At 39.7% G+C, this 64762-nt stretch overlaps 1 protein-coding gene across 2 annotated transcripts; it reads left to right on the top strand.

Annotated features, from left to right (window-relative positions):
* Nucleotides 1-4229: 4229 nt before the first annotated feature.
* RHEB (Ras homolog, mTORC1 binding) lies at nucleotides 4230-36179 on the top strand. 2 transcript variants are annotated; one of them, XM_026678940.2, is made up of 8 exons: nucleotides 4230-4834; nucleotides 21081-21152; nucleotides 25389-25456; nucleotides 26790-26872; nucleotides 29877-29933; nucleotides 30052-30099; nucleotides 33301-33382; nucleotides 35711-36179. In XM_026678940.2, the coding sequence occupies exons 1-8, from the start codon at nucleotides 4783-4785 to the stop codon at nucleotides 35801-35803; spliced, it is 555 nt and encodes a 184-aa protein (XP_026534725.1). In that variant the 5' UTR covers nucleotides 4230-4782; the 3' UTR covers nucleotides 35804-36179. The 2 variants fall into 2 exon arrangements, with proteins under 2 accessions (XP_026534725.1, XP_026534723.1); XM_026678938.2 differs by having other exon boundaries at nucleotides 4336-4834; nucleotides 25389-25459.
* Nucleotides 36180-64762: the final 28583 nt, after the last annotated feature.

Here is a 64762-nt window from a genome sequence, read left to right as displayed (position 1 = left end):
TGGCAAGTGCTAAAAATCTAATGTTCTACATTATGCTGCAGTATTTCTCAACCTTGATAATTTTCATATGTGCGGACTTCAGTTCCCAGAGTTCTTCGGGAGGCTGGCAAGGGAATTTTAGTAGTTGTAATCCACATGAAGTCCACCAAGATTGAGAAATTTGTACAATTAAGCAGAAACTAATCCCAGCAACATATTCAAACATGATTGTGTTTTCAGCACATGAATGATTCATTGAATGAAGATTGAAAATATGTTTTTTACCAACAAGAGCCTACATTTTTACTCTCCCTGGCGTGTACACTCAAGATACAATGTACACCCGCGTTCAGGAAGAAAGGTAAAACTGCCATTATCAAAAGAAACATGAGGAAGCAGGGTTGGTTATGAAGGGGTTGCAACTGAATTAAACTTCCTGGTTTGCTAAATCTGTCTGCCAGCTGCGTTCTGGCTATTTTGCATCCCACCTGCTCCAGCTTCAGCTGCTAACTGCACATGTGGGTGTTTTTTTTTTTTATAAATAAAATGATGGAACTGAGCCGAGTATGCAACTTGCTGAGCAGAAAAACCTGATGCGATGGCTGCTGAGGGAAGAAAACCAGCTGCGTCCTACATGCAGACCCCTGCAAGTCTGGATCAAGGGGAATCCCCTCTCCATCCTCAGCATCTTGAGACCTGGAGACCACAATTCCATAATTCTCCACGCTGGGCTGCACGTGGAACCGCCGCTAGATGGCGATAGAGCAGTTTGGAAACCAACCTCTGGCTCTGGCCAAGACAAAAATATGCGCAAACACGTGGAGGAAGAAAATAGAGAAAAGTGGATTACTTGCAGAGACTGGGTATAAAGGAAGAGGCATACGTGTAGCCACATTCTCACTTCTGTTTATTTCCTTTTGTCCAATGTTTCTCAACCTTGACAGCTTGAAGATATATGGGGGAAGATATATGGGCAAACTCCCAGAGTTCCCCAGCAGCAGGCTGGCTGGGGGTTTCTGGGAATCTAAGTCCACATAACATTGCTACAGTTGAGAAACATTGGTCTAAAGGTAGACAAGTATGTTATCCAGCACAGAACATTGCAAATCACATTGATTCAACTGTATCTACAGGAAGATCAAAATCTGCAAGTTGGTGCTGTGTTGAGATACAAGACCTGGCCCTTTTGTACATTGGTCTTGCAAATTTTGATCCTGCTTTTCAGAGCTGATTTGATCTGTTCCTGGAGCTTTGATCTAATTAGCTGGAATTTCTATAGCTCTATAGATCTTGTGAGCATTCTGATTTTGTAGGGGCATGAACCCTTAATTCCATTCCAGGGTCTCATAGGTTATGGTCAAGATGATGGCCACAATGGTGCAATCAAAGCTCTTCCCAATATTTACATGCATTTTAAAAATCTGAATGTGCAGAACTTTGATTGTACTGTTTTGACTGACATCTTGATTTTTTTGACAGTATCTTGTAGGCACTCCTACTGCTTACCCACAATTATTTCTCCACTGCCCTCAAAGACATGCAGAAACCTTTTCATGTGGCTTGCCTCTTTCTGTGTGCATTGATTGGAATATATTCCCAACCTCTGAAATCCCTGTGTCATAACAGGAAGTAGGATCTACTATTAGAGAAAACCCCTAGTTGCTCACAGAAACTTGCAAATGGCCCTTATAATTTTTACCAAAAGAAAGTACCGTTATTATATCCACCTGGCCCACCAGGGACAGGAAGGCAAGGTATGTTACAGGTCCCATCAATTAGGGATGTACCTCTGGTGGGACTGCAAAAAAGGACCACCTCAGTGATGACCCTTTCCCTATGGAAGATCATTCTACCTGAGGAAGTTGGCTCCCACATGTGTGTTTGTTTGCTTATTTATCTTACCACCAGGTAACTGGGCTCTTACACTATTAAAAAGATAAAGCTATACAATTTTACCATACAATTTCATAAAAATATAATACTAAATGTTCCTTTTCCAAAAGGCTCTAAATTGTGTTTGGTCAGTGGTACTAGAGATCATGTATGGAGATGAAGCCAAATAAGTTGATTTAATTGTGTGGCTGCTGCCATGGGTGGGCTGCAATTTTTAACAGGCTTTTTTATATTGTGATTTTTAATGTTGAGAGCTGTTTATGAGTTGCATGGCCATATAAATTTGTTTAATTAATTAGATTAGATATTGTAATATCTTTAGGGTAGATGTAGAAGACGACCAGGCTGTGCCCAAGGGCAGGGTCAAATTTATCATCATTCTGGAGTCTCTGCCCTTGAATGAGACCTAAGTCCAGCCACCCTTGAAGTTTGTTGACTCTTATCTGGCGCCAATTTGCCTTGACTGTACATCAGATTCTTGTGTATAGTTGCATGGAATAAACTCAGAGCTTTTGAACTCTATCCTGGTTTCTAGTTTCTTGCGCCTGACAATAGATCCATGAATGACATTGGTTGGTCTCTGCACTTCTGTACATAGATAACTCATTCTCCATTATTTTGCCCACATAGTTCCAGTCTCTGGACATTTAGCCGCTTTCCAGACAAAAGAATCTGAAGCCTTTAAAAAGAACTGATTCTTAAAAAAAAAAAAACTGAAAAAGCAAGCTGAGAAGTTACAAGCAGTTCAGCCTTTCTTTGCCTCTGTAAAGTCAACAGTAGACTCGCCAATCTCTGCTTTCCCGACATCGTCACTGTAGTACAATCCAAGTGACATTTTGAAGCAGGCTTACTTCACAGGAAACGGAGAACAATTTACAGTGCAGTGATTTTGAACAAATGTTTCTTTCTCCACCCCCACCCCCCTCTTCTGACATTTTGCTCAGAATGCTGTTTGCTTAAAGGCCGGCCAAGAGAGAACGTGTATGTTTTCGATGTGCTGTTAAAAAGGGCACAAAATGCATGACGGGTTTTGTTCAGGGAACTGAACCTCAAGAGCATTTGAGGGCTGTGTCTATAACCTCTTTTCTTTCACGTGGGATTGCGAGCTCTGAAGATGCATTCCCAATTGCAAGCTTCAGTAGAAGCATTCCTACTTTCCGAAAAGAACATCTCTGAGCTGACTTATCAGTAAACGGAGCAGAATTGTTTGGGGAGCACAGTACATGTAAATCCTTAACTTACAACCATTAATTTAGTGACTGTTCAAAGTTACAGTGGCACTGGAAAAAGTGACTTACAACTGGTCTTCACACTAACATCCATTGCAGCATCTCGACATTCACACGATCAAAATTGCCCCAGAGTCACGTTTGGCATTTTTTTGCAACCTTCCCAGTCAGCTTCCAACAAGCAAAGTCAATGGGGGAAACTTTAACCCCAGGATTCAGTTAATGACACCAGTGATACAGAACAACTTGTAAATAAAGTTGTCACATATGGTGAAAGTCATGTTTTAAGAGCATCTTGCTAAGCAATAGAAATTCTGATCCCGATTGTGGTCATAAATAGTCCTTCCATGTAATGGGCTCCCTGTCTTTCAGCTGCCTTTTTCCTATCCAAATCTGCAAACAGAAAGCAATACTATTTTTGCTTCTTCCCTCAAGGAATTTTTTAGAACCAATTACCTGGTCCCTAATTGCATACAACTACCAAAAGTCCTAGATTAGAGAGTATTTTAAGCTTATGCCAACTGGTCAGTTTTAACATCACAGAAGCTTTACTACTGGCTTCATTCTAATAAAATTTCATAAAAAGAAAATCAATTCGCTTTTATTCCGGGGGCAGCATAGTTTTTGGAGTTTGCTTTTCTAAGGAAAAGCACAGCCTTCATCCTGAAAAAGGCAGATTTTTCAAACGGGAACATTTCCACGGTATTTTAAAACTGTTTTTGTAACCTTGGCCATTTTAATGTTTTGTGGACTTCAATTCCCAGAATTCCACAGCCACCTCAGCAACTTTTTAAAATGAGCGAACTACAACCACCCAGAAAGTTTCAGCAAACCTATACCTGGGAAACTCTGGAAATTGAAATTCACACATCTTAAAATTGTCAAGGTGGAGAAATACTAGTTAAAGCTGAATATACGGCGTAACAAAAACCACCACTATTCATAGCTTTGTTTAGGAAACAGGCTCTCAGGCGGCGCCTCCATTTCCCCGCGAATCCCAGCAGCCCCGCCCACCGTTCACATCGTGAACATTTTGACAATGAGTCCTGCATGGAAGCATGCACGAGCGGAATAACAACGCCCTTCTGTCCTCGCGCAACTCCGCCCTCCCGCCTCTTAACCAATCAAAACGCAGCGTCCTTCCTGACCCCCCCTTCTCGCACCTCTGCAGCTAATAGCTGAAGCATAGACGGAAAAAAAAAATCAATAGTGAGGGGTGGAGAGCGTGCACTCCACAAGCGCGAGGAGGAGGAGAAGGAGGCGCCGTCACCCCAGGCGTTGGGCGGAGCAATCTGCCGAGAGCAATGACGCCGCGAAATTTTCAGGGCCAGCGAGCGCCTCCGGTCGGCCAATGGGCGGAGCCGTCGCCCTCTTCTCCCCGCCCCCTTCCGGGGGCGTCCCCACGCTGAGGGGATCCCGGCCAGGCGAACGGGGCGTGGAAGCGCAAGTGCGCGCGCGCGGGGGCGGGGTCGAGGAGGATGGCGGTTGTCGTCACATGAACTAAAAAGCCACCGCCGCCGCTGTCGCGTCCCTCAGACAGTGCTCACGGGAGTCCCGCGCAGGTCATCGCCGCTCGACAAGCATATCCTCAACGCCCGCTCTTCTTCTCTGCCTGATCGGCCGTTGCCACCGCTGCTGCCACCACAGCCCTTGATGCAGTTGGGTGTTCGGCGGGGAAAAGATGCCACCGTCCAAGTCCCGTAAGATCGCCATCCTGGGCTACCGGAGCGTTGGTGAGTCCCGCCCTGAGGTGGCCGGGGTGATCGGCGGGCTCTGTCCTCGCTTCACCCGCCGGCGGAGGGGCAGGGGGCGGGCGAGGCCTTCCCATCCGAGCCCGGCGCTGGCAGGTGCGCGGAGGAGCGCGCCGAGGAACCGGCCGGGCCTCTCCCGCACTGCCGGCCGGTGCGCGTGGCGGATGCCGGGGCTGCCCTGGAGGAGCCGGCGACGAGCCACCCGGCCTCCGCGGCCGGCCGAGCAAGGTTTGCATTTCCCGCCTGGGCAGAGCCAATTCAAAGGGCCTTCCTGGGCGGGAGGCGATCCTGGAGCCAGCAGAGATGCTCGCCCCGCTTTCCCGGAAGGCGCCGCCCGAGGTCTCTCGGTTCCTGGCGCCCCGATCTCGCCTCCTGCGTAGCGGTGGCGTTGGGAGAAAGGGGTCAGGTCGGCGGAGACGCCTCTTCTCGCCCACGGCCCCGGGTGGAGGAAAGGGCTGGTCCGCCCTCCGCGACTTTCGCCGCCTCACGGAACCCAGCTGCCTTTGACAGCCGCCATAAAACTTTCGGCTGACTTGGGTGGGAGTCACTGGCCCTTTCGGTGGGGCTTGTGCAAACGGCGGGGAAAAGGTTAACGCGGGGTTACGCAACCTTTTGTTTTGCTTCCTCAATTTACCACACAGGCTTTTTGTTTTGTTTTGTTTCGTGTTTGTGTGTGTGTGTGTGTGTCGGTGTCAAGGTGGTTTGGGTTTTTGTCCCCCCCTTTTTTTTTCCTTTCGGTAGTAAAAATTAAGGTGATGCTGTGAGTCGGATGAGGATTAAAATACTACCTTGAGTTTCACAGGAAAATAAATGTGACTTTTAGGTTATGATGTTCATTCAGCCAGGCTTATTAGAATTAAGTTCAGCAGGTGTGCTTGGAGTAAAAGTTTTCTTTTGTTTTCGTAGTAATTATAAATGCACGATGTGTTAATAGGGTTGGCCATGCCACAAAAATGAAAGTGATGCTTTAGGAAAGCTATTTCTACTTTTCCAGCACCAATCCCATGAGGAAGACCACTTGTGCATTCTGCTTCCTGGACTAAATGTGGACATTTCTCTCTCCCTCTTTTGTCTTTCCCCTTCATCTTTTTCTTCTCTCTCCCCCCTCTCTTTTCTTTCTCTCTTCCCCTCTTTTCTCTCTCCTCCTTTTCTCTCCCTCTCCCTCTTCTCTTTCCCTCTCCACTCCTCCCTCTTCATCTTCCACTCTTCTCTCTCTCTCCCTCTTCTCTCTCCCCCTCTCCTCTCTCTCCCTACCCCCACTTCTCTCTGTCTCCTGTACCTTCTCCTATCTTTATATCCTTGGAAGCCTTATGGAATGTTCTTGGAAGGGACAAAGAAGTGAAAAGTCAAGATGGAGAGGATGACCACATGTTCTAAAAACCACTCTTTACTGTGCAGGTTGCCTGTGTTTTTATGTGTCTTAGTGACCTTCTCTCTTGTTCCACCACACATATTTCTTAAGTACTCCATTCCCACCATCTTCAATTTCTTTATATGTCACTCCCACAGCTCTCTTCCCTATGAGTGGCAGAATTATGCTATTCTAGATAGTCATCTTTTCTTCATGCTACACATCACCTTCTACCTACTTTTCCTTCTATCCCCATTTCCCTGGCTTACATTTTCTCCCATTCTGTTGCAAATATTTTAGGGGTATTTTGTATACTTGTCCATGATGGTATAAGGACCAAAGTAGGACTAGAAGACCTTTAAGGACCCTTCCAGCTCTGTGATTCTCTTTCTCTCTCCCCCCCACACCAATTTCATTTCCATTGTCACCTGCTTGCTAAGAGTTCTGAAGTTGAATGAGGCTGTATTGTCCCTTGAATTACACAGATAAACAGTGCTGTGAGTAAAGCTGCACAATTGTATACAACTGGAGAGATCAAGAGATATAATTCAAGAAGACTAGGTATTCCCAAATTTGCTTTCAAGAATGCTAATTTTCAGATCAAGAAGTAATGAGGTACATTTTGTATTCCCAATTTTTTGTGATCTTTGTAATTCTCTAGGATTCTCAGTGTTGAAAACTGTGCAGAATGGCCTCCTGCTTAAAATTAGGTTCCCCCTAATTCTGGCCCCATTCTGGAAAAAAAAAGTGAAGACTGAGCTCTTTTGGAGGACATTGGGAGGGGGAGTGTGTGTGTGAGATGTCAAATGGGTGGTTATATGTGTTTTATGTTTTCATTTTTGGGGTTCTTTCTATTATCTTGCTATCATGTTTTATAAATAGCTGAGAGTTGAATTAGATTGCAAAGGCTAAGGAAAATTTTAATCAATTAATAAAACAAACTATTACATGCGGAGGTCCTTGAATTACAGGATTGTTATGGTTTGATGTCTGTGTTTTGACTTTTCTCCAGGAACCTCAAGGCAACATAATTAGTTCTTCACATCACCTTCAACCTCAATGTTATTCCTGCAATAATCTCAAGCAATAGAATTAGGCTGGAAGAGAATCACTAGTATAAATTACCCAATGAATTTCCTTTCTGACTGAACAGGAATTTGAACTTGACCATGCCTCTAATCTTCTACCAGGACTCATCTCTAGTTAATTTTTTTACAATAAATTTTATTGAACAAACATTAAAAACAATTGAACACAATGCGACTTTTTTGGCCATACAAGCTATAGTATAGAGATACACATAACAGTTAATTTCCTTTTTCCCTTACGTTATTAGTATGGTGCTAGTTGCATATTATTTCTGTTTACATTTATCTACATTTATGTACAATTATATACATATTTACAACCATTTTTTATACTCACATATTCGTATCATCTCATATTTGTCCATTATATTCCATTCTCTAGTTAATTTTCTTCACCACCTGATTGAGACTTACTTGGGCGACGCCAGTAAAAGTAATAAAGTAGAAGCAGACCAGTTACTTTGTGTGTTGAAGAAAACTATCTGGATATTTCTAGAAAGTCAGCAGAAAGCAAGCTCAATTTGATAGAAAAGTTACATTTATTCTTCAGTCCATACAATCTCCTAATTGCTACTGATAAACCAAATGTAGAATCAGAAGGAAAATTAAGAACAGTAGACTAGAACAAAGCCCTCTCAGATTATTTGACAATAAAGTGAGATTTGCTGAACATGGAATGTCAATGTTTTTTAACAGCTGAAAGCAGACTGAAGCTTTCTTAGGAATTATGAAACTTTACAATTTGTATTGTTTCTCATTATTTCCACTAACTGGCATAACAAGTAAATATAGATTAACATGTGTTCTATGCATGCATAGTTTCTTCACTGGCTGTTGCATTTAAACATACAGTTGATGGAACATACTGAGTAATACTAATTTTTCTTGCATTGAAGAAATGTGATCACCTGGTTGCTATTGGTGATTTCAAAGCTTTTCCTGGAAATTGCATTTGTGAATGATTTTGAAGGAAGAGTTCCTTCTTGGAATCCTGTGAGTGTGTTGATGATATTCAGGACCAAACTAATGATCAGCTAGAGTGGATTTCAGACACATTCAGATAAATGCGTTAACTTTAAAAAAATATTGGTTAAGGTGCACAGAATATAAGTTATTTTAGGACTGGAAAGCACTGTAGGTTAAAAGACCTACTATTACAGATATTTTGCAGACATAGACTTACAAAACAAAGTGTAAGTGACAATTACATGCCATTTTTTAATGTATTGTATAGCATATTGTTAGAGAGTTACATTTGGCTGTAATATCTTCTGATGCTTATGCCTGATTCAGTATTTGGTTTGCCTACAAGTGACATAACTGGATGTTTCTTGAAATTCTCATAACATAAATCATACAATTTTCCAGATTTACTAAACACTGTAAAATGCCCCTTTATGTAACCTACCTGCTTCCTTCTCCCAAGAGAGAATATTTGTATTCTACCATAGATGATTTCGAGCTAAACTGAATCTACTTGAAAGATGTATTGTCTGCCCCCACCCCCTTTAAGGGCTTTAAAGAACTTTAAACATGGAGTCATTGGCATTCTTTACATATTTGTTCTATTGTAAACAGAGTGATGTTAAAGAACAAGGTGAATCAGAGAATTGATTCAAAGTCCAGCCAGGTACATGAGCTTGGGCCGCAACATCTACAATATGTACTATGGGAGGGTTGCATAATAATGAGTTGTCCGAAATCAAGCGATTTCCATGTAAACTAAAGAGAAAGTATCAAAGGTAAAGTGATTAGCAGTGCCACAGTAAGCTTTCGTGTGTGTTTACTATATAACAGGTAATCCAGTTAGAATAATTTATATTGCATTCCTATAGTGAGCTGAACATTGGCATTAGTAACCTAAACATTTTCAAAGGCATCTTTCTGCCATTTCCCTTCCATTTGTATGAATTTTGTCTTGTAGCATGTATATTTTTGAATAGGAGGTTGGATCCCAAGAATTGAGAGAAGTATGCAAAAATTACCTGTAAAGGTCAAGCTGTATTTTTCTTTATTTGCTGTAAGCAGACAAGTAACTTCAACATATTCATACCCTGCCAAAAAATATAGATTTCCTGTTTGAGGTTGATTCAATTGTTTTATTAATATCTACAAAATAATTATTAAGTCCTACTGTATATAGTTCTCAAACAGTATATATCAGGGGTGTCAAACTCAATTTCATTGAGGACTGCATCAGGGTTGTGTTTGGCCTCGGGGTGGGCGTGGCCTGGGTGGGTGTGGCCAGCTTGACATCAATTGTGTCAGGGGCGCCTGTGGTGGCCCGAGTGCTCTGCCAGTGAAAATGGGCTCCTGAGCCAGCTCCATTTTTGGCTGGGATGGCCTCCTGTAACCCTCTGCCAGTGAAAACGGAACTCAGGAGGGCTGTGTGCGGCCCTCCTGAGCTCCATTTTTGCTGGCAGAGGCATTGCAGGTTGGTCTTTCACTGTTTCCAGGGCGGCCTTGCAGGCCAGATCTAAACACCCTGCAGGCCAGATCAGGACTGTGGGCCCTGAGTTTGACACCCCTGGTATACAAGGCACTTGAGTTATTATAAAAGAGTCATTATTCTAGTCTTACTTTTCTTAGCAAACTCTAATGGGAATGTAGAGAACCAGTAGTTAAGTAGTTTGAGACTCTGTTAAGTGCTTTTTAAATGACCAATCAGCATTTTCCAGCTCAGTCTACCTCAAAAGTTTCTCATGGGGATAAAATGAGGGGAAGTTCTCTATATGTTCTCTTGCAGTTCTACAGGAATGGTCAATAAAATGTAATACAGTACAGCAATAAGAATCAAAAGGATGCAGTCTTAGTGAAACAGATTGCCAATTCCTGTTGTGGTGTGATAATAACTGTCATGGGGAGGAGGGTCACATTTTCAATTGAAAATTATATATAATAAAGATATATCTAAGACCTTCTTTAGGCTTAATTGTTTTCTAGTTCTTTCTCCTCCTTTCCTCTCTTCCCATTTTTGCTCTCCAAGGACACAGAGAGATGTAACCTGAAATGGAAAAAAGAGAATAAAGCTACATGTGAAAGTTGGAGAAAAAAATGTCAACTGGCTTTAAATAAACACCAGAATTTGTGCTATCTATAGTCCTCGACTTATGACCCCAACTGAGTTCAACATTTCTGTTGCTAAGCAAGAGAGTTGTTAAGTGAGTTTTTCCCCATTTTACAACCTTTCTCGCTACAGTTGTTAAGTGAACCACAGTAGTTAATGAATTTGGCTTCCCACTAACTTTACTTGCTGGAAGGTCTCAAAAATTGACTACGTGACCCCGGGATACTGTAACCATAATAAATATAAGTCAGTTGCCAAGCATCCAAATTTTGATCATGTGATGATGGGGATTCTGCAACAATCGTCATAAGTCACTTTTTTCAGTGTCATTGTAACTTCAATGATCACTAAACAAATGGTTGTAAGTTAAGGAATACCTATATTCAGGCATTATGGAGAGAAATTAATCTGGAGATGCAAAATAGTTTTTTCGTATGGGAAATCAACTAGGGAGTGCAAAGTGAGAAAGCTCTAATACTGTAGTGAGAAAATAAAATATCTGATGAGCATTGAGTAGCTCTAAATTTGGAAGGATTTTTTTATTCATTGAAACATTGAAGATCCTCAAATACTAATTCTACATTGGTGTGTAATCAGAAAACGATCCATGGAATACTCTGAATAAAACTTATTCTTAATGATTAAAAATGTAGACAAATACAGTTAAGGATCTGGGTAGGAGAACTGTGTATAAATTTGATGTGTAGAGGGGAATTGAACAGAAATAGATTTGTTCCATAAAAGAATTCATATCAAATCATCTTGGAGTACTCTATGCCAATTCTGACATTAATGTGTTTCATTTTGCTGCTCGTGTTTTAATTATTCTAGTACTGTGGACGATTCATTATTAGATGCATTTTTAGTGGGAAAAATTATGTTACATAGCTATATTTTGCAGAGTTGCCAAATCTTTAATAATAAAAGTGCAATAGTAGTTCGGCATAGCTTAAACATTATGTTGGGTATTTGAAAGGGTTTGCACTGGATTCCCATAGTGCTAGAGCCTAGATCATGCTAGCATGTTGGCTGTTCCTCAATAGTAGCCTAAAATGCCAACTTTAATTAAAAGCTTCATTTTATGCCTGCCTGCCTAGTGGCAAATCTTACTGCAGTGAACTTGTAAGTGGGAGCAGTAAGCACTAGAGGCAGTATTCTTAACTGTAATATTGAGCCAGAGAAAGGGTTGTCTAAGGACACTGTGCTAGAATTAACTCCTGAATTACCTGTATACATTGGCTTAGCTTTGATCTCACTTTCATAAGTATTTGATTACTTAAATAGCACCTTTAATACATTATGTGCCAACATTTAGATGTTTCTACTCTACTTTCTAGTTGTATTTATTTACAGAGTGGCTTCTTTAAGTGGGCTGCATAACTTGTAATTGAACCTTGGATCAGTGTGCTGTGTACATTTCTGATATAAGTAGTTACAAAAGGAAGCTGTTTGATACAATCGAATCAGCATAATTCTAGTATTCTAAAATTCCAACATATATTTGAAAAATATGCACGAGTGCTGTCTTTGAGGATGAATTGCACTCACTTATTTCAAATATTTTTGTAGGAAAAAATAAGAACACTGGTTTGAATTCTCAGGACTGCATGAAATCCTTCAAGCCAAAAGTCTAGCTGCCTTGCCTATTTTAGTTTATATTTTCCATAATACAAATTTGGAAGTCTGTTCTGCATGAGTGACGTTAAATACATTGCACTTTGTTTTAAGTTCCTCTATATTCTGTGTGAAATAGAAAGGTCATACTTTTATGAAAATCAAGTTAGGCATCACTCAGATTATAATTAGAGTGTACAGCAGAATGTGATGAAGTTTAATCTTAGTTTGATTTTGGTCTGACAAGCATATTGAATGGATTATTGAAATATTAAGTTTTGGTTGTGCAGTTTAACATTGTTTTGGAAACTACAGTATCCAAATAACATAAATTGGGATTCTCATTGTGCCTATTTGCTTGCAAAATGCTAGATTTATAGAGAGAGTATTTTTCTATAAAGAAAAGGGACAACATATATTTATTTGAATGTTGAATTTGCCTTTTTCACAGTCCTGATAGAACATGGCAAAATACTTTCAGAAATGGAAAGATTATTCTCCCCAAAAGCAATTTGTAATATGTGGTGCTGATTTGTTATCTATATTAAAATCATTCTTAAAAATGCCTAGAGGCAATGCTCTTTATCCTGGCCTTGGTACATTCAGTAAAAATAAGATTCAACAGTTTAACATGGTATTTCTGTTCATATTTGATTCAGTATTATTTGCAATTTGGTCTATTATGCCTATAATTCTGTTGACAACTTCATAAACATTAGTATTATTATTTGTTTATAGGATTTTATATTTCTTTAATTTTTGTCAGTTTAAAGCTGCATTCATGCCTAATATTCCTGCTTTTTATTTTGCCTGCAACAAGAACAATGTGGGGCTAGGAGGGCAACTGTCCCAAAGTCACTGGGCCAGCTTTTCATGCCTAAAAGAGGATTAGAACTCATGGCCTCTCAGTTTCTAACCCAGGATTTCACCTACTCTATCAATGCTCTTTCCTTGCTTTCATCAACTTTTTCCAGATTTAAAGCTCTCTTACAGGTGTACAGGTGTACTTCAACTTACAACCACAGTTGGGAATGGAATCCTGATTGTTAAGTGAAGCAGTCTTTAAGCAAGCTGCCGACGTCACTGCTTTGCTCAGTGACTGCAATCCCAATACTCCCAGAGCTTGGATCTGTGGGATCTGAACTCCATTTTTTTCATCCTGCCAAAGGAATTCAACTCCCCTCAACAAACAATTCTTTCAACCAGCCCCTTGAGACAAGAGGGAATCCTTTTGGCAGGCAGCAACAGCAGCTTACAACCTTCCCTGCCTGTTTTTCTATTGAACTTTCTGGGGAAACCCGCTGAGAAGATTGCAAATGGCAGTTGCATGATTATGGGTCACTTGGCAACTGGTCATAAGTGTGAATAGGTAGCCATGCTCCATTCAGATCACAATCATGTGACTGCAAGCTGGGAAGGGTAAACTTTTACGATGGCTGACAGTGATTTATGGGCCAAAAAGTTCTCTTTCTGAGGTTGACCATAAGTCGAGGACTACTTATACCAATCATTCTATATATGAACCATTTCATGTACAGAATATCTAATTTAGGATAGTGAGTATAGAAACCAGAATTTGGGTTTTCAAAGTTTTGTTCCATTTATGGAATGATACAGAAAGAGGAAACATATGCATTAATCTTGGCCTACCTAGTGCATTAAATATCTCTAAATTCCTTCTGGATTTTATTTTCAGTTAATACCCAGGATACAAAACATTCCAGACTTCATTTCTGCAAAACTTTGACAAATTCTAAACATTTTGGCAGGACTTCCAGGGTCCAATCTGTAGTGTTTGCAGATAAAGGATTAAATGCAGAGTAAGCTAGTCACACTTAAGTCTCACTGACATCAATGACAATGAAGAGATCTGGAAAAGCCAGTAAAGTCATCAAGGTAAAGAAACATTTTCCAAGAGCGGTTCTAATAAATAATAGGATTGTGCATAATTTGCAAAAAATTTAGGAATGTTTTTTCAGAGGAGGATCATTATGAATTTGCAAACAGGTGCTGCATTCATCTCCCATACATTCCATACCCTGTGAAGCACCTTTTTTGAGTGAAATCCGTAATATCAGTGGTAGTATTCTACTGATTCGGCCCAGTTCAGCCAAACCGGTAGCTCTGAGGATCATCTGTGAGCAAATCAGTTCACTCCGACGATCAGCTGCTGGGCCCTCTCGCCTGCCCCTGCTCTATTCTGACCTTTATTTCCTGGTTTTCAACCTCAGTGCTTTATGCGGCACAGCCGATTGCCAAGCATCAGCTGTTTTACACACAGGGCTTGCAGCAAAAGGCGAGTTGCAAACGCATGCACGCAAAGCACACGCTCACACCAAACCGTAGGAAAAAATTTTTTGAAACCCACCACTGCTTAATATTTTTAGAAATGTTTTAAAATTATAATACTGGAACACTTTTACCTTCTGGGTTTTCTTCCCAACGAGTTTTTGCCTACATGTCAAAGTTGTTGCAGAAAATCTTCCAAAGAATAATGACAGAAATTTTGTGTTGGTAGATTGGGGCAAAAATCATGTATTTGGTGAAAGAATTTGAGTAACTCATGAGTTTCCAGTAAGATTAAAATATTGTATTAGTGATGACAAAATTAGACCAAAGTTGGAAGTACAGGTTGTCCTCTATTTACAACAGTTCATTTAGTGACTATTCAAAGTTACAATGACAGTTTTTCACGCTTACAACCATTCCAGCATCCCCATGGTCACCTGATCAAAATTCAGACACTTGGCAACTGACTCATATTTATGACGGTTGCAGTATCCTTGATCACATGATTCCCTTTTCTGACCTTATTGCAAGCAGAGTCAATTGGAAAGCCAGATTTACTTAACAACCATGTTACTAATTTAACAACTGCACTAATTCATTTAACAACAGCGGCAAGAAAGGTCATAAAATGAGACAAAATAAGTAATGAGAGGTTAAGGAATGTGACTATTTTGACTCTGGTGCCATCTGGATATAGTCTTCAACTCACAGAATTCTCAGCTAGCCATGTGTGTTAAAAGTGGGCTGAGATTCTTTGCAAATTTTAAAACAGTTATTAAGTTATGAATATTCAAGAATTATAGACTGAGCGATTATGTAAAACAATTTGTTTGGATAGTTTAGTGTATAATTTAGGTCCATAAATTTAATAAGTAAATTTAACAGCTTTTTCCAACTGGGTACTTTCAACATTTCATATTCTGTTTATAAATTCTGTAAGTTTTTGTCCTAATGTATTGGGAGGGTATCCAGTTGGGGAATGCTGACATATATGTTATATATGTTATTATTTTGAAACAAAGCAAACATTTCAACTTTAGAAATTTCCCCTATGAATTTTTTTGTAGTGTTGAAAGTGAGAAATATGATCCTGGTGCCAAAATTATTTGTCTTCTCTATTCCATTCTTTGGTGTAAAATAGAAAAAAAGTTTGAGTAATAAGAGAAAAAATAGCCCTCTATGAATAGCTCAAGCAGACAAAAAATGATTGCTGCAACCTACAAAAATATACAAGAATTGCACCATTATGGATTGTTTTAATGCCCTAATAGCATAAGATTTAATGTTAATGCCATTGAATACTATGCACTGTTCTGGATTTATTTATTTAAAATCTCTTACATCCATCCACAGCTGAATTGATAGACTGAAATAATCACTATCACTGGCATGCATATCACCAATAACTTCAGTCACCATGTCCACATACAACTTTATACATTTTATTCCTAACCCTCTCCTCTCCCTGCCCATAAGGTATTACTGACTCCCATTCAGAGTTAAGCATCATATCATATATACTCTCTTGAGTAAGTTTTATGTCCTGAACAATTACAAGTAATCCTGGCTTAACTATGATAATTAGGAGTGGCTACTCAATTCCTAAGTGACGTAGTCATAAAGCATGACATTACATGACCACACCAACTTACAATGGCAATCCCAGTTACTGTTATTAGGGAAGTCCCATGCACTTGTAGCGTCTCATGATTGCATTTTTGCCTGTTATGACCTCTTCCCCCATTGATTTGACTTGGCAGAAGTCAGCAGTGAAAATCACAAATGGTGATTGATTGATTGATTGATTGATTAAAAATTTACACTGCCCACATCACTACCTAATGACTGGCGGTTAATAAGTAAAACCTTTGTGATCACATGACTGGGGGATGCTGCAATGGCCATAACTACATAGATCTGTCATAGGTCCCCCTTGTTCAGCACCATTGTAACTTAGAATAGTCACTAGTCATTCAACATGAAACAATAGAATAACAGTTGGAAAAGACTTTGGAGGTCTTCTAACCCACTCCCTGCTCAGGCAGGAAACTCCATCCCATTTCAGACAAATGGCTGTCTATTCTTAAAAACCTCCAGTGATGAAGCACCCACAACTTTTGAAGACAAGCCATTCCATTGGTTTATTAGTCTCCATCCATTACTTCTTGTCCTGCCTTCAGGGGCTTTGGAGCAGAGGTCAATCACCTCTTCTTAGTGTTGTAGCAGCTCCTCAAATATCAGAAGACTATCATGTCACCCCTTGTCCTTCTTTTCATTAAACTAGACATATCCAATTCCTGCAACCATTCTTAGCCTCCAATCCCCTAATCATTTTTGTTGCTCTCTTTTGCACTCCTTCAGGGTCTCAACATCATTTTTACATCCTAGCGATCAAAACTGGAAGCAGTTTTGGTTGTATAGTATATGGTTATATGTTTAATATAAATAATAATTACAGTAGCAGTACCCATGAAGTTTCATTCTTGGATGACATGAATAACTCAAGAGGTTAAGAGGAAATGTTGAGAATCCCTTCTGATTTAATAGGAAAGGACATAACTATCTAAGCTGCACAAACTAAGAGTTAAACTATGGCTTCAATAGTCTGTCCCTTGCCCACCATTTTTTCAAAATAATATATAAATGAATCATCCCTGATATCCCTAAATGAACATATAATATATTTCTGTCCACCTGCTACAATCCAAAAGGGTTTGCCTTATGAAAAGATTCCCAGCAGTTTTGTGAGCATTGGATTTGGGCTGGATTCCAATATATCTTGAAGACATTCAGTAGATAGGAAAGACTAGAGGGCAAATTATTTACAAGACTTTGAATTAAAGTAATTTCTGAGACTGTTCCAGTTTTCACTCACAGATGGTAGCCTGATATGAAGATAAACTATGCCAATGATTTGGTACAGGCGAACATGTCCAACGTAAAGATCCAGTGTTCTCTCCTCCCACTCAAAATAGAAAGCAGGCAGGCAAAATAGTGCCAGTAATCTTATTTGATTATAACTTTATAAAATTATAATCTAGTGTCTTTCAGTCACATATGAATTGTAACTGAGGGTACAACTTGCATGCCAATATTTTGTGTGCAAGGAACTAGAAGCCTGAATGTCACATAACTGACATCTTCTGGGATGGTATTCTTTTTACATTACTATAATTTGATTTGTTTGGTTTTGAATAATACAACTTATATAATGTCAGGGATTTTAAATTATTGCTTTTTCTCATCCAATTTTTCTAACAGCTGCATTCTTCTACAACTGTGATAGAAACATATTTCAGGCCCTACACCCAGTAGAGTTTTATGCATAAAATGTTGATCCTAACTTTAACGTATGCACTGTTTGGAATCTGTATGTTATAACATATATGTTGCTTCAATGTAAGTCCTAATGCTAATACGAACTTGAATGAAGAAAAATTGATCAATGTGATCAATGATCATGTGAAGGAGACGGAAATAGCACTTGAAAAAAAGAGTTTTATATTTCATCAACCTAAACATTGGTCTAAACCAGTGTTTTTCAAAAATGGCAATATTAAGATTTGTGGACTTCAGCTCTCAAAATTTCCATACTGGCATCCTGCCTGGGAAATTCTGGGAGTTGAAATCTATATATTTTAACATTATCGAGTTTGAATAACACTGGTCTAAAAAAAAAACATTAAACAAGACATAAATTTTTATGCGAAACCATTCTTTGAATGAAGGTACAATATATTTTGTCTCTTTATGCATGTTTTAATGAAACTGATAGGTAGTGCCTACTTCTGTTCAGTCTCCCCTTTTCCTCCTTCCATTCTTTCAGATAAAACAGGAAGTTCCTTTACTAACAAAACAACTCTGTACAAGGTAAGAAAGAAATTAGTCAGTTTTTTTTTTAAGTAAGTGAAATATCTTCGTTGGTTTCTGTGAATTCTTTAAATTAGTACTGAAAATTAAAATTTGAATATTTATCTAAAATGGTATTTTATGTATTCTAGAGTAGGCTTTTATGTATTCTAGAGTAGGCTTTTCAAACAATACTGAGTTGCAATCTTCTAGAATTTGAATGTTCCCAGGCTTATGCTTGTATCTTGCTGTTGGAAAGGAGGGATGATAGTGACGATGGCGATGATGATGATGACAGCTAGCAAGATAACAAGGTTTTAAATGCCAGATTAAAAAGAAACTAAGGAATTCTTAGCGCTAGAAATTCTTCTTGTACCCAGCAAACTTTTAACTCAACTTTCCCTGTTTGGGGGTAATTGAAGAGTTGGTGAAGATTAAAGGCAATGTCCTCTTTGCCTAAACATGAATGGGAAATATTTATATTTCCTAAAGAGATTGAGTAAATTAATCTATACTTTTTGATGGGTTGGGAGGGTTCTCATTTCTACTATACCATCATTACTTATAGTTGACTGTATTTCTGGATATTTACACTACTATTCTAGTTGTTATTATCTTAGTATCCATCATAGCGTGGGTAAAATATATATATACACACGTTTGTGTCTGTGTAATGACTTTGGCCTATTCTTGTGGTGGAAGTACTTTCATATTAGCGCCCATGATAGATGGCTGACCTGATTTTCTTCCCGCTCCCTTTAAATAGCAAAACTTTTGGTGTTTCATTTGTGCTGCTTGAACATGTGTGGTTTGAGGATGGAGATTAGGCCTAACCTTGTAAATTTTGTAAGTTTGCCCCATGCCCAAGGTTGGAAAGGAGAAAATCTCCCAAGAGATTTCTGTTAGAATGTAGTATATTGATGAATTTATTTATGAGGGGCATATTGCCCAAATCTATTTACTATTTTAAAGAATCACAACATTACAAAGATGTTTCTTTCCATATGATTTGTTCAAAGACAAATTTTAAGTCACCCTTGATAAACTGTGCCCTAGCATGTTTTTAAGGTCAACTGTTCTTGTGGATGAAAATGCATACAGTAGATGAACAGACATTGATGAATCAGAAATTGGCTATAACTGGTGCCTCTTGGTTTTAGGTTGTTTTAGGTTGTTTTTAAAAGCATTCTGATTAGCATTCTGCTAATTATGATTTGACAATCAGCTACAGGAAGTTCTCACTTATTGATTGCAGTTGGTAGTGACAATTCCAATGCTAAACAATGCAGTCAGAAGATGAAATATCAGTATACTGATTAACAGCATTAGTTCCGACAGTGGTTATTAACTGGTCGTTAAGTGCATCATCATATGACTACAACTTGCAAATTCCTGCCCTCTTGACTTTGCATGTGGCAAGCCCCAGCTGTTATAAATGGTGGTCATGTGACTGCAACCCTAGTACATGCACATCAGTTGCCAAGTGCCTGAATCACAATCAGGTGTCTGTGAGGACACTGACACAACTTCAAGAACTAGTCATAAATCTTCTTTTTCAATGCTGTTGTTATTTCGAACAGTTGCTGGAAGAGCGGTTGATAAGCAAGGATTACCTGTATTACTATTTTGGTACTTCCAGGTGTGATGTTATCCTACTACCCCAAAATTTGGCTATGATTTTTGAAAATTCTGACATTCTAGTCTCATCACATCTGAATGGTACCAGGCTGGATCTATAGTACATTCAACATCTCTCAGAAAAGTGATTATGGCATAATACTTTAAAAATATCTGTATGCAGAGGAAACATGAGAGATCATGTTAATTTGAAAGTTCAATCTTACTACACCATGGCCATGTAAGCCTCAACTGAAAATACCCAATACATATCATGGTTTAAAAATTATATTGCTTATAGACAAAAATATCAAGCGAAAATTCAGCAGGTATTTCATTAAGCTGGGCATTATAGGCAAAAAGATATAGTTAAATTTTAAAATAGTTTTCCATGTGTCTAAATTAAGGGTGGCATTCTGTTTCATACTGTGTTAACAGTGCTTCTGAATCTTAAAATCTGTTATTAACTTATGTGTCACCCAACAAAAAGTACATTAGTAAAAATATTGTTTTTCAGGGATTCAACTTCAAGAATAGGTTTAATATTTGTACAGTAAGTCTATGAATTAAAACTGTGTCTATTGAACTAATAATCACAGACATAAGTAGAGAATGAAGTTATTGCTAGTTCTTCATCATAAAAAAATTTGATTTCTGGTTGATGATCAAAATAATAATGTTTTAAAATATATGTGTTGTCCACAATCATAAAATCCCAATGCAAATAAGTTAGTTATTATAATTATAGAAATAACTGTGGTGAATTGAAAGCTGTAGCATTTGACATGTCAAGTATTGTGATTTTATTTGGAGTAAGTATTAGGGTAGCTTTCCCTCTACTGTATTTCAGGAATACTTTGTTCCTAGTAATCTGGGTATACTTTGTCTATTAAGAAGGATGTTTATTTATCCAGAAGTACCTTGAGTTCAGTTTATGGCATCTTCAAGCAGGACTGAATGCCAGTCTTCTAAGAAAGCTTAAAAAGTTGCTGTCAGTCAAAGTAGGCAAGGCTTCCCTGTTCTGAGGTTCTTCAGATTATTAGTGGCCATGTTTGCTGGGCATAAAGAGGGAACAACAAGTTGGAGAAGGCTGTTATAGGTAGAACTAGATAAATAGTCTATGGCTTGCTGAGATTCAGAATATCTGAATGGTGGATCATAAAATAACCATTCCTATGTACTTCAGCTAAACAAAATCAAGGCATGGAAAATATTTATGGACTGAAATTCCTATCATTTTTTCAGATCTCGGTCCATTTTTTTCAGGATGCTGAAAAACTATAATCTGTCTGAAAAAAAAATGTTAATGTATTGTGTGCAGCACTTGTAATACTACCTTTGCTTTCTTCATAGGCAAATCATCTTTGACCATTCAATTTGTGGAGGGCCAATTTGTTGATTCCTATGATCCTACCATAGAGAACAGTAAGTAATTCTGAACTCTGCAGAAATCAGAAGAATTGTCAACAATTTTACAGTTTCTGAATCTTGTTTTTTTTTTTAATCTTTTGTCAAAAATATGCATTTAACTTTCCCCTAAACATTTGGCTATTTTAAGATTAAATGTTCAATAAAGACAAAAAATATTCTATGTATATTATATACACATACACTATATTATAGTAATGCTTATATAGCCAACTCTGTGGCATTTAATCATTTTTCTCATTCCTTAAAAATAAAATAAAACAGCTACAAAAAACCCATTGCTGTCATTTGGCTGCAGCAATTTTTCTAGAACAGTCTTCCTACTTTCCAAGCAATGCACCATTTTAATTCATCCTCTGCAGGCAGCTTTCTTAACTAACCTTAGTGGTCTTTTCATTGCAAAAGGCCCTTCCTGGGAGCCACCTCCATATATTCTTACAATTTAATCCATACATAAGATAAAGCCATGCTCAATTAATTATGGAATTCCTAGTATTGTAATATATTTAATATTGTTTTTGATTATTTTTCAGAATATGGTTCAAGTTAAGATTCAGTAGTTTTAACATTGTTTACATTAAATGTTAACCTGTCTTTGCCCAAATTGTACATCAATAATATTCTAGAATTTTATATTATTAAATATATCAGAGAAATCCCTGCAGTTTTGTTTGTGTCCTTCCAAGGTACCTTGTCCACAAATGAAGGCAAATATATGTTGCAAGATCCAATCTGGGTCAGTCACTGGGAGCAAAGGTTTACTCTTCTGAGCTTTGAGCCTCCTGCTGGAGCCCATCTCCAGGGGATTTTTCTGTTAGAGAAGTTCCCTGAAGATGGGTTCCTGCAAGAATCCGAAAGCTCGGAAGAGTAAATCTCCAGTCCCTGTTATTGACCCAGATTGGATCTTGTACTTTGTCTCCCTTTCAAAAAGGGTATCTGAAGATTTTCTTATGAAATGTCAATCAGTTCTAGCCATCTATTCCCACACATCCACAAATGCATCCACACTCATGCTGAGTGTGCCGGAAATTAGGCCCCATAGGCGAATCACAATACGGTTTATTTATTTATTTCTCAGAAAAAAATGTTATTGTACTTAGGAATGTTCAAAGTCACATGCCAAATGAGAAAGGAAGTGTTTAGAAGCAAATGACAACCAAATAATTTATAGTTTAATTCATGTAATAAATTATCTGTGGGGCCTGACTTTTGGTATACCCCCTATAGGCAGGTGCGCACCCAGACACACAAAACCATGCATACATACACCGTATGTGTGTGTACAGTATACACATAGACAATACTATGCCACATGGTTTTAGTTACCATTCCTGAAGGTTATTTAATCTTATTTCAAAAATATAGGTGTGAACACTATTTCTCATATTTAACACTCCATTATAGATGAGAAATGTTCTACAATGTGTTGGTCTGTATTAAATATTAATTGTAATAATTTTAGGAAACTAGGTCAATTTTTGCATTTTTCTGTTTCTTTCCTCCCTTGTGTTTGGATTTGAAACATTTGCAAATATGATTGTTGTCTGTAAATCATAAATATATTTAGAAGTAACAAAGTGAAATCTCAATCCTCCATGAGGACTATAAAATGTCTGAGATTTACAAAGTTCTGCAGTTATCTAGTGCAGCAAATCTAGTTCAACTGTATTCAAAATATATTCATTCATAAACCTTTGAGACTTCATTCTGTATGTATACTGTGAAATACACCAAATTCAATTTGGTAGCTTAAAATTCAATTTTGTAATCATGGCATCCTTCAAACGCTGAAAGATGAATTTGATCTGAAGTCTGTTGCAAAGTACAGTATTGATAAACTATCCTATGGTGTGCTGATCTGTATACTGTATTGTTGCCAGGAAGCTTGTGAAACCTCGGTGGAAAAATTCCCCAGTGCTCCTGTTTTGACTCAAATTCTGAGACCTTGGTGGAAAAATTCCTCAATCTTCCTGTTTTGACTATAAATTTTGAGGCTTTGGAAAAAAATTTTTTTTTCCCAGGGCTTCTGTTTGGATTCAAATTAGCCTTGCAGCTGGACCTTCCCTGCATAAAAGTCCTCAGAACAGTTGCCTTGGTATAGCGGCAGCTAATTCTTCAGCAATGAATGTTTAACAAGGTGTTTTGCATTTACCAACTCTGAAATTTTATCCACCCCACATTACTGCTGATAGAATAGCCACTGTTTATATTTGGAATGATTTGGATGGCATTAGAAAAATAAATAAGATAAATAAATAAATTATACAGATCATTTCAACACATTTTTTTTTATAAAAAAGAATTTGATTTACCGTATTTGCCGGCGTATAAGACGACTTTTTTGCCCTGAAAAAGATGCCTCCAATTGGGGGTCGTCTTATATGCCGGGTCGTCTTATACGCTCGGCAAATAGTAATTGGGAAGCACTGCAGCTGCCCGCGGCTGAGGCACTTTGCGCACCGTGGAAACGAATCCCGTGAAGCCGAAAGAGCAGCCAGCCTTCTCCCAGCTCCCAAGGAAACGAGGCTCGCACCGCCCGAGCTCCGCTGAGGTATCCGGCTGGGGCTGTCAGGAGTTGTTACCGCTGGCGCGGCTCCGCGCGGCTCCAGTCCCGCGTTGCCTCGGGAAGGGAAAGGCAAAAGCCGCGGCTCTTCCTTTTTGCCTTTCCCTTCCCGAGGCAACGCGGGACTGGAGCCGCGCGGAGCCGCGCCAGCGGTAACAACTCCTGACAGCCCCAGCCGGATACCTCAGCGGAGCCCGGGCGGTGCGAGCCTCGTTTCCTTGGGAGCTGGGAGAAGGCTGGCTGCTCCTTTCAGCTTCACGGGATTCGTTTCCACGGTGCACAAAAGTGCCTCAAAAAAAAAAAAGTGCAAAAGTGGAAGGCGTGCGGAAGAGGGGGCGAGTATATAACAAACTATATTTTGAGTGGAAATGTTGGGGGGTCGTCTTATACGCCGGGTCGTCTTATACGCCGGCATATACGGTATGTTAACAAAATGCTGGCTTCATCAAACATTCACTGTCAGTCTTGTATTCAGATAGTGCAAATCTTGACTTCTACCCACTGCAACAATTTCTGTTGCTTTCATGTGCTAAGCACTTTCACAAGATGATGGATATGCTAAGCTGCAGGTACTAAATTGGGGCAGGCAGCCTTAATGACAGCAGATACAGTTGTTCATGAATGGAATTTCAAATCTGGAAACCTGCTGCTACCAAACTTAATTAACTTTAAAGATTCTGATTGGTTAAGGAAATTAAATTCATGTGTAATCAACTACAATCTATTTAAATGCAGATAAGTAAAATTGAAAAGCAAGAGGCATATGAGAAACAAGTATATTAGTTTTAAGATTATTTTAATTTAGCAAATGTTAAAAAAAACATTTAATCAATTAAAATGTAATTACTTGAGTCAGCCCTTTGTTAAATATTGTTTATAATTTCCTAGATGAGAAGAACCATAAAATCCTGAAGTCCAGCCTCTTCTTGCAAGGAGGAGTTACAACTTTTTCCAATGCAGACTGCAATTTCTAAGCATAGTGTATGAGCAAATAGACTGTAAAGAGTAACTTTCTGCCTCTGTGAAAAAGCAAGAGTGTTTTTCATGGAGTCAAGTGCAGCTAAATAACCTTTATTTCATGTTCTTGAATGTACTTTGATATATTCTTGAATATACTTTAGTGGAAATATTGCACAGTGTAGTCCCCTTATATTGTTTTTGTCTCAATTTTCAAACTTTTAACATAGTTTCTAATTTTTGGGAAAATTATATATTATTATTATTATTTTTACAAAAATAATACATTTACTAGAACCAAACTTTTAAAATCCAACTGGGTTTTTGTTTTCTATTTGGCCTGTGCATCTTGGGTTAGTGTCCCCCCCATCTCTCCCCAACCCACCTCACAGGGTTGTTGTGAGGAAAATAGGAAAAGGAAGATATGTTTGGATATGTTTGCTGCTTTGAGTTTCTTATGAAATTAATAAAAGCAGGATATAAATAAAAAAATATTCTAATGGAAAAATTAAATATCTTATTAGCAAATCTGTTTTTCCATTATTATTATTATGTAAATCCATTCAGAGGCATCATAACTGAAGTTTTGGGGGATTGTGTGTGTGTGTGTGTGTGTATAAAATTTCTCATGATACCTAAAATAGTTTTACTAGCATGATTTCAATGAACTGTGCATCTGAAACATTGACATATTCTTATTTTTATTTGTCCAGCATTCACAAAGCTGATTACTGTCAATGGACAAGAATATCATCTTCAAGTGGTTGACACTGCTGGCCAGGTATTAGTTTGGGTTTAGTATCTTCAGATTGTACAGATACTTGTTGATGTCCTTGGAGAACTGAGTTATGGTCAAATAGGTCCCGTCTTTTTAGTGTTACCTTCTTCACACACATTATTGTAATATGAAGACTCCAGTGGTTAGGAGGCTGGAGTAGTACATGCTGGTCCCCCACCTCCCTTCCCAGCTGTCTCTTTCCATCCTTGTCTCTGTCACATTATTCCCTGGTTCTCCCTCTGTTGAGCATGAAGGTCTGAAGATCTGCAGTCCTGGAGAAGCGCAGGCGCCCTCTGCTTTTGTTCAATCAAGCATAGGTACGATGCTTCTTTAGATGTCTCTGCTAAATATGAGTTTGGGAAAGAAGGAGGTGAGTACATTAGGATTCATCTTTATCTCTGCCCTCCCCATTTTAACTTTCCAAGTTCACCAAGAACAAGAGGAAGAGCCACTATCAAGTCAATTCCTGAGGATTTATCCAACCCAGGTCCAGGGGAGAACCATAACCTAAGAAAATGTCTCACACAAGACCATCTGTAATTCTCAGATGGATAAAGGGAGAGGCAAGATTCTGTTGCCACCACCTTATAATATAAGTAGTATTGGCAAAGTTTGTCCCCAATCAAGAAAATGCTATGGTAAATGGCCCTATCTCTGAAAGGTGCTTGGACTGGCTAGGAAGGCAACCAAAATTGCTTTAGGACTTTAAAAATGTCTCATAATAAGCAGCAGGATTAAAATTCAAATCTTTGGAACTTAGACTGTTGTTTGGTCTGGCCTTTTGTAGAATACTATTTATGTCCATTCCGGATTTTGCTATAAACTAAAATCTGAAGGGTTTTTTTAAAACCTTTGTAATGCAGTTGAGCATGTACAAAGTTACTAAAGTAGTTTATCTAATTTTGCATTCTTAACAGCAAAAATATAAAATTGATAAAATGTAAATCTAGTAACGTAACAGTTTATTTTAATAGTCTTCTTGCAACTCAAGTTTAATATAGCAATTTAGAAATGCAAAGTTCAATTTTACCAAATTCCCATTTAGCATTTGTTAACATCATTGGTTATAAACTTGATTATATGGACATGCCATTTTCAGTAATATGCTTCTACGCCTTATATTTTCAACTGAATTTTTGCTGACCCTTGCACAGGCATTGAAATCTTCCAGCTATGCCTGCAATTTCAGGAATATAAGACAGAGCGGTGAAAAGATGTCAGTTTCTATACATTCATTTATGGTGTTCCAATGATGTGATGATTGTGTTTAATCTTAAGCATCAAAGATAAGTATGTGTTGATACAGATTTTTTAATGAAGCTTTATCTTCCAACAGGATGAATATTCCATATTTCCTCAGACCTATTCCATAGACATCAATGGTTACATTCTTGTTTACTCAGTCACTTCAATAAAAAGGTAAATTAAGTTCCTATATACTATACACTATTCAGGGGTCTTCAAACTTGACAGCTTTAAGTCTTGTGGACTTCAACTCCCAGAATTCCTTCTCTAGTCATGTTAGCTCAGGAATTCTGGGAGTTGAAGTCCATCAGTCTTAAACTTGCCAAGTTTGAAGACCCTTGCGCTATGTTGTCTAAATTTGAGCTGTTTTAATCTGAGCTTCAGTCTTTCCACAAAAATGAAAATTTATAGGCTGTGGTTGCTTTTATACACATTGAGGAGTTACAGATACATGAGCAAAATATATACAATAATGGAAGGCTTAAAATCAGAAGAGTTTAATTGTATTTTATGCTTTTCCCTCACACTGCCAGTTTCACCACTGTTCCTCAGCAATGTGAACCTACAAGGAAAAAAATATGTGGTCAGAGCAGTAATTACTATCTAATGTCAAAGCGACCTTTTAATAAAGCTAGGATATAAATTGAGTAAATGCTGTTAGTACAATTACAATCAGTTTTACAGTACATGTTTAAAGTTATGGGCATCTGAGATAGTCTAAATGCTAGTCTAAACACTGGGATTTCTAAACTGCATATGTGTGAGTTCAGAACAGTCTCAAGGTTATCCACTATTTTAGATAACATATTTAAAAATTAAACAATGGAACAAGTAAAAATATCCAATGATTATGCAGGAACTTGAAAAGGAACTTTTTCTGATTTGTTTCTCACACTTTGCCCTAGCAAACAAGGGGTGATAATTTATTCTAGTACAGTCCTGAATTCTCTAGTAAGTTGGCATTTGTTTTTTGTTTTGTCTTCTAAAGGAAAAACCTTGCTGCTTTCTCAAGGCAGCTAAAACTTGAGAAGCTAAATCCCATTACTCTAAATCTTAAAACTTTTTGCCTTCAGTTCGTTCTTGTATATATGGTTATATTGTGATGCTTCCAATCTACAGCTTCCTGATTGTGTGTGTAAAATAAGGCAGGCAAGCAGAGTTAAGACTCAGACAGACCTCCTTATTGGAGTTTGTGGCCCAGGATGTATATTATACAGGGCAACAAAGAACAAGTTTTTAATGGACCAAATAAACTCAGCTTCTGAATTGGTACTGAGGCCAACACTGGAAATTTCCTTTGCTGGAACTCTGCTTCATCTGATGGGGACTCAATTATCGCTTTCTCATATGTGTGTGTTCTTGGCTGCAGGGGATAGAAAATCTTTTAACTTTTGTTTTTTTTTAGTTTCCAAATTAATATGCTGAAAACTTTTGAGAAACTTCTTACATGCAAATGATCCTTTTTTTTATTAAAGCCCTTTCTTTCTGCAGTGGCTTTCAACAGATCTGTTTATGGTTTATTGATTTCAAAGATTAGTTTCATTAGGATGTTTTGCCCCCACAATAATTGATCTTGTGTGAAGCGGCCAAGTATATGTATCCTCTTTCCAACTGACCTTGATAGGGTTAGGGCTCACCACTCTTGCTTTGCAAGCCATTGCCTTCCCAACTCCTTGGATGCCCAGCCTTTCCAGGTGGCACGTTGGCATCCTCTCACAGAAACATAGAAAACTGATGACATAAAAAGATTTAGTGGTTCATCAAGTCTGTCCATTAAGTTGTTTTGTTGTTGTTGTTGTTGTTGTTTTCTTTTTAATTAATTTATTATTTTATTTTAATTTTTTAACATTTTGCATCCAATTAGAAATTCTAAATCTGTTTTTAACAAAAAATGCTGTGATTTTTTTGAAATCTTAGAAATATGTACGCCTAACTTATTAACATTTTTTGAATTAAAATGACTGAAATCTCATGAGGTTATGTGGCAGACCCTGGTTCTTGTAATATTGGATTGCTTCCTTTTATTTCATGGCATCCATAAACATCATATTACTTATCCCCATTTATACAGCACAGGTGGTCCTCAACTTATAACTCCCATCTCTAAGCAATACAGTTGTTAAGTAAGCTGCACCCAATTTTATAACCTTTTTTTGCCACAGTTGTTAAGTGAATCAACATGGTCATTAGGTGAATCATATAGTTGTTAAGTGAAACTGCCTCAACTGATTTGGCTTATCAGAAGCCAGCTGGAAGGTCGCAAATGGGGATCACAAGACCCCAGGATTCTACAATCATCATAAATACTTGCCAGTTCCAAGTGCCTAAATTTTGATCACGTGACAGTGAGGATGCTACAACAGCCGTTAAGTACAATAACTGATCCTAAGACCCCTTTTTAGTACTGTCTTAACTTTGAATGGTTGTTAAATGAATGATCAAAAATATATATACATACATATATACAGTCTTTTGCTTATCCTGAAATATATGTCTTGCACTTTGGTATTATTACCCTTTTCTGCTTTTCCTTTGTTCCCATCTGGGTTTCCTTTCTTGGCATTTTATTTCTTTGTTTTTATGTTTCTTGTATTGTTACTGATTTTTAATTTTATTAATGCTTTTAACAATTTGTAAACCCAGGGTTTCTGGGAATCAGGTAGCGTATATATTTTTAAAATAATAATGTAAACAACCTCCTTATTTTGAATATACAATCATTGTATTTAGTTGTTATGAGATTTTACCATTTAAAAAAAATCAAATTCATATGCAGCCCAATTAACATTTCTTGCCAAGGATAAATTGGGCTAAAGATTAATTGATAATTTCAAAATGCATCTCTATGAGAACGTTATCACGAGCAAGTTTTCACTATGTATGGACTAATTTTTTCCAGGTCTCGTTTGGTACTGGAGTGCCGGGTCACCAAATCTCTTTCTGCTCCAGACAACCCGCTGCCAGAAATGACCCAATCTCCCTGGAAGGTTTCAATTTGCTCTCTGGAAAGACAGAATGTTCCTTTCACAACCATCATTCTTATTTTTCACATTTATTTCTAGGCAAATAGACACTCTTAAGAATCATTTGATCTATTTAAAACTATTTGTAGACTGGGTAGAAATGTTACGAGTGCAACTTTGATTGTCAGATATAATGTCATCCTTTTATTTTGCAGTTTTGAAGTGATTAAAGTTATCCATGGCAAGTTACTGGACATGGTGGGAAAAGTCCAGTAAGTAGCAACATAGTCATTTTCATTCCATGATTCATTTTTAAAAATTTCTTTCTATTGTCTTATTCTATGAATTTGATTCTATTCTGAAATGAGTTGTATGTTTTTTCTTCCACAGGATTCCCATTATGCTGGTTGGGAATAAAAAAGACCTGCATATGGAACGGTACTGAATATTTCCTTTTAAACAGGAAGGTTCTACTGCAATCATGTTAAACTTAAAATGTAGTGCAATATTTAAGGGTCTAAATATTTTCATCTGATTCTTTTTCCTGGCCTTTATTTGCCTATTATTTGCTTGTAAACCCAACTAAGCTTGGATCATTGACCTATTTAGCTGAAGGCAAGTATTGTGGGCCGCCAAGGACATGCTATATTTATCCTACATTTATCACTTTTCCCAGGGTCTTAGGGTTATTCGGGTTCAATCTCACAGACTCTCGATGTAGCTGGTTAGATTAAGACCACATAAGAGGTTCAGGTTCACCCTTTGATTTTCACAGGATATGTAGGCGGTCTAGTGTTACCTAATTCTTGACTTGCTTTCTAGTTCTACAATGAATCCATGTGGCACTCGTGTTTGTGCATGCCCACACACTCTTACTCTCTTTGTAGGGCAAGCAGATGAAAATGTGCACTTGTGAGAATGAATATTTTTCTTACATTAAGGCTGAATCAGGGATAGATCTGAGGCAGTAGTACATTGACAGCTGTATTTGTTAGATCGTTCTGAGGTTTCATTTTCTCTTTGGGCAGTGTTTTATTGCCTTTTGCTCCTCTTTGCATGTTTTATCAAACATGAGATTTTCCCTGGCACATCATTTCATACATTACAATTATTATTGAAAATGTTATTTACATTCCTTGCCTCTTATTTAGGTTATTCTTAGGCACCAGGGTCTTTATTGCTACTGCTACATCTACCAGTACTACTCCATTGAGAATTTTGGCCAGTTTCATGGCTTTTCAAGATGCTTGCAGTAAGACGAATAATACGACATGTAGTTTTCTTCATTGGGCTGATAATGTGTATTGCAGCAATAAAACTGCAGAGGTTTCTCCCTGTCTCAGTTGCTTTCTCTAACCTGACATTATTCCTCAAATGCATTGGGATACCACTCCCATAATTTCTAGCAGTTGACTTGTTGGGTTCTATAAATCATCTAAGAATTCACCATATCTGGAAAAATTGGGCTAGCTGGAAAAGTCGCTTAATATCAGAGATATTTATACTTGCGTGTGTGTGTGTGTGGCTTGGGGCTGGGCTTTTTGAAGGGCTGCCTGTCCTCTGTTGCATCTACCTGGCTTACAGGATAAGAAGGCAAAGCTTGTTATGGATCCCATCAATGACGGGATGTACATATGGCGGGACCATGAAAAAGGCCCTTCTCCGTGTTGGCCCCTTCTCCATGAAACATAATCTCTCCCCCAAATTATGGTTTGCCCTCATCCAGTTGCTTTTCCAGAAGGCCCTAAAAACTTGGTCTTGTCAGTGGTCCTGGGAACCCTGAATGGAGACAGAGCTAATTAAAAAGCTGGTTTCATTGTGTTTTACTGTAGGGGGGTTGTATACATTTTTAATGCATTTTGATTACATGGTGGATTTTTAAAAAATGTTATTTACCCAACATATGTGTGAGTTGGGTAGCTACACAATTGTATTTGACTTAAATCACAACTGAGCTAAAAATTGCCATAGCTAAGACAGATGTTAGCATTGAGACAGATGTTCAATGAGTTTTGCCTCATGTTATGCCCTTTCTTGCCACAGTTGTTAAATGAATCACTTCAATTAAGTTAATAACACAACTGTTAAGTGAATCTGGCATCTGCTATTGATTTTGCTTGTCAGAAGGTCACAAAAGGTGGTTGCATGACCCCTGGGACCTCTGCAACTGTCCTAAATACGACCCAGTTGCCAAATGTCTGAATTTAGATAACATGACCATGGGGATGCTGAAACAGTTGTAGGTATGAAAACTGGTTATTAGTCACTTTATTCGGTGCCATTGGAACTGTCACTTAACAGTCATTAAATGAATGGTTGTAATTCAAAGACTACTTGTATAAATTTATTTAATAAATATTTAATGCATGAGCCAGAACTCCTAATTATGATAACAAATTCTTTTGTTGTTACCTCACATTTTTGAATATTCTTTTAGAAGAAAGATTCCCCAAATAATGACCCCTTCTGAACTAGTCAGTATAGGATTCTGTAAAATGTATGGCATTTCCCTAATGGGCCCAATTGGTTGTTCCAAAAATAACACACAGCAAATTGCTTGTGAAGCTGTTGTAATGTGCAATTGGAGATGGTGCCTAAGTTGTTACTACCAAGCATTTGTGATCATTTGTGAAGGTATAATGTCAGTCTATTACCTGAATATCCCTTTCCTTGCATATATACCATATTTTTCGCACTATAAGACACACACACACACCCCAAAAGTGGGTGGAAGTGTCTGTGCTTCTTACAGAGTGAATATTGCAGTGGGGGTAGGTGGATTGGTGCATTGCTGCTGGGAAACACTGGAGTTTTCGCTGCTGAGCAGCTGGTTGGCGTACAGGCTCCCAGAATACCGCCAATCAGTTGTTGTAGCTAGCGAGGATCACCACTGCAACTTCTGCCTATTGCCACCCATTTGCTGATCATCATCCATCCGTTTGCCGTGGTCCATTCACCGCCAGTGGGTGGTGGCGAATGGGCCATGGCAATTGGCAGTGAGCAGGTGGCGGTGAACGGGTGGCGATAGGCGGCAGTAAGTGATAGGCAGTGATCGGCAGCAAAGTCCCCCGGCAGTGGCAGCAGCTCAGCTCAGTTGAGCGGTGGTGGGCGCAATGGAGCGGAGCCCTGTTGAGCCACATGCTGGGGCTGCGATAATGTGCTGAAACTGACCTTGCTGTTTGCTGCAAGGACGCTAGCCAGATGAATACCGGATGGATGGTGGGAGGCAGAGGCAGATTATTTTTTTCTTGTTTTCCTCCTCTAAAGGTAATGTACATCTTATGGTCCGGAGCATCTTATAGACCGAAAAATACGGTTATATAACAATAAGAGTCCGTCCCTTCCCAACGATATGTGATTTGCATAACCCTGTAATGGAAATGACTGCAGATTGCTTTTTCCATGCAGTGTTGATCCCCATGGTCAAAATTCAGACGCTTGGCAATTGGCTCATATTTATGACGGGTGCAGTGTCTCTAGGTCATGTGATTCCCCTTTGGCGACCTTCTGACTGACAAGGCTAGAAAAATCATACACCAGGATTCTAGAGCCAAACTACCGTTGAACTTCCAAGTTAGCCAATGGCTCTTCTCCCTATTATGAGTCTCTCACAACAAATTGCCTTTTTCTCCACTCCAGGGTGATCAGCTATGAAGAAGGGAAAGCTTTAGCAGAATCATGGAATGCAGCTTTCCTGGAATCTTCTGCTAAGGAAAACCAGGTAACAAAATATATATATATATATTTTTTCAAATCCCATTATTGAAGTTGAGCAAGAGAGAAAGAATAACCTCAAGAGCCTGTAAAAATATTATTATAATTATTAAAACTTTTATGTCACTGAATTCTCAATAACTCTGGATAATAGCAACAGACCAGCTTTCAGCCTCATACAGTTTTGCACAACAATCCAGTCAGTTAGTTTATGGATGCACAGAAGGCAAAACAATTTGTGATTTATTTCATTTTTGAGGGGGTCATTTTGCTTCTATTTTTATTTATTTATTTTAGAAATGAATATATGCCACATGTTTTAAAAAATACTTACATCTATGTCATTAAAAGCTGTTTGTTTATTGCAGCAGCATTCTTATCTGGTCACATAAACTATTATTTGATTGCTTTCATAACCTGATGCTATTCCGCATCAGACATTTCACTGGAACAGATACAGGGAATCAACCATTTTCAAAATTTGTTAATATGTTGTTGGTAAACAAACAATTTGTTTTGTGATTCATGTTAGTCCTTTCTTCAGTGTTGCTTTTGTCTTTACAGTACTTTTAAGAAAGGAAACATTTTTAAACAGGCTTAAACAAAATTTTTGTCCTGGCATTTGGGATTCCTCTTTCCTTTCCTTCAACTCTCTCTTTTTCTTTTTCAATTCATTTCAAAGCTTGCTCTCTTCTTCCATTATTTCTCTAGCTGGAGCTGCTGGTTAATAGAGTATGTATGTGGGAGAGGAATTCTCCAAGTCAGTCTTTGTACAACTTGGTAATGGCCTTCTTTCAAGGGAAAATTCAAGACTGCCATTTATTTGACTCTTTCTGTCACAAATCACTAATATGTTACCCATTTCAGTCAGTGAGGCTATCGTGAAGCTGTTGCAGATATCTGAAACTGAATATAGCCACTTGATTCCAATTGCCTAAAACGTTTTTAAAAAAGGTAAAAGAGGATGTTAGGGTAAGAATCACTATTTTCCATGGCCTATCAGGGCAATTTAAACTAGAGTATGAGATGAAAAGTGATCATGAAGTGGAAGACTAGCTCAAGGGTGCCAAATCTTGGCAATTTTAAGACTTGTAAACTCCAGCTTCCAGAATTCTCCAGCCAGCATAGACCATTTTCAAATACACTGAAAAACATATTACTAGTTTTCCACTCAATCCCATGCAGCCTTAGGTCATGAGATTTGAACCTGGATTAATAATAATTATTAATAATTATATTGAACTCAGCAGCAGTAAAGTTTATGCCCTGGCCCAGTGGGTGAGACCAGCTATTGATAACATACTCAACAAATCACAAACCACTGGTTATCTATTAAGATGAGAATATATTTTCCTTGTTTCTAAACTCCTGATTCAGTAATAGGATTTTTTTCCCATCAAAATAATATTCCTGGAGTATTTTTCCTAAAGAGAAAGTGAATTGCAGATTTGAAATCTGTGTAGAAAAAATGTTGATTAGTTGTCGATATAGTTTAGGATTGTGCTAAAATAATATTCAGGAGAAATAAATTAACTAGCTCCTTTATGGACCATTTATATATAGAGAGAAATACGTTGATATGGTGAATTTGTTCATTTGATTTTAGATTTTAAAATGTCACATGAGACCCTATGTACATCTGGCCATAAACAAAACACAGTTCAATTACTTGTTGTATTACATTTTTAAGATGCCTAAGGGGGCATTTAAATCCATGGAACAAATTAGACAGGAAGCCCAATTCAAAATTACACCTTGTTGACAAATAATTCTTGCAATATAAAGAGGCAGGCTATTGGATTTGCTATTGGGTTAATTCAAAAATGTTGAAAGGTGGTTTCTCACCAAAAAAATTTGCGCTTCACAAATTACTGGTACCAATATTTTCTCCTAGAGCATTTTCTGGGCAACTGTTTCTTCTTCAGTCCCAATCCTTAAATACAATCCTTAATGCATGTTTTAAAAACCGTGGAGGCAAAAATTCTACTGAAAACCAACGGGCACGGTAAGAGGCAGCTTATTTTAATCAGGCTACAGAAGACTAGTACTGTGTAGAAAATGTGTAGTTCCTGGGTTGCTGCTCCTGTGTATTCCTTACTGTAGCTTTCCTCAACTTGGTGATTTCTGGATAGGCTAAGATTACATTTCTCTAAATACGCAACCAGAATCTCCAGGGCCTCTGTGACTTTCAAAGAACAGGTGCAGTACCTAATCCACCCCACTTAGCCACCAGCACTGGCACTGGATATTAATCATTGTTCTAACACAAAAGAAAGAACCCTGTACAATTGTGCATTGGGTTCTTAGAAGATCTCCTTCTGTTTCCTTCTTTCAGACTGCTGTGGACGTTTTCCGGAGGATAATTTTGGAAGCAGAGAAGATAGATGGAGGATCTTCACAAGGGAAATCGTCCTGCTCAATGATGTGATTGCACACTGGAGGCTCTAAAGTGGGGATATGTCTTTTATCTAAAGAAGCAAACTGCCTGTTCCCCTCACAGTGAAACTACGCTTTTTATTCTGTTAACTTGAACTATATACACTCAATTTGAGACTTTTCCCTTCTGATTATGTTAAAGTCTGACTCAGAAAGGCTTCATTTTCATTTTTAAATTTTAAGCAATCATATTTTCAATTTATATATTTCTTAATATTATGACCAAGAATTTATTGGCATTAATTTTTAAATGTAATTGGATTAGAATAATCATCCAGATGAAGCATATTGTTACACTACTAACTAGGCTTAAATATCAGTGTTTCTTTGTGTTCAATGTATACTTGTAAATAAAATACTGCAAATTAGGTGTGCCTCTTATTGAAGTTCTTTCAGGATTGCAGTTCTTTTCACATTGACAATGCTTTGCTTCGGTTTCCCAGGATAATACAATTCAGTGTGACATTTCTGAACTCTGATGGTATATGTCAAAGAGAAAATTCTCAAAGTAACTTAGAATCATAGGTCAGGAAGGGACTTTGGGGATCTTCTAATCCAATTCCCTGTCCAAGGCAGGAGATCTTATTGCATCCGGGACAAATGATTGTCCAATCTTTTCTTGAAGGTATTCCACTGATTAATTTTTCTCTCTGTTGGAATTTTTTCTCTATGTATGTCCCATTGACAAGTTTCTACCCATGACTGCCTCCCTAGACAATAAATCAATCCTCTTCTCAGTGACAACCCCTCAAATGCTGGAAGACAGCTATCACATAACTCTTAATCCTTCTCTTAGATAGAGTAGACACACCTAGCCTTTTCAACAGTTCATCATAACGATTTAGTGTACAGACCCATTATCATCTTGGTTGCTCTTCTCTGCACACTTCCAGTTTCTCAAATACCTTCTTTGTATTGTGGTGATCTGGAAGATTTTGCTGGATTGACTGATTGATATACAGAAACAAAAGCTCCCAGCAAAAGCCTCATCCTAGCCCATGTAGAGAGCTCTTCCCCACAGCTCTCTGGGAGATTAAAAGGGTGGGTTCCCTCAGATCTCAGGTGGTTTCTCAAAGGGTTGTGGTGATCACGAAGAAGGCGCACGTCTGAAATCCCATTAGGTACCCACATTTAAGAGAGAGGACTTAGAGTGTGCCCAGCTTAAAGGCAATAATCAGCCCCTGGAGGAAAACAACTGGGAATCAATGCAGCTGACATAGTGGTGTTATTTGACACTCCAAGCTGCGCATGCTACTGCATTCTGCACCAGTTACAGCTACCTAATTGTCTTCAAGGACAGTCCCACGTAGAAGGCATTGTAACAATCCAAATGGAAGGTGGTTAAGGTATGGGTGAGGATGAGCAAATGCTTTTGGTCCAGGTGTCAATCATTTCAGCTGGCGAGAGCTTTCTTGTGCAGGAGGAGGGATAACACTTCAGAAGGAGAGTGTAATCACACAATTGAAATCCCCGCTACATGCAATCCAGAAAACGGGTCACATCTTCAATTGCAAGATTTCTACTGCCATCTTCACCCACCCACCACCCTGGAGATGTCCCTAATGACTGGTTCTCACTGTATGGCAACACTTTAGTTTATACTACACTACACTATATTTTAATTTGGCATTACTTGTGTATTCTTAACTTTTGGGGAAACATTTTTCCCCCTTTGGGGTTTCATATTCTTGCAAAGATTATTTTCAGTTTGCAGATCCTTTGCTCTGAAATAAGGTCTGATCTGAAAGTGGCATGACAAACTTTCCTGTCAAAACTTATCCTGATTCAGCTGACCTGTATGTGAATGTGAATGCCTCAACTGACCACCATCACTGTGGATGTTTTAAGTTGATGGTTTTCATCCTGACGAGTTAATGGAAACAGGCTGCAGAACAATTGTTTTAAATTGCCAGCTATTTTACTAGGGTAAACAGCAGGTTGACCATTGTGGTCTTTGCTCACTTAGTAGATCCTGCACACAGTATTATAATACACATTCAGCCATTGTAAAGTTGCAATTAGGCAGAAAATCCAAATCACTTTCCTTGATGATGCCACTTGCCTTTCTCTTGTACAGCTAACATATTTTGGGGGTGAATCTCTGTGCTAATTGAAAAGAGTAGGAATGTATTTCTATAAATTATACTACCATTTAATTTTGCTCCAAGAAAAAAATAGGACATTACAGATTCTGGGCCATAAGGCTTAGAATGGGCAAATCTGAATCAGATTATTATTATTTTAAAAAGTATTCTAGGTGAAGATTTTTTTGGGAAAATTTGATAACAATTCGTTATTAACAAAGAAGGGATTAGCACGCACTTTTCCAAATAGCTTGAGTGCAGTACAGATAATCAATACAATCACAAATTGGCATTCGAACTTCTATTGCTAAGCAAGATGTTTGCTAAATGAGACACCTGATTTTTACAACCTTTTTGCCATGGGTAAGCAAGTCAGTGATCATGATTAAGTGCAGGGGTGTAAAACTTGACTTCTTTGAGGGCCACATCAGGATTGTGTTTGATCTTGGGGGGCCAAGGTGGGTGTGTCCAGGGTGAGTGGCCAGTTTGATGTCATTCCCATCAGAGGCGTCTGGTGGTCCAAGGGCTCTGCCAGTGAAAACAGGTTCCCAAGCTCCGTTTTCGTCTGTGACAGCCTCCTGCAAATCTCTGCCAGTGAAAACAGAATTCGGAAGGGCCACCCTTCCAACCTTCCCAAGCTACGTTTTCGCTGGTAGAGGCACGCAAGCCAGGCCTTTGCAGTTTTCAGGGTGGCTTCGCAGGCCAGATCTAAGCACCCCGCAGGCTGAATCTGGCCTGCAGGCCTTGTGTTTGACACCCCTGGGTCCAATTTCTACTGACTTGTCAGAAACTGGTTGGAAAGGTTATAAATAGTGATCACATGACCCCAGGATACTCCAACCATCATAAACCCATGCGACTTGCCAAGGGCCTGAATTTTTATCATGTAGCCATGTGGGTGCTGTGATGGTCATAAGGGTGTTGGTCAGTCATAGGTCTACTTTTTCAGGACCATTGCACCTGCAAATGTTTTTGAGGACAATTTGAATGGAATGCTTCCTGCTATTATAACAGAGGACTTAAGGCTGTTGCTGGAAACTTGATCATAGAAAATCTTCTCCAAAACAGAGCACTAATCCAGGCAACATTTCCATGGCCATTGACCAATATATTCCATATTGAAACATATACGGATAATCCTCAACTTAAAACCACAAGATGATTGAGTTTTGCCCCAGTTTATGACTTTTCCTGATACAGTTGTTAAGTGAATCGCTGCATTTGTTAAGTGAACCATTTGATCATTAAGCAAATCTAGCTTCCCCCGTTGACTTTGCTTGTCAGAAGGTCGCAAAAGGTGATCCCATGACCCCAGGACAATGCAACTGTCATAAATACATGCCAGTTGCCAAGTGCCTGAATTTTGATCCCATGACCATGGGGATGCTGCAACTGTCGTAAGTGTAAAAAATGGTTATAAGCCACCTTTTTTTCGGTGCCCTGGTAACTTAAAATGGTCACTAAATGAATGGGTATAAGTCAAGAACTAGCTGTAGCATTCTGGCCCTGGGAATTGGTAAAATGGCCCTGGTCCTAGCAGGCACTAGATTCCAAGCTGTCTTCTTCTTCTTAGGGCTCAATTTCCCCCATCTCTGGAAAAAGGACAATTGCCATTAGCTTTATCCCCAGGGGTATTGTGGAGATTTAATTAGCTTATGTCCCCAGAGTGGTTTGAGCAGAGATCTTCCTGCTAATAAATGATGTGTGGGACCAAAATAGCACTTGCTAAGCCAGTTTACTTTCATTCTGAATTTGCTGATTATTTGGGAATTAACCCTGTAGTGCTCAGAACCTTTGCAAGTACTAGACTAGAGCACAGAAGGAAAGTCAGATCAAAGATTATAGCACTCTTCTGAATCCAAGAGAAGTTAACTTTCCTTCATTTCTAGCACCACAAACAGGAATAATGCTTAATAAACAACAATCAGGTTTGCAGTCTGCTGAACAGATGTGCACAACGTAACTGTTGGTGTTTTAGCAGATACAGAAAAGTAAATCGGATAACATACAGAAATCATATATTATTATGTTAATGTTACTTGTTACTAACTTATTAATGATGGCCATTCATAAAGCAATTGGTTAGTAACAATCTTGTGTTGGTGAACTAACTATAAGTGATGTGATAAGAAAGCAAAGGCTACTATGCCTTTCCAATGGCTGCAGGCTAAATTTTTCTCAGGTAGTTGGATACCTGACATATGGATAGTTTTTAGTGCTGTCTTACACCAGCATGGTATAAAAAAGCATGGTGATCTTGCTTTCTTGGGAAGAAATTAGGCTTGACCTCCTCCTGAAGTCACAGATAAACTTGCTTTGGAGGAGTAGATGACAACAGAGAGTCCATGTTCCAAAACAAATCATGTATGTTTTAATGTTGATTGGTAATATTGTAAACCATTTCTAATAACACTTTAAAATATTAGGTCCACAGAAGCAATTCTGCAAGAGTTTATATTTTGTATGCTGATTCCTTATCTGCTATAATATAGAGGGCTGGAAATATCCAGGACTATTTTTCAATGATTTATGTGACAAACTAATAACAATCAATACCTAAATAATGTTGTTTACTGAAATCAGGATGAGACTAGTTTACTACAGGTTGTTTATGTCAGGCACAAACAACCAAACCTTTGTAGAGTTCAAGCTTACTACTTTATTATCCCAAAGGTGCTTTTCCAGGAGGCCACTGGACATTCTTGTTTTTCCTTTTGAAGATGTTTCGCTTCTCATCAGCTCTGACAGGATAGTGGGGAATGGAAGGCAGGCAGTATAAGGATTTGCATCCTTTTAGAAGGTCCTTGAAGCACTTGGAGGTTGACCTGTGTCCTCTGGGTCACCTTCCATTCTCCACTATCCTGTCAGAGCTGAAGAAGCTTCTTGGATGAGAAGCAAAACATCTTCAAAAGAAAATCAAGAAAGTCTAGATGCCTCCTAAAAAGACACCTTTGGACAACTATGACCTGAATGGCTGAGAATCTCTACAGACTTTTAGCTATACAATTTGTGATGAACACCCTTTGGAGCAGAGGTCTCCAAACTTGGCAATTTTAAGACTTGTGGATTGCAACTCCCAGAATTCTCCAGCCAGCTATAGGAGTTGAAGTCCACAAGTCTTAAAGCTGCCAAGTTTGGGGACCCTGCTTTGGAAGGTGTGGGAGTAGGAATGGATTTCCAGAGGAAAAAATTGCGGACCACAGGAACCAGGAGTGCAACTCAGGTGATCCTGAGGACACAGATAAACTTCCAAGTGCTTCAACAACCTTTAAAACAGGGGTGTCAAGCTCAAGGCCCATGTGCTGGATCGGCCCATGGAGTGCTTAGATCTGGCCTGTGGGTTCACCCTGGAAATAGCAAAGGACCAGCCTGTGATTCCTCTGCCAGCAAAAACAGCTCACAAGGACCATACGCAGCCCTCTTGAGCTCCGTTTTCACTGGCAGATGCTTTCAGGAGGCCACTGCAGCCAAAAACAGACCTTGGGAGTCCATTTAGGGTGCACACATTGCAGCCCTGGTCAAAAGGACCCAGCAGAGATTATACTATCTGAGACTTCTCAGAAAACAACAACTGAATGGAAAACTGCTGGTGATCTTCTACTGCTGCACCATAGAGAGCATTTTAACATATTGCACCTCTGTATGGTTTGCCAATTGCACAGTGGACAGCACTCCAGAGGGTTGACGTCATTGCCCCTCAGGGGATCTTTGGTTGCCCTCTCCCCTCTTTGGAAGAGCTTTATAGCTCCCGCTGCCTTAAGAAAGTTCAAAACATTCACAAAGATCCATCTCATCCTGGGAACCCTTTTTAAAAAAAACTATTACTATCTGGCAGACAGTACAGAATAATAAAAACAAGGACAAATAGGCTGAAAAACAGCTTCTATCCCAGGGCAGTAGCTCCTTTGAATTCTACCGTATAGTGCAGCATTGGTGCAGTGTCGGGGGTTTTCAGTTCAATGTGTGGAGGGTGAAGGATGTGTGTTTGTGTTTATTTTCATGGTCATGATGTGCACTGAAGATGGTGTTTGATTGCACCATGTACAAGGTTGCAATGACAATAAAGGAAACTGGCAGAGTTCTCAGGCCACCACAGGCACCTCGGATACAAGCTATGTTGAGCTGACCACGCCCACCCCAGCCACACCCACCCTGGCCCCTCAATGTTAAATACAACCCTGATGCTGTGCTCCATGAAATCAAATTTGATATGAAAAGGACCAGCTGCCTGCAAGGAATATACATCCTTCCTTTCTCCACTATCCTGTCAGAACTGAAGGAGCTTCTTGGATGAGAATAGAAATACCTTCAAAAGAAAAAACAAAGTTGTCTCTTTAAAAATCACCTTTGGGACAATCATAATCTGGATGAATGAGAATCTCTACAGATTTTTACTATTTTGTTATATTCTGTCTATTATACAGGAATCGCCAAACTGTTGGCCTTCGCCTGGGAATAGATAAAATAGATATATATGGAGTTTTATGAGAAGGGGGTCAGTTCTGGATCTCTTGTGGCTGTACACAGAGCTAATTTTGTTCTTGACCCCACCTCCTTCCCAACAATTTTAGTGAGTCTACTTTACATCAAAGGAATTCATAATTGGCCTGCAGAAATGGGAAGGAACACTAGATGGCAGCAGTGTGTTTCTACAGATCTGTACTGCTGTCTAGTGGATGTTTATATTTCTGCAGCCAGATCTAGTAAACCTAAGTTTATCTGGGGGATTTGGAGACTGGACAAACTGTTAGGTGGCACAAGTTTCTTCTGAAGATATTTAGATATTCCAAGATAGGATGCTTAAATTAAAACAGACTATGTGAGAAACAAGAGGCTATCTTTTCAGTATTTCTTTCTAATTTTAATTCAGTATTTGTCAACCTTGGCAGCTTGAAAATGCGTGGACTTCAACCCTTAGAATTCCTAACCAGCTAGGCTTGCTGGGGAATTCTGGAAATTGAAGTCCATACATCTTCAAGCTACTAAGGTTGACACACTGTTTTAACTACCGAAGGTATTTTAAAGGAAATAGTAAACACTTAACACTTGTTATAGAACTGTCTCACAGAGTGATTCTTAAATTGTCAGGTTTACATTAAAATTCCTACATCAATTGAGTCTAAGCTTTGCAGTTCTTGCAAAATAAACATGAATTATTCCCAGGGTGTATTATTTGGTAGACTTGCCCCTTACCTGGTCTCTGCTTTGCTCACTTAAAGAAGAATTTGCATTGTTGGTAGCCTTTGTAACTACCAACAGAAAACATCCCCAACTAAACATTCTCCATAATCAGGGAAAGTGTTGTTTCTACTTTCTATGTTTATATTTGATATCAATTTATTACTAAAAAGATACTGCAAAACAGAAATGAAACTTAAACATTCCAGTGGATTGGATTATTTCAAGGGGCAATCTGGGGAAAATCTGGAATTGTGTTGTCTTGCCAGTCAGATTCAGACAACTGGGGTGGTCCACAATGTGCAAACATTCCCTTTGAAATGGAAGAAGGGAAAAGGGGATTGAGAAATAACAATGGAGAGCATCCTAATTAATCTAAATATACAATTTAACAATGATGTTTACAAAGCTCCCAAGAGGAAATTTGCATTAGGAACCACACACAGTGTTACATGCTGGAGCAAAGCTGCTCTGTATTTATTTATTTGTTAAAAATGCTCAGTTTTCAATGAATTGATTCACTAGATGCAGAAATCAATCTGTCTTGTAGGAGATGCCATCAGCATGGATGAACAATGAATATTGGAACAGGATAACTTACTTCTCCAGGTTAAGAGTTTGTGTTGTGAACTAAAGAAATGTAATTAATAAAGATTCATTTGCATAGCAGGATCGTAATCCTGCACTTCCTATTGGCCCTTATAATGGCAAGTTATGATTGGTCCATTCCGAGCAATCTGACTGGCTGTTGACGGGCCGAGTCCCATTGGACGAGGTTCAAACCCTATAACATCATCCATTGGTCATCCGGATAGCAGCTCACTCTATAAAAGGGCGGCCGCTATCTGGGGTTTTTTGTCTCTGTTATGCTTGTGAATAAAGAGCTGAAGTTCAAGGTTGACAGTCTGGTCTCCGTTCATTATACCCATGCCTCAAACATAACACTGGCGACGAGGATGGGATACGGAGACAATAGAGCTGGCTAAACCCTACAGAGCACCAACCGAAGCACGTGGCTGAGAGCGCACCTACATCGACAGGATGTCAGGCGGCGCTATACCACCCGCTCCTTTTGACCCAGACAAAGAAGACTGGGAGTCGTATATGGATCGTTTTCAGATGTTCTTGGAAACCAACAATTTAGAAGACGTTTCCACCAGCAAGAAAAGAGCAGTGTTTTTGGCTCACTGCGGACCTGCCGTATTCCGGGTGGCTAAAGCACTTGCAAAACCAGCTGAAGTGAAAGAAATGGATTGGGACACCCTCGCACCTCTCCTGCGGGCTCATTATGCATCCGTTGCATCGACACTGGCCCGAAGACACGAATATTACCAGAGGGAACAAGAGAAAAACCAGAGCTTCATAGTTCTGGGATTAGATGCACCACACGGGCGCAGAAGGCCTATGGAGAAAGACAACGTCAGCTTTCCAAAGGCCGTCACCTATGCTACTGCAGCAGAAGAAACCAGGAAGTCGGCTGCTCGAAGGCACCGCAACCACGCACCGCTTCGTCAACTCACCCTTGACACTTCACCTGGTTTAGAGAAGTTCCCGGCAACAACCCATCACAAAAATCGAAATCCGGAGAGTAATGAAGAAGAAGTCATCAGAATTCTGGGCAATCTAAGCCCACGAACTCTAAGGACTCCACACAAATGCAAATTCCGCTACGTACTCTGCCAAAGTTGCGGAGCCAACCATAAGAGAAGCAACTGCAAATTCCGCTACGCACTCTGCCACGCCTGCAGGAAGAGAGGCCACATCGCATGGGCCTGCAGAACCAAGAGAGAGTCCAACCCAAACCGAAGGGAGAGCAACCTCCGACAACCCGCAAGAAACGTTCTTGTAAATCGGCATCACTTGGGTAACCAAGAGAACAACCACTCCTACAGAAACAGGGCACCGGCTCTTCAAGCAAAAGCGGGAAGAGGCACACCAAGCGACAACCATCGGCCACGCTTCGCTACTAGACGCACAGAAAATCTGGTGAGAGTCGCCATAGAAAACCAACCGTGCCAAATGGAAGTCGATTCGGGGTCGTCCCTCTCGATGGTCTCCTGGAAGAACACGATTCCAGTCGCCGGCTTGACTCAAGTCCGAGTAACTTTCAAAAAGCGTAGTGCAGCACTTCCATTGACTGTTGTCGATGGTAACCGGCCCAGCTTGTTAGGCCTACAATGGTTCGCCCCACTAGGGATTGAATTAGCCGGCATTCACCATGCCGAGAGCGACGATTGGGAAGAAGGCATCGTCCGAGAATTCCAGGACATCTTTTCGGACAACTTAGGCAAGTACAAGGGGACCCCTATATCATTTAGCCTCAATCCAGAAGTAGCCCCTATCCGCCTTAAGCCTCGTCGGGTGCCATTCGCCCTTAAACCCAAGATCGACGAGCAACTTGATAAGTTAATAGCACAAGGGGTGTTGGAGCCTATTGACCATGCCCGTTGGGAAACCCCAATCGTAACCCCATCAAACCGGATGGGTCGATCAGAATTTGTGGAGACTACCGCGCCACCCTAAACCACGCACTCCAACAGAGCGCTTATCCAGTGCCGGTGGTTCAACACCTTCTCCACTCCCTGGGCGGCGGGAAGATCTTCGCAAAATTAGACTTAGCGCAAGCGTATCAACAACTACCCGTTGATACAGAAATCGCAGAGGCACAGACTATCGTTACACACCGTGGTGCCTTTAAATGCAACAGACTCCAGTTCGGAGTGAGTGTAGCCCCCGGGATATTTCAGAGTCTAATGGAGAGACTTTTGCAAGGCATAAAAGGGGTTGTGCCGTATTTTGATGACGTTTTAATTGCTGCCCCTAATAAAGAAGAGCTTGAACGGCGTCTCAAACTAGTTCTGCATAGATTCAAAGATGCTGGCCTCAAGGTAAAAAAAAATAAGTGTCAACTGTGCACTGAGCGGGTGGAGTTTCTTGGGTATCTCCTTGATAGACAAGGGATTCACCCCACCCAGACCAAACTCAAAGCAATTAAAAATGCTCCAAGACCTAAAAGTAAGGCTGATCTCCAGGCTTTCTTGGGACTCATCAATTTTTACAACATCTTCTTGCCTCACAAGGCAACAGTAGCCGAACCCTTACATCGACTTCTCGACAAGAAAGCTATTTGGGTTTGGGGTCACAAAGAAGAACGCTCTTTCAGAAAGGTGAAAGACTTATTAACTTCCGACGCTGTGCTAATGCAGTACAACGAGACTTTGCCATTAAATATTACGTCCGACGCGTCACCGTTTGGGGTTGGAGCCATTTTGAGCCACGTGTTACCAAATGGGAATGAGGCTCCTATTGCGTACTTTTCCCGCACGTTATCAAAGGCTGAACGAAACTATAGCCAACTTGACAAAGAGGCTCTTGCTATTGTATCGGCCGTGAAGCGATTTCACGAATATGTGTACGGGCGGCCCTTTACTCTAGTTACAGACCACAAGCCTTTACTTGGCATTTTAGCAGGTGATAAACCAACGCCGCATATATTGTCGCCTAGAATGACTGGCTGGTCAGAATTCCTAGCAGCCTACAACTACGTACTGCAGCATCGCCCGGGGAAAGCCATTCCCCACGCTGACGCTTTGAGCCGTTCCCCACTTCCGGAAACCGTCAGCGACCCAGCTCCAACCCTCAATATGCTGCAAATTGAAACCCTCACTTCGCCGCCACTAACGGTAAGGGATATCGCTGCTGACACAAAACGGAATGCTATCCTCGCAAGAGTTCTCAGTTGGGTCGAACGCGGGTGGCCAGTTGAAGAAACCCCCGCCACTTTTGCACCGTTCAAACACCGGCAAACGGAACTATTTTCCCAGAAGGGCTGCATCCTATGGGGAGATAGAGTCGTCGTACCAGAGAGACTACAGCGACTTGTGTTACAAACCCTGCACGAAGGACATCCGGGCATCGTCCGCATGAAGGCTCTCGCTCGAAGCTACGCGTGGTGGCCAGGCATCGATAAACAAATTGAAGCCTGGGTAACCACGTGTAGGAACTGCCAAGAAGTCAGCAACGCCCCACCGAGAGCAATTCCCACCAAATGGGAAACTCCTCGAGGCCCGTGGTCCCGCATCCACATTGATTTTGCGGGACCCACTAAAGGACACACTTTCCTCCTAACCGTGGATGCTCACTCCAACTGGCTCGAAATCCACAAGATGAAAAGCACAACTACTGACTCTGTTATTAAAAAACTAGATAGATTATTTGCAACACATGGTTTCCCGGACGTTCTAGTTTTCCGACAACGGACCCCAGTTTACTGCTCTCACCTTGAACAATACTTGGCGGACCGGGGCATCCACCATGCCTTAACTCACCCTGCGGCAAACGGTAGGGGCGGAACGGATGGTCCAATTCCTTAAAAAGAAACTCCAAAAAATGGATCCGGGGGACATCGATGCTAGATTGAACAAAATACTCTTACTACAACACATTACCCCCACAGTGTCACCAACAAGACCCCAGCCGAACTTTTAATGGGGCGGAAGCTTCGCTCCCACCTCGACCGACTACACCCATTTTACTCGCCAGAGAAACCTTGTGGATCCAGCGGAACGTATCGCCAATTCAAGGTAGACGACTTGGTCTACGCCAAAAACCTTTCCGGCGAACCGTTGTGGGTCCCAGCCACCGTAGTCTACCTCACTGGCCCTAGATCTTACCGCCTTAAGACGACAGATGGCAAGATATGGAAACGCCACATAGATCAACTTCGATCTCGCTTACAACCAAATATCCGCGACTCCCCGGACTTCCAAACTGAGGGGGAGGGAATGCCGAGGAGGACGAAGACCGTGACGACGATGTAATCGAGGACAGACGGCCGCTAAACCAAGTGCTCGCTCCACCTGAAGGAGGTCCGGGATCAGGGGCATCTTCCCCACAGAGAAACACCATAGCGGAAACATGCCCGCCCGATCCAGGAATGGACTTAAGGGACCCTGATAGTGCCGCGGAATCAACCCCGTGCAGAAACGAGCCTTGCGTTCCACCGGAACCGAACTCTAAACAAAACCCGGTGGAACAGCGGAAATCAAATAGGCAGGTAAAACAACCTGCATACCTGCGTGATTACGTCACCACGGCCGTCAAACGGAACCCAGGGGGGAGGGGTGTTGTGAACTAAAGAAATGTAATTAATAAAGATTCATTTGCATAGCAGGATCGTAATCCTGCACTTCCTATTGGCCCTTATAATGGCAAGTTATGATTGGTCCATTCCGGGCAATCTGACTGGCTGTTGGCGGGCCGAGTCCCATTGGACGAGGTTCAAACCCTATAACATCATCCATTGGTCATCCGGATAGCAGCTCACTCTATAAAAGGGCGGCCGCTATCCAGGGGGTTTTGTCTCTGTTATGCTTGTGAATAAAGAGCTGAAGTTCAAGGTTGACAGTCTGGTCTCCGTTCATTATACCCATGCCTCAAACATAACAGTTTGAGTAGATGGAGCAAGTCCAGTGGAGCAAGTCTCTCCCTTCTAGATAATCTACCATGCTTCCTAGGCCAGCAACTGGAGATAGGCAGGCCCCATCGTAATTTCCAGAAAGGGACATTCATGAGCTTTCATAGATGCTATGAAACTTGGATCTGGTACAATCATGTAGACTTTCAAGGCCCACAAAAGCATTGGAGTGGGAAACAAAATTGAACAAATTAATTTTTCTTCTTGTCTGACCCACATTCAGTCCTGATGAAGCAAGAATGGATTTTCTTTTCTAAGATCATCTCTGCATTTCAGGGAGAAAATGTCCATATTTACCAGAAACACTTTTAGTAAAAGTTCAAATGTCTAGATGTTATTGGTTCCAGCCTTGAGAACTTTATCTTGTAAATGCATCCATTGCTTTAAGTGGTGGCAATTGATTTTTTTCCCCCTTGCAAATTCTGAGAAAAGATGAAAAAAGGCTATAAGGCCTTGTTATACAGCTGAGTCTCTAAGTTGGGTCACAGATCAGAGGGAAATTAATAAAAGGGGGCAGTTCCTTTGGGAGTTAATAGATCAGTAGGAATAGATCTGCAAAAATTCAAAAGAATGAGAAAGCACTAAGACAGGAAAAAAGATATATCTACGTTTATGAAGGCATTTTTGGAAATTTAGTTTAGTTTAGCTTAATTTACTTTATTGTCATTGCACCTCCTACGACGAAATCAAACACCATCTTCAGTGCACATCATGACCATGGAAATAAACACAAACACACATCCTTCACCCTCCACACATTGAACCGAAAACCCCCGACACTGCACCAATGCTGCACTATACGGTAGAATTCAAAAGAGCTACTGCCCTGGGATAGAAGCTGTTTTTCAGCCTATTTGTCCTTGTTTTTATTATTCTGTACCATCTGCCAGATGGTAGTAGTTCAAAAAAAGGGTTTCCAGGATGAGATGGATCTCTCAAAAGATTGAACTTTCTGTGTTGAACTTTCTTAAGGCAGCAGGAGCTATAAAGCTCTTCCAGAGAGGGGAGAGGGCAACCAATGATCTTCTGTGCAATGGCATTAACCCTCGAGAGTGCTTTCCTATCTGTCCCTGTGCAATTGGCAAACCATACAGAGGTGCAGTATGTTAAAATGCTCTCTATGGTGCAGCGGTAGAAGGTCACCAGCAGTTTCTCATTCAGTTGTTGTTTTCTGAGAAGTCTCAGGTAGTATAATCTCTGCTGGGCCCTTTTGACCAGGGCTGCAATGTAGGCACCCCAGGTCAGGTCCTCTTTTAGGATAACACCCAGAAACTTAAAACTGGCCACTTGCTCCACTCAGTCTCCATTGTTAAGCAAGGGCTGGATGTCTGATCTGTTCCTTCTATAGTCCACTATAAGCTCCTTGGTCTTATTGGTGTTGAGGACCAAGTTGTTGTCTCCACACCATGAAAGCAACCGGTCCACCTCATCTCAGTAGGCAGACTCATCCCCCCCGGAGATAAGTCCCACCACTGTTGTTTTTTACTTTTATTACATTACAATTACATTAATACGTTTCTAGATAAGAGGAAATATAGGAAGAGTTTTTATGCCTTTAAACCTCAGAAGACTCCTGAGAATACCATGGGTAGCCAAGACAACTAACTAATGGATCATTGAAAATATTAACCCAGAGTTCTCCTTTAGTTGCAAATAACCAGGCTCCAATTAGTCTATTTCAAACTCATTATGAAAAACCCAGTTCTCTGAAAAAGACTTTAATGCTAGGAAAATTAGAAGGAAAGAGAAGAAGGCAACCAGAAGTCAGCGTGATGGACTCAGTTATACTGATGATGGGGCATCATTGGAAGTCCTGAAAGACCAGGTTTGGGTTAGATCAGGGGTGTCAAACTGGCAGCCCGCTGGCCAGATGCATCACACACAGGCCACACTCACCCCAGCTCCACAAAGGCAAAAAACATCGTGATCTGTCATGTGATGTTATATGACGCGATCGAGTTTGACACCAGTGGTTTAGATCATTGTTGAGAAAATTTAACTCTGCGGTCACTAGGGGTCAAAATGATGGCACGTAATCAATAAAACAATGGTGTTCAGGAACAAATTCAGACAGATTTCTGGGGAATCATAGCAGAAGAATCCTTGGGCTTAATTTGCACCAATGGGGCCTACAAAATTGTGAAACATGGCTCAATGCATCTCTCCCCGACTCCATTACCACAGTAAGAGACTATCATGTTTACCGATGAGATCGTGAAAATCGTCGAGGAGGTGGTGTTGCTATATTCTATAAAATATCCTTACATCTAAAAAATATCCAAGTTACCCAGGAGCTTGCTCTTCCTGAGACCATCATCTGTGAACTATCCTTAAATATCACAATTCGATTCTTACTATGTTACAGAGCACCTGATTATGACATCGAACATGTAAACAAGCTAAATACATTACTAACATGGGCAGCATCCTGCCCATACCCTTTTATCTTTCTTGGTGATTTCAATCTACCTCATATTGACTGGACCCTAAATGAATGTACAACTGAAACCATACACACAACCTTCTACAATGCTATTACAAACCTGGGACTGGAACAACTAGTAACCAACAACACTAGACTAAACAACTGCCTCGATCTCATCTTCTGCAATAGTTTGAATTTAATTTACGGAATATAAACTAAAGAACCCTTTTCCAGCAGTGACCACAATATGATTGACTTTTGTCTCAACATACGACCACACAAAAATCACCACAATGATGTAATCCCCAATTATAACTTCAAAAAAGGCAACTATGATCTTATAGACAACGATCTCTCATCCCTTGATTGGCAATCTCTATTCATTGGATGCAATACTGTTGAAGACCATTACAACATATTTTTACTTGAAGTCAAAAAAGTCATCAAACTATATGTACCAACAACAACTCCCAAAACAAAACAAAAAAGCAGATTACCCATAACAATAAGGAAACTTCAATCCAAAAAAAGATCACTCTGGCGGAAAAACAAATCTGGTCATGTTGCCAATTTCAAAAGCCGATACAAAAATTTATGCCACCAGATAAAGACCCGAATGCACCAATTATCACATTAAACAAGAGGAAAACCTTCTAAGCACCAATTCCACCTGCGCTTTTTACAATTTTGTAAACAACAAACTAAAAGACTCAAGGTCCATCCCACCCCTGATAGGACCTGATGGTAAAGACTGCTGCGACGACACCATTAAAGCCAACATCTTTAACACATTCTTGGCTCAGTATTTGTAAACAGCAATGGATCATGCCCAGTATTTCCTAGCCGTACCACAGATAACCACAATGATCTAATACATATCGATTTTACAGAAGACAATGTTGAAAAAGCACTACGCAATCTAAAACCATCTCTATCTATTGGACCGGATGGAATATGTGCCTACTTATTAAAAAAGCTATCCACTGCCATAGCCGAACCTCTAAGCATAATCTTTGAAAAATCTTTCAGGACCAGCTCCTTGCCTAACCTATGGTCACAAGCCACAGTCATCCCCATCTTCAAAAAGGAGACCCCAGCCTAGTTGAAAATTACAGACCAATCTCCTTATGCTTCATCACCTGTAAAGTCATGGAATCAATTATTAACCAATCCATCATCCTCCACTTAGAGACAAACAACCTACTCTCAATAAACAATTTGGTTTCAGAAAAAAACTATCCTGTAATCTGCAACTCTTACACTGCAAAAACATATGGACGACACAACTCGATCAGGGCAAAGCAATAGACGCAATCTACATAGACTTCTGTAAAGCCTTTGATTCAGTGGTACACGACAAACTACTCCTAAAAATAAAATCCTATGGTATCTCTGGACAACTGCATAACTGGATAGAAGCATTCCTGTCAAACAGACAACAAATGGTCAAAATTGGGAGCATCCTATCAAATTCTGTACCTGTCAATAGTGGTGTCCCCCAAGGCAGTGTTCTAGGACCAACTCTCTTCATACTCTACATAAATGACCTCTGTGATCATATTAAGAGCAACTGCGTTCTTTTCGCTGATGATGTAAAGCTGTTCAATACCACAGACAATACTGCTACCCTACAAAAAGATCTTGGCTATGTATCAGAATGGTCAAACAAATGGCAACTTCAAATCTCAACAAATAAATGCTCTGTCTTACATATTGGCAAAAAAAAATCAGAAGATAAAATACAAGCTGAATAGTCAAGATCTTGTTGATGACCCAAGCTCTGTAAAGGACCTTGGAATACTCACCTCTATTGATCTAAGTGCTAGAGCCCACTGCAACTACATAGCCAAAAAGGCATTAAGAGTTGTTAACCTAATCCTACGTAGCTTTTTCTCTGGTAATATCACACTACTAACTAGAGCATACAAAACATTTGCTAGACCAATACTCGAATACAGCTCATCAGTCTGGAACCCACATTACGTATCTGATATTAGCACAATTGAGAAAGTCCAGAAATATTTCACAAGAAGAGTTCTCCACTCTTCTACTCGTTGTAGAATACCTTATGCCACCAGACTTGAAATTCTAAAACTAGAAAACCTTGAATTACGCCGTCTTCGGTCTGATTTAAGCATGGTATATAAAATCATACATTGCAATGTCCTACCTGTCAATGAATACTTCAGCTTCAACCATAACAACACAAGAGCACACAATAGATACAAACTCAAAGTTAACCGCACCAAACTTGATTGCAGGAAATACGACTTCAGCAATAGAGTGGTCAATGCCTGGAATATTCTACCTGACTCTGTGGTTTCTTCCCCAAACCCCAAAAACTTTAACCTTAGACTGTCTACTATTGACCTCACCCCTTTCCTAAGAGGTCTGTAGGGGGCGTGCATAAGCCCTGTCCTATTGTTTCTCTTATTCTTCTTTTATTTTTCTTATATGTACCCATTTCATGTATTCACAACTATGTATACACTTATACTTATTATCTTGTAAACAATTGGCAAATCAAATAAATAAAAATAAAATAAAAATAAATAAATAGAATTTGACAGGAAACTCCCAATTTTGACCATTTGTTGTCTGTCTAACAGGAATGCTTCTATCCAATTATGCAGGTGTCCAGAAATACTGTAAGATTTTAGTTTTAGGAGTAGTTTGTCGTGTACCACTGAATCGAAGGCTTTACAGAAGTCTATGTAGATAGCATCTATTGCTTTGCCCTGATCGAGTTGTGTAGTCCATATTTTTTTGCAGTGTAAAAGTTGCAGATTATAGGATAGTTTTTTTCTGAAATCAAATTGTTTATTAGAGAGTAGGTTGTTTGTCTCTAAGTGGAGGATAATGGATTGGTTAATAATTGATTCCATGACTTTACAGGTGACGCAGCATAAAGAGATTGGTCTGTAATTTTCAACTAAGCTGGGGTCTCCCTTTTTGAAGATGGGGATTACCGTGGCTTGTGACCATAATTTTGGCAAGGAGCTGGTCCTGAAAGATTTTTCAAAGATTATGCTTAGAGGCTCGGCTATGGCAGTGGATAGCTTTTTTAAGAAGTAGGCACATATTTCGTCCAGTCCAATAGATAGAGGTGGTTTTAGATTGCATAGTGCTTTTTCAACATTGTCTTCTGTAAAATCGACATGTATTAGATCATTGTAGTTGTCTGTGGTTCGACTAGGAAATACTGGGCATGATCCATTGCTGTTTACAAATACTGAGCCAAAGAATGTGTTAAAGAGGTTGGCTTTAATGGTGTTGTCATTTCAGTCTTTACCATTAGATCCTTTCAGGAATGGGATGGACCTTGAATCTTAGTTTGTTGTTTACAAAATTGTAGAAAGCGCAGGTGGAATTGGTGCATAGAAGGTTTTCCTCTTGTTTAGTGTGATAATTGGTGCATTCAGTCTTTATCTGGTGGCATAATTGTTTGTATCAGCTTTTGAAGTTGCCACGTGACCAGATTTGTTTTTCTGCCAAAGTGATCTCTTTTTGGATTGAAGCTTCCTTATTGTTATGGGTAATCTGGTTTTTCGAGTTGTTATTGGTACATATAGTTTGATGACTCTTTTGACTTCAAGTAAAATTTTGTTGTAATGCTTTTCAACAGTATTGCATCCAGTGAATAGAAATTGCCAATCAAGGGATGAGAGATTGTTGTTTATAAGATCATAGTTGCCTTTTTTGAAGTTGTAATTGGGGATTACGTTGTTGTAATGATTTTGTGTGGACAAAAGTCAATCATGTTGTGGTCTCTGTTGGAAAAGGGTTCTTTAATTTGTATTCCGTAAATTAAATTCAAACTATTGCAGAAGATGAGATCGAGGCAGTTATTAAGTCTAGTGTTGTTGGTTACTAGTTGTCCAAGTCCCAGATTTGTTACTGCATTGTAGAAGGTTGCATGTGTGGGTTCAGTTGTACATTTGTTAAGGGTCCAGTTAATATGAGGTAGATTGACATCACCAAGAAAGATAAAAGCGTGTGGGCAGGATGTTGCCCATGTTAGTAGTGAATTTAGCTTGTTTACCTGTTCTATTTCATAATCAGGGGCTCTGTAACATAGTAAGAATCGAAATGTGATATTTAAGGACAGTTCACAGACTATGGTCTCAGGAAGAACAAGCTCCTGGGTAACTTGGATGTTTTTTATATGTAAGGACTTTTTATAGAAGATAGCAACACCACTTCCTCTACGGATTTCACGATCTGATTGGTAAACATGATAGTCTCTTACTGTGGTAATGGACTCAGGGAGAGATGCGTTGAGCCATGGTTCACAGACAAATATGATGTCGAATGTAGCCGTATTTAGTAAGAGGAGAAATTCAGGTATTTTATTTACAAGGTTTCTTGCATTGAGTAGCTTGCATTTAAGGCTAATTGTAGTTGGAATTGAGGTAGTTAGGGGTGTGCGTGCCTAGTCTTGGGTGATGGTGGACTGATTGAAGTAGAGTTGGATGCTGAGTTGTGGGTTGTGTAAGTTACTTTTGATACAGTCAGCACGGTAGTCAATGTACGGGTCCTTCTCTCCATTGTCTAGATGTTTTTTGAGTTCTGTGCGGAGTTCGCAGGAGTGGACACATTGCTGTATGGTTAGGTCAGGACGAGAACGGAGGTTCTTATGGTTGGTGTGTTGTACACCATGTTGTACTGCAAGCACCTTTCTACTTTGCATCCATGCCCTGCACACATTTAGTAAATGCAATAATTTTGAGTAAGAGGATGATTTATTGGTGTGTTGAGCTTTGATGTGCGTATTTACTATATAGATGCTTCTAGGTCCTCCTATTGAGCTTTAGGGTGCATACAAACATAGAAAACCTCAAAGCTGGTTTGGGTTGATTTGTTTCACTTTATATCTGGAATATTCAGGTTGTATTTAAAATGCAAATATTTATATGTTCATTTGGGCCTGTTGAACTTTAGAAGGATTTTGTGAACATTCTTTATTGTGCTTTCCTGATGTTGAATTTCCAGAATACATTACAAGTGCCAAGGTTCTATGTTGGTCAGTGGAAGTATGGCTGAGCTTTGTGCATGATAACTATTTTGACCTGATGAAAGACAAAAGTTAGCCAAGCTTTGCTTGCTGATTGTAGAATCAGGAACGATAACTGTGGGGTTTTTTTTCCTAATTGAGCTGTAATCTTTATTTATTGACACAAGAATTATAAGCAACATTTGATTACATAAACTATTTAAATAAAGTAAAAATGATTTCATAGAAGTGGACAATATATATAGAGAGAGCCATGTTTCAATTGAATGAATGTGGACTAAGCCTTCTCATATAATATAGAGAGAAACAACATGGTTCTAAGTTACAGAGTCAAATGATCCCAGTTTCTCTCTCTGGGGAAAAATATAATTTTAAAAACTAATGCAGAACTCCATAGAAGCTGGGGGAAAGAGATTGTATTGATATTATTTCACTATTTGTATTTTTAATATTTTAATATCTAGAAGTTGTGAGAACCTTATGCCTCTCAAGCATCAGATTTAGAAAAGTAGGTGCTAGGTGAGGCACTCTCTGAAGATTGGTAAGTGGTAGTAGAAACTACCAAGTTGCTATCTTGAAGCAGAAGATAAAATCCAGGATGTGAAAACCTGGAAGGCTTCTGGGAGAGAAAGTTTCAAACCTTCAGTCTTCCACCAAGAAGCTTAGCTATTTCACCTCTTTCCCTATGCTGGGAACTGTTTCTAAGTGACGTCGAAATAAATATTTTGAAATGAACACTTTTATTCTCTTAATAACTTTTGTTAGTGCTTATCGCAGGAGCTAAAAATGTTTTATGAATGAAGGCAAATATACGTGTCCCAGATTCGTCACTGGGACCAGAGGTTTAGTCTTCCAAGCTTTTGGACTCATGCTTCCAGAGAGAAGTTCCCTGAGGAACGGTTCCAGCACAAATCCGAACACGCAGAAGGCAAAACTTGTAGTCCCAGTGACCAATTCAGTCAGGATTCTGCTAAAAAAAATATTTTATTAAAGAGTTCCTTTTATGATATTTTAACTAATTTTTGAGCTATTGTTTCCCAACACAATTCTTTACTATTGCTTTTTAAATTTTTTAAATATGTTTTAAAAATCTTTATTTTTTTCTGTAAGTTGAATAGCAAGTCAGAGTAAGAATTATAAGCAGACCAGATTTATATATAAACAATTCACTGTTGCTGTTTATTTTCTTTTTTAAAAGGTTTATGGCTTTGATATTACATTTTTCCAGTATCCTAGATTCAATGTATATTTACTCAGAAAAATCTGTATTTTCTAAAGGCCCAGTGGTATACTGAAAGAGTATGCAATCTTCTTCAGGGTGAGCATTGTGCTTGTTCTTTAAATGGCCACATACCAAAAAGAAGCCAAAGACAGATAATTTTTTTTTGTTAAGACAAAGCTTGATTTGACTTGATTGTAATTTTAATTTCATCAAAATTGAATATTCTAACATGTTAACTCCTTTGGTATTGAGTTCCCCTTTTAAAAACATTCTGTGAAGTATAACATTTTAAAAGAGTTCTCTTTTTAAAAATATTGTGTAATATCATAATATTTCTCCAGACCCTTGCTTACTTAATGTACCATGGGCATGCTTGGAATCAATGTGGGATTTAGTTATGTTTGTGGCATAACTGTGCAAAATATGCCAGAAATGACTAGTTGCAGAAGGAGTGACAAAGTCTTGGGGTGGAGTCAAAAGAGGAATCAGCCTAGAATCTCTACATGGTGATAAATGGACTAAGTCCAACACCTCTTGAATTTCATTGGGAAATGAAATAATCAGGGTTGGATAATAAGATTTCAGTGTGAAACAATAATACATACTTTTTAAAAATTATCGAGTGGTTCTTGTGAAACCTAGAAAAAAAAGGAAAAAAACAAGAGTGAATGTCAAACAAGTGCAAGAAAAAGCGAGACCTGTAGGAAAATGTAGGAACCATACACACAAATATGCACACACTTTAGCTCAAATTCTGCCAAACTGACATTTTTCAATATTTTAGCCTTGATCTTTCATTCTTCCCTTTCCTTCTGACCTTCCAGAAGCCACCAGGAAGGTCCAATCATCATAAAGTGGCTGAGGTTGAGAAACGCTGCCTTCTAAGTCAATGAAGATTCTCAGTCATCCAGGTAGAATTGCCTGGAAATTAAGTCAAGGCAGCGGAACTTGTTTTCTTGTTGGTTTGAGATATTTGTCTGCCCATTCCAGCAACTTCTTCAGTCTGAACAAGTTGGTGAGGGGAATCTGAATAGGCAGACAGCCGTTGGAATGTACCAACTTGTAAAATTCCTAGGGGTGTTCCCACACCAACTTCGGGGTTTCTTTCCCAGAGTTTGTGGTGATTAATATGTCAATGAGAAGTCCAGTTGCCATTGTGGGAAATTAGCACCCACCCCTCTCCTAGAAAAATGAAATATCCTAAAAATATTTAAAAGGCAGAGTATTTCCCCTAAAAAGAGAAGTAGAAACTCAGAAGCAGAAACTCACCCCCACCTTTGTAAATGGATGGCCATTATGGCCTTGGCCAGAATATTCTACATAACAAAGGCCTCTGCCGTTCTCACCACCAGGCCTGGGAAGATTGCGTCAGCCAGCACTCAGATGAAGCCATGTGGTCCAGACATTGCCTACAAAGTTAGCTAAGACCCCCCTGGGAGTCTGACAGCCAATGGGATATGTTCCTTACACAGGAACAAGAAACACTAAGGTGGGGTCCAACAGATGGTATGAAACAATTGCACTCTCGGCATCTTGCCCCTTTTCCTTCTTTTCCTTCACCCAACATCTTGAAGCATATGATCGTCCTTTTCGCTCAGGAGCTCCACGGCATGTGATCCTGTCCACCATTAAACCATCTTTCCAAACAGCCTCCTTGTTTCCAGTGTCTTTCTTTCTCACTTGGAACTGAACCCAGAAGAATAATTCTTCAAACACCATGATTGAACTTCCAGATCATTCTACTTGGAAGACCAAGAATTGTCATCAACATATTGCCACACACACCTTCATTGACATATTGCTGAAGAAACCCTGAGGTTGGTGTGGAAATATCCCCTAAGAATTTTAGGAGTTGGTATATTCCAACGGCTCTCCTATTCAAATTCCCTAACCAACTTATTCAGACTGAAGAAGCTGCTGCGATGGGCAGCAAAACGTCTCAAACCCACAAGAAAATAAATCCAGTTGCCATGGCTCAACTTCCAAACACTGCCCTGTAGGCTTTCAGCATTTATCTGGCTGGATATTAGTGTTCCTAAGGGATGAAGCGGAGGAAGGATTCCACCATTTCTGTCTCATCCCCTGACAAGGGAGGCAGTGGCTGAGTGCTGACCTCACTGTCTGATTCTCTTCTTTCCTTGTACCATGCGCTTCCTCTGGATGAGCCAACCCATCTATCAGAAGGAATGCATGTGAGATGCATGCCAGAGAATGCCGAAGGGGGTAAAGCTCTCCCCGCTGGAATCAGGGAGTGCTTGGCTTGTACAAGGCACAGCTGGAGCCTTGGTTTATGCTTCCTGGATATAGCCCAAGAGAGCATCTCGAAGGAGGACAGAAGACAATAATCCTAGGCACGCCGGCCAAAGGGTCTAAATTTCCCTGCCAATGCTTCACTGTGGCTAGGGAGGGTCTCTTTCTTCTGATGCCTCAGCGAAAAACTCTAGCACAGTTTTAGATAAAAACACAGCGTTTTCCATGGGGGCAGGATTGTTGCTGTGTTGGGATCCCCTCGCACATCCCTTTCTTCCTCCTTTTTTTTTTTTTGAAAAAGGGTCAGGTGTAGCAAAGGTCAGAAAAATACTCAGCTTGAGACCTCAAGGTATTCCTTAGAAGTTTCCAGATTCTTCTGCCAAAATTGCAGGCAAAACTGTCAGGTTGGTGGGGGAGGGGAATGTCCATTTCCAATGGATTTGTATCACCTCTTCTTCTCAAAACAATGGGGGCGTGCAGTGAAATTTCAGTTCCTTCCAATCAAATGGCATCGCTGCTTCCTCAGCCTTGCTTCCTGTCACCACTGTCCAAATTTCTGTAATGAATCAACCCAGCTCTAAAGAAACAGAAAAAAATTGTGTGTGTGTGTGTATATATATATAAACCTAAATACCATACACACACACACACACATGAAAGTGAGGAGGAAACAAAAAAGAAAGAAAGAAAATGAAGGAAGGAAGGAAGGAAGGAAGGAAGGAAGGAAGGAAGGAAGGAAGGAAGGAAGGAAAGAAAGAAAGAAAGAAAGAAAGAAAGAAAGAAAGAAAGAAAGAAAGAAAGAAAGAAAGAAAGAAAGAAAGAAAGAAAAGAAAGAAAGAAAGAAAGAAAGAAAGAAAGAAAGAAAGAAAGATTCTATTGCACTCATGGTCTAGGTTAGATGTGGAAAAATTATTTTTCAGAGAGTGCAGAAATTCTAATCCTCTTGTTTGATTCAGGCTTCAAATGCTGTCATTGGAGTGCATAAATTCTTCCATCCATTCAAACATATAAGGTGCTAAATCTGCCGTCACTCTTTGCTACCAAATATAGTGGTGTTTATAGAACTCTACAGAAAAAAATACCATAGCATGTCAGTCAATATATTTTATTAGATGGTGTATGCTGAATGCAATAAACCCCAAGCAGAGAAAGAGATTTGGAAATAGCAACATGCATATCAATCCTTTATATTTATATTTAACATGTTTCTCACAATGTAAGGAGCATGCACGGGACTCCTGTCACCGTTTTGCACACTTTCCTACAATCCATGGATTGTTGTAGATAAAAAGAAGTGAGCTTTATATTACTTTTCTTGAAAGGATCCTGGAGAAATGCTCATCTGATCCAAATTCTTGAGTTAAATCTCACATACGTAAGATGGGATTCTTTTATAATTAAGTGGTAAATCAATCTTCCCCAACAGGTTTCTCCAAATACATTAGGCTGCAGCTGTCACAATTTTCCAGCTAGCATGGGCAACATCTGGAGGACACCTGGAAGGTAAGAGCTGGTTGTAGCCGCAAGTGTCTTCCTCTCTTGTAGAGAGGACACTTGGGCTTTCAATCTCCAAGGGCTGCTGTGAGTCATCTGCTAATCCAGCAAAAGAGAGTAGATACTGCAGAATATCAGCTACATGCTATGCAAGAAAGCAGAGAAGCATGAGCATCCAAAGATCTACCCAGGGTTAGTGCAATTAACTCTGCAGCCTGAATTAATTCGTGCTGGTTCCCTCTAAGATGCTAGGGAAAAACAAATCCTTACTAACATCCCTTGATATTATTATCCCAACACATAATGTATGTTGTTGTTGTATGAAACAGAAGCAAAGGGAAGCTTTTATTCCCTTGTTATCTGTATCCCACTTTTATTACATTTACAAATATATAAAGGCTGTGAAAAAATCCAACATACCTTCCTCTTCTCCTCAGAACAACACTGTGAGATTCTCTTAGGGGATAAGAGAGAGTGACTGGGCCAAGATCACTCAGCCGGGTTGCATGGCTAAAGCAGGATTAGAACTCAAAATTTCCTGGTGATTGGCCCTGAGTCTCTCAGCTGGCTTTCAGGGCAGGATCTTCATCTGCATTTCTAGTTATCTGAAAGTTGAAAGCTTTCAAACTCCACTTGCTGTAACAACTTATTTGGACTATAAAGAAACATGATGGAGTTATGGAAGTTAATGTTCAGAACTACATTCTCATGAGGTCAGAATATCTGGTATGAATTCATACAGGCCCTGTAATTCATTTTACTTTGCAAATTATTCCAATTTATTGGCTGTTATTGGCTACTGAGACACAGCATTAGACACATATTCCTGAGTGCTATTGACAACCCTGGTCTGCTCAACAAGAAAATGATCTCACGTTAAGTTGTTCTCCTAATCTTGCCAGAAAGTCTACTGAGTGATCTACCTGAATCTGCTCATTTCCAGCAAGAATGTTGTCGTCTTCTTCGTCTTGGCAGTGTAGTGGGAGGCTGAGCTGCTCACTTTCAATAATGAACATCTGGAGGAATGTATGCGCATGCCGCTGCCCTGGAGTTCACCCTCTGTGTGAGCTGTGGGGAGGAGAAGGGGGGGGGGGAAATGGCTGTTTCTCCCCAAAGCAGTCTGACTTAGACCAAGAAACCTTGCAGCGTTCTTGCCACATAGGCTGATGATAATTCAGGCTGGGCTGCTCTTAAAGTTATCAAAATGCAGACTGGTAGCTTGGGACTAAGAGGCTCTAAGTGAGGATCAGTGAGTTGGTGTGGGCAACAAATGAGAACGAATCTGGCAAGTTCCTGAGAAGCCTGGGTGTGTATGAATATTTACATTGAAATGTTTGATGGATGGAATGGAAGCCACCTCCAATGTTGAAACAACTTTTTGAGTCATCAGCTTGCTGGAAAATATTCACAAGGTTCATAGTCAGCTGGTGCCTTCTACCCTGCATTAGCTTGGCTATTGAAAGAAAGTATGAGACCCGGGGATAGCGTTCAGACCGCAGAGCAAAACTGGATAAAGATCTGTTACTATCTGTAGGTTCTCCACAGCATGGAGTCTCCACTGTGAGATGCTGCACAAACAAACAAACAAACAAACAAAAAAAGCCAGCAGCAAGGGTAGAAGAGTAGAATAGAATAGAATTCTTTATTGGCCAAGTGTGATTGGACACAAAAAGAATTTGTCTTGGTGCAAATGCTCTCAGTGTACATAAAGAGAAAAGATACATTCATTAAGAGTCAAGAATCATCAGGTTCAACACTTAATGATAGTCATAAGCAATCAAATCATACTAGGAAACAGTCAATATAGATCGTAAGGATACAAGTGACAAAGTTACAGTCATACGGTCACAAGTGGGAGGGGATGAACGATAAGGAATGATGAGAAGATTAACAGTAATAGTAATGCAGACTTTGTAAATAGTTGGACAGTGTTGGGATTACTTGTGTAGCAGAGTGATGGCTTTCGGGGAAAAACTGTCCTTGTGTCTAATTGTTCTGGTGTGCAGTGCTCTATAGTGTCATTTTGAGGGAAGGAGTTGAAACAGTTTATGTCCGGGATGTGAGGGGTCTGTAAATATTTTCACAGCCCTCTTTTTGACTCATTCAGTATACGGGTCCTCCTCGATGGAAGGGAGGTTGGTATTGTTTTTTTCTGTAGCCCTAATTATCCTTTGAAGTCTGGGTCTGTCCTGTTGGGTTGCAGAACCAAACCAGACAGTTATAGAGGTGCAGATGACAGACTCACTAATTCCTCTGTAGAACAGCAGCTCCTTGGGCAGTTTGAGCTTTCTGAGTTGGTGCAGAAAGAACATTCTTTGTTTTGCTTTTTTGATGATTTTTTTTATGTTAAGTGTCCATTTTAGGTCATGTGATATATAATAAAACCTAGAAATCTGAAGGTCTCTACCGTTGGTACCGTGTTGTCTAATATTGTAAGAGGTGGTAGTATGGGAGGGTTTTTCCTAAACTCTACCACCATTTCTACGGTTTTGAGTGTGTTCAGTTCCAGATTGTTCCAGTTACACCATGAGGCAAGTTGTACAACCTCCTGTCTGTATGCGGATTCGTCATTGTCTTGAATAAGACCAATCACTGTTGTGTCATCTGCAAACTTCAGTATTTTAACAGATGGATCATTTGAGATGCAGCCATTGGTATATAGGGAGAAGAGGAGTGGAGAAAGCACACAGCCTGGAGGGTGGGGGGGCTGTACTAATTGTACAGGTATCGGATGTGATTCTGCCTAGCTTCACCTGCTGCTTCCTGTCTGTTAGGAAGCTTATGATCTGCTTACAAGTGTGTTCAGGTACCGCCAGCTGGTTTAAGAAGCTGGGTAGAAGCTGGGTAGAAGAACCATTGATTCAAAACAGATGGTCCATTCTCCAAAGCACCTGAAGACAGAACAAGAAGCAAAGGATGGAAAATAATCAAGAAGAGAACCAACCTAGTAAAAAAGGGAAACTTCCTGACAGTGAGAACAGTTAATCTTTGAAAATTAATCTTCAGAAGTTTGGGTGCTCTGTCTTTGAAGGTTTTGAAGAAGAGATTGTACAACCACTAGTCAGAAATGATATAAGTCTCTGGCTTGAACAGAGGGTTGGATTAAAAGACCCCTTCCAACTCTATTATCCTGTTTCTAACAAAGAGAGTATTTGTAGTTCAGGGTTGAAATGAGGAGTGCCTGGTGCTCTCTGAGTTTGGTTTTCTTGAAGACGGTTCATTACCCAAAATAGGTAACCTCATCTGATCATATAGCACTGCTGATGTTATCTAATCTGGGCAATGAAACCTCTGCAAGAAAACAGCCAAGCTCAGAGAGCACAAAGATTCCTCATTTCTATTTCATTAGGTAGGGGTGTGGGTGTGTGTGTGTATTTGAGCAGACATATCTATTTTAAATATTATTGCCATATTCTGAAATGAGTCTTCTCCAGCTGAAAACCCTTTACGTCTGTGATGGCGAACCTATGGCACACATGCCAGAGGTGGCACACAGAGCCCTCTCTGTGGGCATGCAAGCCACTGCTCCAGCTCAGCTCTGCTGCGCATGCATGCATGTGCCTCCCACTGGCCAACTGGTCTTCAGGTCTCTGCTGTGCATGTGTGGGGTGGGGCGCATGCACAGGGAACATGCGTATATTGCATTTTTGGGGTGCCCGCGCATGCTTTGGGCACTCAGTGCTGAAAAGGTTAGCCATCACTGCTTTAGGTGATACATGGCAACTCCCATCACTCTCAGCCTTTCCACTCAAGGTATCTTAACTAACATGCTATGGATGCCATGATGTTTCTCTCTTTCCATAACACT

The sequence above is a fragment of the Notechis scutatus genome, chromosome Z, assembly GCF_049901735.1.
Source record: "Notechis scutatus isolate UNSWTSFEM ecotype Mainland chromosome Z, rNotScu1.2, whole genome shotgun sequence".
NCBI classification, from domain to species: Eukaryota; Metazoa; Chordata; class Lepidosauria; order Squamata; family Elapidae; genus Notechis; species Notechis scutatus.
Note: the sequence above shows the minus strand (reverse complement) of the source record. Positions and strands in the feature narration are given on the sequence as shown.

Bases quoted from the DNA above. Each gene is read 5' to 3' on its own strand.
- RHEB (XM_026678938.2), top strand. From the start codon at position 4,783: ATGCCACCGTCCAAGTCCCGTAAGATCGCCATCCTGGGCTACCGGAGC. The intron at 4,835-21,080 runs GTGAGTCCCGCC...CTTTCTTCATAG, and splicing joins CCTGGGCTACCGGAGCGTTG to GCAAATCATCTTTGACCATT. The intron at 29,934-30,051 runs GTAAGTAGCAAC...TTTCTTCCACAG, and splicing joins GACATGGTGGGAAAAGTCCA to GATTCCCATTATGCTGGTTG.